The sequence below is a fragment of the Oncorhynchus masou genome, chromosome 33 (genome assembly GCF_036934945.1).
Source record: "Oncorhynchus masou masou isolate Uvic2021 chromosome 33, UVic_Omas_1.1, whole genome shotgun sequence".
In the NCBI taxonomy this organism is placed as follows: domain Eukaryota; kingdom Metazoa; phylum Chordata; class Actinopteri; order Salmoniformes; family Salmonidae; genus Oncorhynchus; species Oncorhynchus masou.
The window spans coordinates 43839607-43911695 of record NC_088244.1 but is presented as its reverse complement, the minus strand read 5'-3'; the positions used below and the strand labels follow the sequence as shown (position 1 = coordinate 43911695).

Below are 72089 nucleotides of genomic sequence, written 5' to 3'. Positions count from 1 at the left end.
GGACTGACTGGTATTGGTACTGGTACTCAAGGGGTCCAGTTGTCCTACCAATTTATTCTGAAATGTTATCCTACAGTAATACATGATTAGAGCATTTTACTAGTTGTCTTGCTCTGGCTAATACACATGGCAAGGAATGATTATTGTTGCCATTTGTTTTGGAGGTGGACAAATCCACTGGACTTCCTTTACGACCAGTGTGGTACACCTCAGTACTATCTTAGATGTGTTCTAAGATAATCCCTGTCTAGGGGCCTGTCTGCTCCTCACTGTTCTCAAAGGGGAGTTTACAACTAGATTTGATTTATGCTCTGTACGGTGTTGTCCGTAGTATCGACCCCCCACCGGCCTCGATCATGGGTCTGGGCTACTATTCCCCTCCCCTTTGTGTCTCGGGACCCCCCCACCAGCGGGTGGTGTTGGTATCCGAGGCGCAAACAAAATGTTCAGACCCTATGTACGAGTTGTCAGTGGCAAGGTTATTATGAGAGTGGCTGTAACCTTTCAAACAAATCTCCTGGTGTTTGTGCTTCAACACCCTCAGTGGCTGTCGAGGTCTGTCAGTTAGCACCACGTCTGCGTGTGGCACCCTCTTCAGTACCTGTAAACTGAGACGAGGATATCGGTCTGTGATATCACAAAGTGTTTCACCAGTGGGAGTCATTGGGTCAGTTGCTGGACTTGACACCAGCAGTGTCATTGCAAGGGTTGACAGTCCCCCACAAAGCAGAAGGTGTATCATCGGAAGCAGAGTATACTCTGCGCATTGATGTTTCTTGCTGAGACAGCCGCAGTGCTTGCGGAAGTGTCTGAAGGGCAAGAGAAGTTCATCTCAACTACCGGATTGCACGAGGGAAGTTGCTCTTTCACAGAGACAGCTGGCTCGAAATCATGACAAGAATTGTCAATCAGATTGGCTGATGGAATGTGTCGAGATATCGTAATATCTCCTTGGATCGGATTCTACAACAAGAGGTTTCTAAACGTCTTTTTCCCAAGGGGTGCATTTGACAGATACCCCTCGTGAATGACTGCATTGGAGCTAGTGTAAGAGGAAGACAGTGTGGTCGGTGGAGAATGCACTGTAGCCTGTGACCATACCTGGTTGGTTTTCCAATCCATCAATTGGAGTAACTGATCCATCAAGTCTGCCTCAAGTAGCAGGGGTACAGTTGAGGCTGGTAACATACACAGGGTGAACGAGCGATACGTCCTGGAAGTGTCGTTTCAGCATGACTCTTAATGTGAGAGGTGAGGTAGTCTGAGTGACCCCTCGAAGTGTAGTGTGGCATCGTTCCATTTTTAACCAACGTTTAGTTGGCTTCAAAGCCCTTTTTAGATCATCAAACAATGTTTGAGAGATGAGTTGATGTTGTCGCACCCGAATCAATTAGCGCATGACAAGTTAAGCAGTCCTCCAGGACTGTTTCCAGGTATGGGTGTTTCGATTCGTGTTTAGTGGACATATTCACCACAAAGTGGAGTGGCCGTTCGCAACGACGTGATGTGTCAATTTTGATCAAGGTGGGAGCAGATCAACTTTTCAGATTTTGAGTGGGCTTGGCTTTAACGAAGCGTTTGACCTTCTTCTTCGCAACTTTTGTATCAGAGTCTATAGACAAAGCCCGTGGGCTTGTTTCTTGATCAAGCCTGCCCTGGATAGGGTCTCGAGAGAGCGGGAGAGATTAGAATTTTAACATCCTTGCTATGGGTGTTAATTCCTGCGGACCAGGTGTCCGGTAATTCCCCGTCTAGTCCTTGTGACTTATCTGTTACCCTTTTCTCAAATGTTTCTCGCTTTAGTTCTTCAAGTAGTGGATCTTCTGAAGAACATTGGTCTACGTTTTGATCTCCCTTCAACCCTTTGTTACCCTTGTGCTCTGACACTGTGTGGATTGGGTGCAGGAACGTAGTGAACAGGTCGATTGTAGCGGTTGTCGTTTTGATGCCGACGTACTTTAGTTATTTAGACCGCGAAGGTTATTGGAATCATGGTTTTGTGGTAGAAACTGTTGTTGTGCGTCATCTCTTAACACTCCAATACCTGATAATGAACCCTCTAACTGGAGTGAGTGCTCCTGGTCAAACTTCAAAACCGAGTGGTCAGGGCTCTTAGCGTTGCGAACTTTTGATGCCTCAAAAGCTGTGCTTGCAAGCTCTCTGAGTTTTAGATAGGCAACCCGATGTGGGCATCAGGGCCCAAGTAGGTAATGGACTTCCTGTGGGCTTCAGGGCCCAAGCCTATGTGGGCTTCAGGGCCCAAGTAGGTAATGGACTTCCTCCAGATGGTACCTAATGGTGGTATTCTGCTTCATTGCAGAGTCCACTTGAGCGCTTAGAGTACTGATTTTGGACACATGAGTGTCGCACTTGCTCCTTTCGGTCTCAAACTTATCTGTCATTGTTTGCAGATAGAGGTCTTGAGGACAGAGTGAGAGATTCAGTGATGAGATTTCTTACGCTTGCTTAGAAATCAGGATTTACATCTTCATCACCTGAGTTCTCTCATCATTCATTTGGTCAGTGACTTCAATGAGTTCTGCTGATTTGTCATCCAACTTAGTCATTGTGTTCATCAATTGATTGTCTTTGTACTGCAGAATTCTGAGTAGAACCGTGTTACACTGAGTAATGTTCAACAAAACTGCCTGCATGTTATCAAATTGCGCGCTCCTGTTTGTAGATAACAGATTTATCTTTGGAGTGGACTACATCGTATTTAGTTTTGGCTAAATCAAGTTGTTCCTGGAGACAACGATTTTGTTGAAGAGTTTGTGCTCGTTCATCGTCATAAGTATTTGCAATTACTTTCAATTGTTCCGATTTCATACGCAGTTCCTCGAATAGCAGAATGTTTTAATTTCCTGCTTTTGTCAATAGTTGCTCAGTTCTCTCCACCTGTCCCCTCATGTTAGCCATGTCTGGCACGTGCTTCAGCTGCGCACTGTGGTATTGGACCGATGCCACATTTTTATGGCGATACATCAGTGCAAAAGTGGGGAGAACCGTCACAAAGCCTGTGTCTGATGGTTGATTTGAGAGCGTTCGTAATTTCGGCAGTTTCTTTGCTAATGGCATAATTAGGGTTGGTATCCCTGCTGAGGTCAGAGAGCAATCCTTTTATGGGTGGAGGTTCACTAATTAACGGAGGAGTGGTGACCGCCTTTGATAGCTTGCACATTATTAGAAAAATTTTGAGGAAAAATGTTCCTATTTTTTTTTTCAAAGTTTGGGTTTGGAATTCATTGGAAGCTGCAAAGACAAGTTTAATCTATTTATAGATGTTGACGAACTATCAGTACTGTACCAGTCATGTGGAAGTTGGAGGTGAATGAATCTGCAAAAGCAAATTGAATTAATTAATCAATGCCAATGATTAATCCTACCTGGGTAGGCTATCTGGGTACTAAACTTTAATTGACCTGATAAGTTTCTTCATCTAGGTTAATATGAGAAGTTTAAAAGTGTCTCATTTGATTGGAAGAACATTAAGTTAAATTCAACAATTTAACTTATTAAATTGAATGAGACGATAATCCATACAATCTCCATTGATTGGATATCATAAGTGTAAACAGTAGATCAAATGTTGGGAACATTCAACACTGTGGCACTTCTCCCTAAGGCCGAAACCACATGGGATTCCCGCTGGGGGAATCCTGGATTACCGAATGGTTTTGCAAAAAACAAATTTGACTGATTTATCTGATAAATCAGACCTGTATAGGCTATTTTGGATTTAAACTAATTAACCTGAGAAGTTGCTTCATCTAGGTTAGTTTGTTAAAAGTTTGTGTCTTATTTAGAAAACTCATCAATTTGGATATTATTTAAAATGTCTATTTCAGAATGTAAATTTCCAGATTTACACTTATTAGTTCAATTGGACAAGACATTGATATCCGCCTGGATATCATAAGTAATGACTTGAGTGTGACCTGAATAATTCTTCATGAACGAATATATTAGGGCACACACAAGCGGTCAATGATTTCACACACTGAAATCAAACAGAACTACCCGGGGCGGAACTTCCGTTCTGCAAGGCAGAGGAGTTTCAACGTAGCACAAGAAAACAAATGGCCTATTTTCCCTTGTTAGCTTTAGCATGCAAGCTAAACCCTCCGTTGTGTCTGAAAATGCAGCACATAGGATTCCCTTGGCAAGGATAAGGTTTTAATTATAACGTATTATGTTCAAACCCCTTTCAGCGTTTTTTTGACAATGTTTTAACCGGAACACGCTGCAACAACGAAATGCGCCTTGGTCTACTCACGAGAGAGACAGAGATATATATCGCTGGTCAAGCTTATATCTCATGAATTTCAATCGGCTGGCTCTTTGTCCTCACTCGAGAAATTAATAATGACCAAGCCTACCCCCGTCTGAAAAGCGCCAGGCAGGAGTAGCCCTGCGTTTGGCCAAACGCTCTATTGCTCAGATTTCTATAATTAGCTTTCTGATCCCTCACACAGAAATGTGTTAGCTTACATTACCCACTGAATACGTCAGAGAACACGGAGGCGGGGGAATCTTCAGCACACACACACAATAATGCTTGTCTACTACTCCAAAAATGTGTAATAAACTTAGTATATTATGTCATCTGCTTTTTGACTTTATACAGGCTGAATCAAAATGAAAGCGTCATTCTATTTTAGATTCCTATCAGGGGTCTCCAATTATGTTGTGTCATTGGCTATGCCGGATTAAGTGATATGACATGCTATTCTATAAAATAATTTCTCAGTAATTAATATCACCCGATTGAGCTAATCATGTAAATGTAATTAACTAGAGAGTCGGGCACCACAAAATAATATTTATAGAGCTGTTATCTTCCGAATAAACTCTTACAGACCTAGTAATATTTTACATCAATAGCAGTCAATATCAATCGTCATCTTAATTCAGTCTCATCTGAAAGTTGTAAATTCTTGGTTATCAAATCAAATTTATTTTGACCTCCGTACATCAGCTGATATCTCAAAGTGCTGTACAGAAAAACAGCCTAAAACCCCAAACAGCAAGCAATGCAGGTGTAGAAGCACGGTGGCTAGGAAAAACTTCCTAGAAAGGCCAAACCGAGGAAGAAACCTAGAGAGGAACCAGGCTATGTGGGGTGGCCAGTCCTCTTCTGGCTGTGCCGGGTGGAGATTATAACAGAACATGGCCAAGATGTTCAAATGTTCATAAATGACCAGCATGGTCGAATAATAATAAGGCAGAACAGTTGAAACTGGAGCAGAAGCACGGCCAGGTGGACTGGGGACAGCAAGGAGTCATCATGTCAGGTAGTCCTGGGGCATGGTCCTAGGGCTTGAGTCCTTGGGTTTGAGTGAAGGAGCGGGAAGACTGAGGAACAAAGGCCGAAACTGTGCTATCGTAAATACAGTATCTTATGCATTCTAAATTACCACCCATTTGGAAAAGGAAAATGCAATAAATATTTACTCTGAGCTGCGGTAGGTTGGTGGGAGACGGAAGGCCGTGTTGCCCAACCGAGTCCTTTGAAGAATGTCTCTGGTGGTCAATTGGATACTGTAACGTAGAAGTCCGTCACTGGCCGCGGGCAGCATTTGGTACTTTAACGCAAGCATACATTCATCACTCCTCCCTGCTCCATTATCAGATAAGGTAACAATGTGGGTCGACACACAAGTTAACTTCTCTGTCTTAGTACATACATTGCACACTTATGTCAATGTTCATATTTAATATAAGTTATATGTATTATACTTATCTATGTTGTGGATGAGCAACATTTTTATTTGTCACATACACATGGTTAGCAGATGTTAATGCGAGTGTTGCGAAATACTTGTGCTTCTAGTTCCGCCAATTCGGGTAATAACCAACAAGTAATCTAACTAACAATTCCAAAACTATTGTCTTATACACAAGTGTAAAGGGATAAAGAATATGTACATAAAGATATATGAATGAGTGATGGTACAGAGCAGCATAGGCAAGATACAGTAGATGGTATCGAGTACAGTATATACATATGAGATGAGTATGTAAACAAAGTGGCATAGTTAAAGTGGCTAGTGATACATGTATTACATAAAGATGCAGTAGATGATATAGAGTACAGTATATACGTATACATATGAGATGAATAATGTAGGGTATGTAAACATTATATTATGTAGCATTGTTTAAAGTGGCTAGTGATATATTTGACATCATTTCCCATCAATTCCCATTATTAAAGTGGCTGGAGTTGAGTCAGTGTGTTGGCGGCAGCCGCTCAATGTTAGTGGTTGCTGTTTAACAGTCTGATGGCCTTGAGATAGAAGCTGTTTTTCAGTCTCTCGGTCCCAGCTTTGATGCACCTGTACTGACCTCGCCTTCTGGATGATAGCGGGGTGAACAGGCAGTGGCTCGGGTGGTTGTTGTCCTTGATGATCTTTATGGCCTTCCTGTAACATCGGGTGGTGTAGGTGTCCTGGAGGACAGGTAGTTTGCGCCCGGTGATGCGTTGTGCAGACCTCACTACCCTCTGGAGAGCCTTACGGTTGTGGGCGTAGCAGTAGCCGTACCAGGCGGTGATACAGCCTACCAGGATGCTCTCGATTGTGCATCTGTAGAAGTGCTTTTGGTGACAAGCCGAATTTCTTCAGCCTCCTGAGGTTGAAGAGGCGCTGCTGCGCCTTCTTCACGATGCTGTCTGTGTGAGTGGACCAATTCAGTTTGTCTGTGATGTGTATGCCGAGGAACTTAAAACTTACTACCCTCTCCACTATTGTTCCATCAATGTGGATAGGGGGGTGTTCCCTCTGCTGTTTCCTGAAGTCCACAATCATCTCCTTAGTTTTGTTGACGTTGAGTGTGAGGTTATTTTCCTGACACCACACTCCGAGGGCCCTCACCTCCTCCCTGTAGGCCGTCTCGTCGTTGTTGGTAATCAAGCCTACCACTGTTGTGTCGTCCGCAAACTTGATGATTGAGTTGGAGGCGTGCGTGGCTACGCAGTCGTGGGTGAACAGGGACTACAGGAGAGGGCTCAGAACGCACCCTTGTGGGGCCCCAGTGTTGAGGATCAGCGGGGTGGAGATGTTGTTGCCTACCCTCACCACCTGGGGGCGGCCCGTCAGGAAGTCCAGTACCCAGTTGCACAGGGCGGGGTCGAGACCCAGGGTCTCGAGCTTGATGACGAGCTTGGAGGGTACTATGGTGTTAAATGCCGAGCTGTAGTCGATGAACAGCATTCTCACATAGGTATTCCTCTTGTCCAGATGGGTTAGGGCAGTGTGCAGTGTGGTTGAGATTGCATCGTCTGTGGACCTATTTGGGCGGTAAGCAAATTGGAGTGGGTCTAGGGTGTTAGGTAGGGTGGAGGTGATATGGTCCATGACTAGTCTCTCAAAGCACTTCATGATGACCGAAGTGAGTGCTACGGGGCGGTAGTCGTTTAGCTCAGTTACTTTAGCTTTCTTGGGAACAGGAACAATGGTGGCCCTCTTGAAGCATGTGGGAACAGCAGACTGGTATAGGGATTGATTGAATATGTCCGTAAACACACCAGCCAGCTGGTCTGCGCATGCTCTGAGGGCGCGGCTGGGGATGCCGTCTGGGTCTGCAGCCTTGCGAGGGTTAACACGTTTAAATGTTTTACTCACCTCGGCTGCAGTGAAGGAGAGTCCGCATGTTTTTGTTGCAGGCCGTGTCAGTGGCAATGTATTGTTCTCAAAGCGGGCAAAAAAGTTATTTATTCTGCCTGGGAGCAAGACATCCTGGTCTATTGAAAGACACTCTCAGTAGTGATGTAATGTTGTAAATGTTATGTGGTGATATTGTTTAAAAACGTGTTGCAATGTATAGCCTTTAGTATGTTTAGTTAATGGAAAATGTAGGTTTGACGAGGTAATTGCTTAATTAATTTGGGTTAATTGTTCTGAGGGGAGGGGCTAGCCCTACAACAGGAGCCTCTCTTTCAGTTCATAGAGAGGCCATTTTGGATTGAGCTGTGAATGGGGCAGCATTGTTTTTAGCTGTCCCTTAAGGTATATGTTTGATGGCAGTACTGTTGTTTTTATTCCGGAATCACGCTGAAAAGGCAGTGCGCGAAATTCAAAAATATTTTCACGAAATATGTAACTTTCACACATTAATTAACAAGTGCAATACACCAAATGAAAGAAACTTCTCCTTAATCTACCCATTGTGTCCGATTTCAAAAAGGCTGTACAGCGAAAGCACAACCTATGGTTATGTTAGGTCAGAGTCAAGTCACAAAAACACACACAGCCATTTTCCCAGCCAAAGACAGGAGTCACAAAAAGCAGAAATATTGATCAAAGTCATCACTAAACTTTGATGATCTTCATCAGATGACACTCATAGGACATAATGTTACACAATACATATGTTTTGCAGAGAGCCACATCAATTTACCAAAATAATCATAATAAACATTGATAAAAGATACAAGTGTTATTCAGAGGATTAAAGATAGACTTCTCCTTAAAGATCTTGCTCACATCGGCTACAGAGAGCATGATCACACAGTCGCTGCTGGCTCGCTGCTGGGTTTCCCTTTGTAGTCCATAACATTTTTCAAGCCCTGCCACATCCAATGAACATCAGAGCCGGTGTAGTAGGATTCAATCTTAGTCCTGTATTGACGCTGTGCCTGTTTGATGGTTCATCTGAGGGCATAGCTGGATATCTTATAAGCGTCTGGATTAATGTTCCTCTCCTTGAAAGCAGTAGCCCTAGACTTTAGGTCGTGCGGATGCTGCCTGTAATCCATGGCTTCTGGTTGGGATATGTATGTACGTACAGTGGGGAGAACAAGTATTTGATACACTGCCGATTTTGCAGGTTTTCCTACTTACAAAGCATGTAGAGGTCTGTATTTTTTTTTATCATAGGTACACTTCAACTGTGAGAGACGGAATTTAAAACAAAAATCCAGAAAATCACATTGTATGATTTTTAAGTAATTAATTTGCCTGTTATTGAATGACATAAGTATTTGATCACCTACCAACCAGTAAGAATTCCGGCTCTCACAAACCTGTTCGTTTTTCTTTAAGAAGCCCTCCTGTTCTCCACTCATTACCTGTATTAACTGCACCTGTTTGAACTCGTTGCCTGTATAAAAGACACCTGTCCACACACTCAATCAAACAGACTCTAACCTCTCCACAATGGCCAAGACCAGAGAGCTGTGTAAGGACATCAGGGATAAAATTGTAGACCTGCACAAGGCTGGGTTGGGCTACAGGACAATAGGCAAGCAGCTTGGTTAGTTGGCAACAACTGTTGGCGCAATTATTAGAAAATGGAAGAAGTTCAAGATGATGGTCAATCACCCTCGGTCTGGGGCTCCATGCAAGATCTCACCTCGTGGGGCATCAATGATCATGAGGAAGGTGAGGGATCAGCCCAGAACTACACGGCAGGACCTGGTCAATGACCTGAAGAAAGCTGGGACCACAGTCTCAAAGAAAACCATTGGTAACACACTACGCCGATTAAAATCATTAGTAACTCAACCCCAAAAACTTTTCCTGCCTGTTTTGTATGTTATTTTGGTATTAATACTTGTCATATTAGTTTACAAACAAAGTAAAAAATAACATGTAATAAAAAATATTGTCTGCAGGATCATAATGTATTTACTGTTTTATTAACATGTTTTCAAGTACTGGTGACAAAACATGCATTCCGATTATTGCATAGATTGTAATGGACACATATGATGTGTGTAAAATACTTGAATGTTGTACTGATTATGATGAGCTAATGCTAGGCTATTTGCTGGCTATGTGTGGCACCATGTTTGGTGACATCATACAATGCATTATGTTTGTCACATTAGCATCTGTCAGACCAAAGATGTTATAACAAGGGATAGTTAATTCAAAACAACTGTGAACTCTGAAAAATACAAGGTAAAATCATGACGTCAATTATCTTCAGGTCAGAAAGTCAGAGCTCTAGAAAGAAGCCCGAGTTCCCGAGTTGGAATTCCGAATTGGATGACCGTCCAAAACGTTTTTAATTTTTTCCCGAGTTCCTGCTTGTCTTGAACGCGGCATCAGATTGTACCTTAGGAACTTTTGTACCTTAGGGTTGAGAGCTTATACCACCCTTTCCAGGAGGTTTATTTTTATTTAGCATATAATCTTCTATTGTGTTTGCCCCCCATTTATTGATAAATCCCCCATCATAGTAGTAATTCCTGCATCATGTCCCCCTACAATGCCTTCCCCCATTTCTACCCCCCACGGACTTGAAAACCCCCTGTGGGGGAATTATTGTAATCAAAAGGAGAGACTTTTAGATTTCTTCAAAACCATCAAACTTTTATTTATTATTTAATTAGTGCAGTAATGGACCTGGTTGGTAATCACCCCTGGAGGTGATCACTGAGAACTCAACCAGCTGATTTGAGTTTGAGTCAACATGACACACAACATATGTATGGAATGGGTCACAATGTTAAGATTTGTATGAAAGATACTGTCTGCTGTGAATTAAGTATCTGCTGTAAAAACATGAACTCATTGTGTAATGACCAGTGTCTGGCCCCCCAACTCCATATTGGAGCCATGTCTCCCTGGTACCGTATAGAACAGAATCATTAACTCATACTCTGGAATGTGGTATCCCCAAAGACATCGTCAATCTTCTAGAGGCCCATCTTCAGTAGAACACACACAGATTAGCATTCTAACAACCCTGTATTCTGTTGCTTAAAACAGCCTTATGACATAACCTTCTAATTTCCACCACACCCCAACAAATTAAATGATCCCCCCACCAATCCCCCTAAAATGGTTTCATCGATGTTTAGCTTTGCGCTACGGTTAGGCTAGGCATTAAGCTTGTATTTGATTTGATGTGATTTGTCAAAAACGGTAAACGACTTGTCAAGTCATGTGCTCTGGTTCTTGTATATACTGCAACAAGAAGTACAGTTGATGTCGGAAGTTTACATACACCTTAGCCAAATACATTTAAACTCAGTTTTTCACAATTCCTGACATTTAATCCAAGTAAAAATTCCTTGTCTTAGGTCAGTTAGGATCACCACTTTATTTTAAGAATGTGAAATATCAGAATAATAGCAGAGAGAATGATATATTTCAGCTTTTATTTCCTTCATCACATTCCCAGTGGGTCAGAAGTTTACATACACTCAATTAGCCTTCCACAATCTTCCCACAATAATTTGGGTGAATTTTGGCCCATTCCTCCTGACATAGCTGTTGTAACTGAGTCAGGTTTGTAGGCCTCCTTGCTCACACACGCTTGTTCAGTTCTGCTCACAAGTTTTCTATGGGATTGAGGTCAGGGCTTTGTGATGGCCAATCCAATACCTTGACTTTGTTGTCCTTTTTGTTTCATCAGACCAGAGGACATTTCTCCAAAAAGTACGATCTTTGTCCCCATGTGCAGTTTCAAACCGTAGTCTGTATATTTTATGGCGGTTTTGGAGCAGTGGCTTCTCCTTGCTGAGCAGCCTTTCAGGTTATGTCAATATAGGACTTGTTTTACTGTGGATATAGATACTTTTGTACCTGTTTCTTCCAGCATCTTCACAAGGTCCTTTGCTGTTGTTCTGGGATTGATTTGCACTTTTCGTACCAAAGTATGTTCATCTCTAGGAGACAGAACGTGTCTCCTTCCTGAGTGTCTCCTTCCTGATGGCTGCGTGGTCCCATGGTCTTTATTCTTGCGTACTATTGTTTGTACAGATGAACGTGGTATCTTCAGGCATTTGGAAATAGCTCCCAAGGATTAACCAGACTTGTGGAGGTCCACAATTTTGAGGTCTTGGCTGATTTCTTTTGATTTCCACATGATGTCAAGCAAAGAGGCACTGAGTTTGAAGGTAGGCCTTGAAATACATCCACAGGTGCACCTCCAATGTACTCTAATGATGTCAGAAGCTTCTAAAGCCATGTCATAATTTTCTTGTCCTGCAAAAGTAGATGTCCTAACCGACTTGCCAAAACTAAAGTTTGTTAACATGAAATTTGTGGAGTGTTGAAAAAGAAGTTTTAATGACTCAAACCTAAGTGTATTTAAACTTTCGACTTCAACTGTAGAATCAATATGTTTATCTGTCTCTCGGTGACTGCTGATAACTTCACCACAAAGTTGACTACAATGTCTTTGCAATTGTTACAAAGAATCAAAGGATAGAAAGATGCTTCAAATGAAAACCGAGAAGACTCCATGAGATGCACTACGCAGAAATTGCTCCACCATTTCCTGGTTGCTAAAATTCTAACAGTTTGCCTAATTTCAGTTTGTGACAAAAGAAGCAAGTATAGTGTGGAGAATCATTGTACCATCTGAACCGCTGTGAAATATATATATTATAGGGCAAGTATCAGAATAAGCCGGCTCAATATTTGCAGCCATTGGCTGATCTGTCGTTACTTTAATAATAATGTTAAAGTAAGATTTGAAGGGAGAAGTCATGATCCGAGAACAAGTGCTGCTTTTCTTTCAATCCTGTCAGTATCGACACAGGCATCAAAGACATACTTAGCAAATGTTCTCTCTGCTATGGTGGTAGCTGGGTCAGTCGTACAATGCGGTGGCAGTTTTTGTCAGTGGATGTAGAAGTTTTTTCCCCCAGGTGTTATTTATCAACTTCCACAAGAACTATAAGCCATGAAATAATACAATTTAAAAAATCTTTCTTCGTGGTTTTGGTCTGTATGTCCCACTCATACATTTCCACCCTAAATTATGGAGAGATTATTTTTATTTATTTTTATTAAAAATGCTGCTGTTCTGGACATTTGTAGGTAAGTGAAACTTACCTGACAATGATACCTAAAAAAGTGTTTTACATTACATTTTCTTTTCATTAACTTATCTTAATGGTCTTTTGTTGTTTGTAGGTGCACTATCCTTCTGACCCTATGCAGCCAGGTCCCATCTCCTTTTGACCTCCTCGCAACTGCAGAGGTCAAAACAAGAACAAGCATGTGCAGACCATGCACAAGCTCCACCACAGTCTGGACCATCACTTCCTGATCACAGGCCACACCAACTTTGCCCCTGACTGGTGCTTCAGCCTCATCAAGTAGAGCTTCAGAAAGACCAGAGTCAACACTGTCTGAGATTGCTGGTGTTGTGAAGGACAGCACTGTGACAGGGGTCAACATCCCACATTCTGGTTGGACTGGAGGATGGTACGGTGCTGGTGGAAAGCACTGTTTTACAGCGTCGGTGCTCTGGAGCCTGGTGTTGTTGTCATCAAGGAGCATTCAAACTCAGTTGGGACTAGGTTTCAGATGCTGCCCAACGCTGACATCCTTCCTCCATAGTTGGTCTGCCTGTACAAGCACCACCTGGACTGGAAACAGCTAGACAAACCTATGTTTTTGAGAAGATCAGGGAGTTTTGTAACAAAGAGGCTATAGACGTCACATGCCCTGCACCAAAGTCAAGGGCAGGACAGAAACAGGATCTCCCAATATAGATACCCTTATTCATGCGTAGTTCGGATGGACCAGTCATCAGCACTATCTGCAGTGCCTCTATTCAAATAACTCTCTCCTATTCAAATAACTCTCTCCTAATACGTTGCTGCTACCATTTCTTTTTTTATCCTGCTGCTCAGCCACTTAACCCCTGACTGTATGCATACAAGACTACCTCATCTATCACTTATATTGATATTGTTCTTGTACTTACTGTATATTATTTTATTTATATTGCCACTATCTATTTCTGATATTGCTACTATGCAAGTAACCATTTGGCTGTACCTTCATTTACACCTTCTGTAGAGACCCATCCAATTTGCAAGATGTGGCTGGGGATTGGTTATAGAATTTCTTTCACATGACCCATCAATTTAGACAAGTGTGTCTGGGTAAGCGTAAGTTTATATTTATAAAATATTTTTATCTGGACACTTTGTTTACCCTGAATTTTTCCTTATTGTAGGCTACTTCTTTTACCACTTTTAGTCTTCATCTTTACTACACTACTCACTGTTTAGCACATGATCTCACATGTGAATCCTTAAAGAGATGGGTGTGGCTAAAGCTTAAGAGGGTGAACAATGCTGAATGGGTGGAGACAAAGGAGAGCTCTCCAGTAGGTACCAAAAGATTCAAAGGCCATTTTCTCAAAAGTGAGTTTACAAGTTATTTGGTTGACGATATTTCTGAGAACATTAAAGCCAGATTATCAAGTTATTGATAGTGTTGAAGTTTGTGACATTAACACATTGCCGTTCTCGTACCAGTGTGTAGTTAACAGAGTATTCAACAATAGCTGAATCGGTTCGCCATTGAAACTGTGAAACTGACCCTAAACGGATACAAATAGTGCTATCATTCCATAATTGGGTTAGATAATACTAAACAACTTTGGAATGTTATGTAAATGCAACAAAAGACAAATCAGTTAATTAGACTTTTAAAAATAAGTAAAACTCAGTTGAAACCGCACTGTTCAGACTTCAGAATTGCATTGGGAGGCATACTTATTTGAACTGTACAGCATAACCTATGGATTGTGAGCTATGCAATGTGGTATCAGACTAGTGACACCCACAGAACAAAACTCTGATTATGGGTAAAAACATTGTCCGACTTGTGCCTACATGAATTTGACAAAAATCAACTGATCAACGATCATGGAGTTTTCACTGCAGTCAACTGCAAGTTTCTGCAGTCTCTCTTCAGCAACTTCATCCTGCATTGTGGGAGGCTCTATTGTCACACAATCATTAGGGTGTTTTTGTTTGACCTACCCGATCGTGACCAAAGACGTGACTGAAAGAGGAATCAACTTTGCACAATACATGTATAAGGTGGATATGTTCAAATTCACGTGATGTGAGGCGCTCTCTCACCGATTGATTGTACAGTGTACACACATATATTTTCAGTTTGTGAATGTGTGATGTGGGGGGTTTGAGACGTTCATTTCGACATTATAAAGAACACATTTAATAAACAATGACAACACTGCAATGTTGCACTGAGTCTTGCTGTTGAAACCACATTAGTGTACAACTTTTGCTTGTCGCAGATGCACCTCCCCAACTTCACTCCTTGACTTTCGTCTATAGTCGGTTGCTTTCACCTTACCACAAACAATTGTGTTGCGCTCTGGATTCATTCCAATGGGCGCTTGAAACAGTTCTTAAAAGGTACATTTCCTGAGGAAAATGTGCCAGCTTGCAAGTATTTTTTCTTTATATTGTTAGAAGTTTGAGACGTTTCAGTTTTGCACATGCCTGCATAACAAAAATAATGTAATCTATATCCATTGACATACAGAGAAACTACATGATCCTTGGAATATAAAAGTATACTAAAGAAAGACTCGAACATATCTAGCTGTTCATTCATTGTTTTATTCAGACATTATAGTTAAGTTAGAGTCATGTATCATCAACATGCATGACAGTATATTTGACATGGCCACTCCTCTTCAAACGTCTGTCATGTTCAGTTCCTGTGTTCTCAGTAGAGGCGCTGTGTCATCACTGCAGTGAAACGTTACTGGAAATGATGAAAAATACATCATTGTTATTATTAGATTTGAAACAGAATTCAGTTTGGGTGTGATGACAGCATTGCTGCTATAAGTAAAAGTACTCACTTTTGTGAGGATACATGTCTAAGTGTGAGAGTTTCTGTGCTTCTGTTTGCTTTTTTTGGGACCTTCTGAGGTTAATTTGATGTCTGTTTGTGGTTCTAGCAGCCCCGTCTGTCCCCTGTGATAAAAAGCACAGAGAGCAGAGTTGGCATGGCATAGGAGACTTCTTCTCCATCATGCCATGTTACACACAGGGTTGGGGAGTTAGTCACATGTAACTGATTACAAAAATAATAATAACTGTAATACATTACCAGCAAAAATATTGTAATCCGACTACTTTTAAATTCAGAAGGGATGTTTGTGAAAAAAATCATTATGACATTGAAATCAGCATAAAAAAATAAACAAGTTTAAGTTTGTTCCGCCTGAGTGAGCGTTTGATGGATCACGGGAAAAGAGCAGGAATAGGCTTTTGTAGGCTACAGTTCAAGCTACTCCAATGTGGTGTGAATGCTGTTGGCATCCAAAGATTAGCCTATACATCCAACCTGAATAAATGCTTGGAAGTAAGGACGACAGCAGTGGTGTACTCTGCAAGCGACAAGGATATCACTTGATATTTACACACAAGTGTACAAAACATTAAGAACACTTACTCTTTTCATGACAGACTGACCAGGTGAATCCAGGTGAAAGCTATGATCCCTTATTGATGTCACTTGTTAAATCCACTTCAATCAGTGTAGATGAAGGGTGATGAAACAGGTTAAAGAAGTTTTTGTGTATGTGTACCATTCAGAGGATGAATGGGCAAGACAAAATATTTAAGTGCCTTTGAATGGGGTATGGTAGTAGGTGTCAGGTGCACCGGTTTGTGTCAACAACTGCAACACTGCTGGGTTTTTCACACTGAACAGTTTCCTGTGGATCAAGAATGGTCCAGAACCCAAAGGACATCCAGGCAACTTGACACAACTGTGGGAAGCATTGGAGTCAACACCTTGTTGAGTCCATGTCCTGACGAACTGCAACTCAAAATTACAAAGGTGTTCCTAATATTTGGTATACTCATATAGCGGAATGTGAATCGTGCTGCTCTCTCATTTATTTGCACCTAATGGATTGTGGTTAATGTAGATGGCTGTTCACAAATGTCCAGGTTTATTTGAACCAAATAATGGTTTAAGCTGCCGATCAATCATTGTTTTTGCAACCAGTGGATAGCCAGTGAAAAACATGCTCTTGCAAACAGCTGCATAGTGCGGAACCCAGCCTTTGGAATAAATGTTTGAGGGAGTTCCTCCCTTCTAAACTCCTCTGTGGTATTGCGCACCAAACATGTCAAAAACTAGATTAAGAAGACCACGAGTGGGGGATTTTATTGTTCAATCTAATTTGTGCTGAGTCACAAAAAAGTCAATAGGCCTAAAGGACATACAGTTGAAGTCAGAAGTTTACATACACGTAGGTTGGAGTCATTAAAACTCGTTTTTCAACCACTCCAAAAATGTCTTGTTAACAAACTATAGTTTTGGCAAGTCGGTTAGGACTTCTACTTTGTGCATGACACAAGTCCTTTTTCCAACAATTGTTTACTTATAATTCACTTATAATTCACTGTATCACAATTCCAGTGGGTCAGAAGTTTACATACACTAAGTTGACTGTGCCTTTAAACAGCTTGGAAAATTCCAGAAAATGATGTCATGGCTTTAGAAGCTTCTGATAGGCTAATTGACATCATTTGAGTCAATTGGAGGTGTACCTGTGGATGTATTTCAAGGCCTACCTTCAAACTTAGTGCCTCTTTGCTTGACATCATGGGAAAATCAAAATAAAATCAGCCAAGACCTCAGAAAAAAATTGTAGACCTACACAAGTCTGGTTCATCCTTGAGAGCAATTTCCAAATGCCTGATGGTACCATGTTCATCTGTACAAACAATAGTACACAAGTATAAACACCATGGGGCCATGCAGTCGCCATACCGCTAAGGAAGGAGACGCGTTCTGTCTCCTAGAGATGAACGTACTTTGGTGCGAAAAGTGCAAATCAATCCCAGAACAACAGCAAAGGACCTTGTGAAGATTCTGGAAGAAACAGAACCAAAAGTATCTATATCCACAGTAAAAAGAGTCCTATATCGACATAACCTGAAAGGCCGCTAAGGAAGGAAGAAGCCTCTGCTCCAAAACCGCCATAAAAAAGCCCGACTGCGGTTTGCAACTGCACATGGGGACAAAGAACGTACTTTTTGGAGAAATGTCTTCTGGTCTGATGAAACAGAAATAGAACTGTTTGGCCATAATGACCATTGTTATGTTTAGAGAAAAAAGCGGGAGCTTGCAAGCGGAATACCACCATCCTAAACGTGAAGCATGGGGATGGCAGCATCTTGTTGTGGGGGTGCTTTGCTGCAGGAGGACTGGTGCATTTGACAAAATAGATGGCATCAAGAGGTTGAAAAATTATGTGGATATATTGAAGCAACATCTCAAGACATCAGTCAGGAAGTTAAAGCTTGGTCTCAAAAAGCTTGGTATCAAATGGGTCTTCCAAATGGACAATGACCCCAAGCATACTTCCAAAGTTGTGGCAAAATGGTTTAAGGACAACAAAGTCAAGGTATTGGAGTGGCCATCACAAAGCCCTGACCTCAATCCCATAGAAAATTTGTGGGCAGAACTGAAAAAGCGTGTGCGAGCAAGGAGGCCTACAAACCCGACTCAGTTCCACCAGCTTTGTCAGGAGGAATGGGCCAAAATTCACCCAACTTATTGTGGGAAGCTTGTGGAAGGCTACCCGAAACATTTGACCCAAGTTAAACAAAGGCAATGCTACCAAATACTAATTGACTGAATGCAAACTTCTGACCCACTGGAATGTGATGAAAGGAATAAAAGTTTAAATAAATCCTTCTCTCTATTATTATTCTGACATTACACATTCTTAAAATAAAGTGGGGATCCTAACTGACATAAAACAGGGAATTTCTACTAGGATTAAATGTCAGAAATTGTGAAAAATTGAGTTTAAATGTATTTGGCTAAGGTGTATGTAAACTTCCGACTTCAACTGTATGATTAGACATATGCTCAAACTCTGGCATTGTTGATAGAGCGAAACAGCTATTGCTGTGAAAGTAGGGATGCTGAGGGTGCTGTAGCATCTCCTGATAAATCAATTACGTTATAGCCTTATTCTAAAATTGATGAAATAGTTTTCCCCCCTCATTAATCTACACACAATACCCCATAATGAAAGCAAAAACAGTTTAGAAAATTTTGAAAAGTATAAAAAAAACAACTTAAGAATTAAAAACTGAAATATCCCATTTACATAATTATTCAGACCCTTTACTCAGTACTTTGTTGAAGTACATTTGGCAGTGATTACAGACTCGAGTCTTCTTGGGTATTACAGTACAAGCTTGGCACACATGTATTTGGGGAGTTTGTCCCATTCTTCTCTGCAGATCCTCTCAAGCTCTGTCAGGTTGGATGGGGAGTGTCGCTGCACAGCTATTTTCAGGTCTCTCCAGAGATGTTCGATCAAGTTCAAGTCAGGGCTCTGGCTGGGCTACTCAAGGACATTCAGAGACTTGTCCCGAAGCTACTCCTGCATTTTCTTGGCTTTGTGCTTAGGGTCATTGTCCTGTTGGATGGTGAACCTTCTTGGTCCTGAGTGCTCTGGAGCAGGGTTTCATCAAGGATCTCTCTGTACTTTGCGCCGTTAATCTTTACCTCGATCCTTACTAGTCTCCCGGTATCTGCCGCTGAAAAACATTCCCATAGCATGATTCTGCCACCACCATGCTTCACAGTAGGGATGGTGCCAGGTTATTGTTCACCATTGGGTTCTTGTTCACATCCCTGACCAAGGCCCTTCTCCCCCGTTTGCTCAGTTTGGCCCGGCGGCCAGATCTTGGTGGTTCTAAATTTCTTCCAGTTAAGAATGATGGAGGTCACTGTGTTCTTGGGAACCTTCATTGCTGCAGACATTTTTTGGTAACCTTCCACAGATCTGTGCCTCGGAGCTCTACGGACAATTCCTTTGACCACCTGGCTTGGGTTTTGCTCTGTCAACTGTGGGACCTTATATAGACAGGTGTGTGCATTTCCAAATCCTGTCCAATCAATTTAATTTACCACAGGTGGACTCCAATCAAGTTGTAGAAACATCTCAAGGGTGATCAATGGAAACCTGATGCACCTGAGCTCAATTTCAAGTCTCATAGCAAAGGGTCTGAATACTTATGTACATAAGGTATTTCTTTTTTTTGGCGAAACAATTTAAAAACCTGTTTTTGCTTTGTCATAATGACATGTATATTGATGAGTAAAAAAATATTTTCATCCATTTTAGAATAAGGCTGTAACGCAACAAAATATGGAAAAGTCAAGTGGTCTGAATACTTTCCAAATGCACTGTATATTATATATTTTTTTGAGAAAGCAGAGAAAAACCAAACCCAAAACATCTTCCTGTGGCCATGTAAACAGCTGCAAATTTTCAAGATATCAGTGTCACCAAAAAAAATGTAAACAATAGGCCTTTAGCAAATGTGACATACGGCATTCATTTTTTCACACGCAAATAGCACTTTCGATAGTGCTCAAAGCATACCATTCAATGAGAGCAGCATTTCTTTTTCAAATCAAAACAATGAGCCCAATCAGTCCTCCATGACAAAAACATACATAAACAATAGAGTAGGCTAAGAAGTCCTTCGTTTTTGGGTTATGCTCAGGTAAAACAATTTGATTCATCGATATTTCAAAGTCCTTATTCTTGAAGATCAGGGGGTATTTAATTAATTGGAATGAGTGGAAATCTGGCAGACGTTGGCTTCTCATGCAAATATATAACCTAATCGTATTGTTATTTGTAATTGAAATTGAAATCTATGGGCTAGAAGCCTACATAACCTATAAAGTAAAATGCAACATAATTGTTGTGTTCTTATATTGCCTCTTAAGGGGAAAGTAATCAGATTACTTTACTGAGTTTGGGTAATCCATAAATGACGTTGCTGATTACAATTTTGGTCAGGTAACTAGTAAAGGATTACATTTAATAAGTAACCTAGCCAACCCTGGTTACACAAACCTCATTTACAAAAAACAATGGAAGGTGTGTGTGTATGGGGGCTACTGCTTCCTCACTCACATCTCCTGATGCACTGAGTCTCATCCTCAGCTCGGCATTCTCCCTCTGCAGGATTTTATTCTAAAAGAAAAAGAGCAGAAAAGTAGTTAGAAAAAAGTAATTGTGAATTACACCATACAATGCAAAACACAACAGTCGACACAACCACAAAACAGTTTTTAACCAACTACCGTGCATTTGGAAAGTATTCAGACCCCTTGACTTTTTCCACATTTCGTTAAGTTACATCCTTATTCTAAAATAGATTTTCACTTTTTTTTTACTCATCAATGTACACACAATACCCCATAATGACAAAGCCAAAACAGGATTTTAGAAATTTTGCAAATGTATAAAAAATAAAAAATACCTTATTTACGTAAGTATTCAGACCCTCTGCTATGAGACTAGAAATTGAGCTCAGGCGCATCCTGTTTCCATTGATCATCCTTGAGATGTTTCTACAACATTACTGCAGTCCATCTGTAGTAAATTCAATTGATTGGACATGATTTGGAAAGACACACACCTGTCGATAAGGTCCCACAGTTGACAGTGCATGTCAGAGCAAAAACCAAGCAAAAAGTGCAGGGGTCTGAATACTTTCCAAACACACTGTAAATCCCTATAATCCAACCTTGTGCCTCAGTGCCTCCACAATCAGATCCCGTCCGCCTCCTCTGAGGCTTTCCTCTCTCTTTGTGGCCCGAAATGCATCTCCGATAATGGACACCAGCAGATGAGACTGAGAGGAGCAGGAAAATAGAGAATGTAGAGATTGGCAACTTAAAACCCTTAGATGTGTTTTTAGTGATGTACCCTAAAATCAAGATTGTATGATTGCACTGTACTCACAAATTTCTTGCTCTGGAAGAGATAACAGTGGTACATGTCTGCAGCTGGGTGTTTGGCCACAAAGCCAAAGACTTTGGGTGTGGTCGGGATGACTGCACAGAAGGACACGGAGGAGAGGGGGCATGTGTACAGCATGAACTAGAAAAGACAAGAGGGAAGTGAGAATACATGATAATAAGAGAAAGAGCAATTATTGGACGAGGAAGGAGAGGAGTGTGCAGGTGCATTACACAACAGTATAGAAACCCAGAAACATGTAAGGAGCCCATTTATTTCTGTTAATCTTTTTAGACTTCGTCATACTGAAGCAGTTCCCTACCACATCTTCCGTTGGAGTTGGACCTTAGGCTCTCACCTTGGTTTTGTGCTCCAAAATGTCAATCCCGCTCATGGACAAAAACAAAGACACCTTGTTCTTCTTCTGCACCTTTGCTGATGACTCTTTGTCAGGCATCTAATGGAGGGCAAAGGACAGGGACTTGAGCGACCATTGATTTTGAATATTTCAATCAATATGATCTTTAAAACAAAAACTGTTCATTGAATCCATGTTGGTTACAAATGCTGATATGATTGAAATGTGTTATATGCCTTAAATGTTGCATCTACCTACAAAACCAATCAATCACACTTTGTAGTCATACTTCAAGGGCACACCTAGTCTACGTTCAGTAGTCAAACATTGTTGAAACTTGTAAACTCAGCAAAAAAAGAAATGTCCTCACTGTCAACTGCATTTATTTTCAGCAAACTTAACATGTGTAAATATTTGTATGAACATAAGATTCAACAACTGAGACATAAACTGAACAAGTTCCACAGACATGTGACTAACAGAAATGGAATAATGTGTCCCTCAAAGGGGGGGTCAAAATCAAAAGTAACAGTTAGTATCTGGTGTGGCCACCAGCTGCATTAAGTACTGCAGTGCATCTCCTCCTCATGGACTGCACCAGATTTGCCAGTCCTTGCTGTGAGATGTTACCCCACTCTTCCACCAAGGCACCTGCAAGACATTTCTGGGGGGAATGGCCTTAGCCCTCACCCTCCGATCCAACAGATCCCAGACGTGCTCAATCAACTGTCCGTCCTGTCTCCCTGTTGCGCTGTCTTAGGCGTCTCACAGTATGGACAATGCAATTTTATTGCACTGGCCACATCTACAGTCCTAATGCCTCCTTGCACCATGCCTAAGGCATGTTCGCACAGATGAGTAGGGACCCTGGGCATCTTTCTTTTGGTGTTTTTTTAGTCCGTAGAAAGGCCTCTTTAGTGTCCTAAGTTTTCATAATTGTGACCTTAATTGCCTACCGTCTGTAAACTGTCTTAATGACCATTCCACAGGTGCATGTTAATTATTTGTTCATGGTTCATTGAACAAGAATGGGAAACAGTGTTTAAAACCTTTACAATGAAGAGCTGTGAAGTTATTTGGATTTTTACAAATGATCTTTGACAGGTTCCTGAAAAAGGGATGTTTCTTTTTTTGCTGAGTTTATATAGAAATGCTACAAATAGAGCCAAAGTGATTCCTTATTCTACATGTCAGACCGGCATGATTGTTCTACGTAGCATATTTCTATCTGAACATGCCAAAACATTGAGTCCTGCTGAACACACCCCTTGTCAACTGTCTAATATTAGGCAGAGAAATGGTTGGGACAGCTGTTATGGATATTTACCTTCCGGTTCTGAATGGCCTCATTCAGGACCTGCATGCCCTCAGAACGGACCACCTCAACACGCCCCAGAAACTTATGAAGACCAAGAGAGACCGTCACAGAGGGCAATAACATTCACAAAATCAAATTGTCACCCCAAGCCATAGCAATATGGTCCCTAATGTATTATATTAGGAAATATATTGATTAACATGACACTATTCATGCCGCCTTGATGTCTTCACTTACTTTAACGGCGAAAGAGATCTCATTATCATCGTCAGAGATATCACTCATCTTTACACTCAAAAAATGAATCCGGCTATGACAGGGATGTGCTCCTGGAAAAACAAATGATTCAAGTATAGCATTTCAGGATATTACACCACTAAATCAACTGGTTCTCATGATGCCTGGGTGTAAATGACCTGTGTAAGGCCCCTTAACTCAATTTCAAAACTGTGGTAAATTTGTGGTCTTACCTTTTTTCAGTAACAATCCACACGATTGTAGTTATACGACTTCAGGTGGTGAGCTTGCTTTGGGTGTAAAGTCTAGTGGGGTTAATGACTAACCAAAATTAAATTCTTCCTTATTGCTCTTCAGCTGATATCCTTCAGTTCAGTCATTGCTATCAGATAGCATCTATCTGTATCAATCGCAAACTGTTACAGACATCTCATATCATTGGGAAAAACACACTAGGAAAGTCGTTTTTCATATTATTTATTGTTAGTGGTGCCTCTTTATCAACGCCTTGTCCTACGCAAGTACATACAGACATCGTATTATCCTGACAAGCACTAGAAGCAAATGACCTCAAGCAACAATGTAGGAAAACGCCTACTGAGTTGAGAGAGCGGTGTGTCACAAAAAGCCCAAACAAGACAGATTCCAGATGTCTGATGACCCCAGCCCTTCTGAATTTACAGAGGATAGTTGCGTGATTTATGGTGATATTCATTCAGACAATTAAAATGTAGTTAAGAACTTCAAAGCAACTGTATTACTAAAAGCAACTCACACACACACACACGTCTGTGCCCGACTCAAGATGTTGATTGAATGTTCACGTCACTTTAAAAACATTTTGCAATAATAAGCGTCAAACGAAATTTCACAGAATTCCAGAGTTCAGACTTGATATTGTTTGGATGTTACAGTTAAGATAATTGCATGCAGCAGACCTAACATTACTATTGCCCCAAAGCTGTTAACAGCCCCTTTCCCACTAACTAGCAACACCTTCAGCTTTTCCCTTTCATAATTAACCTTTCAGTATGTATTCTGTTCATACAGTAGAAAAGGGGTTGAACCTTATCTCTGGGAGAGGAGAGCGACAGACTGGTCACTAGACCCAGAGCTCAATGAGATGCATTGGTGATAGGTTGGAGCAGTCCATTTACAGATGTGGTGAGAGTGAAGGGAGTGTAAGAATGGGGATGATGATGGGGTCTAGGAATTGTGGACAGACATGTTCTCCACTTGGTTCTGGAGCTGGTCTCCACTTCCCTGCTTCTTCTTCCCTCCATCCTGCTGTTTCTTCTGCTTCTTGGACATCTCCACATCAATAGGGGCAGGCTTTACAAACTTCAGCATCTCTGTCATACCTAAGAAAATGTATAGAATAGGAATGAAAGTGTACACATTCAGTACACACACACAAACTGCTTTCATGGCAATACTAGTCATCAAATACGCATAGAAGCAAATCTATATATTTTTAAGTACTCTGCGATCATGAAAGGTTGTTTCTTCTCACTACCTTCCATGCATATGGCACACGTATTGCACGAACCTTCACAAAACCTGTAAACAAACACTGTGGCTCACCTGGAGGCATGAAGTTCCGGAGTACCTCTGGAATAATGATACCTTCTTCTGTCTGGTACGTCTCCAGGATAGCACACATTACACGTGTGGTGGCACACATGGTCGCGTTGAGCATATGCACATAGTCGGCCTAAAGAACACAGGAAGAGTCATGTGAACTGGTTCAAATACTCCACTCAAAATTTGACTTTTTGATTATGGAAGCAAATCCAGAACTATCAATTTTATAATGGGAGGGTTTTCTATGGAAAGACTGGGTACTCTCACCTTGTCCATCATCTTTTTGGTCTGTCCGTAGCGGATACGCAGCCGACGAGCCTGGTAGTCTAAACAGTTGGAGCAGGAGACCAGCTCTCTGAAGGCTGCGGACCCTGGGAACCAGGCCTCCAAGTCCAGCTTCTTACTGGCTGCATGGTTCAGAGCACCTGGGTGGGAGCAGACAGACACTGAGGCTCAGACAGACCAGCTAGAAAACGTGGCTAGTAAGACACTCCAAAACTGCTCCCATGGGAAATGTCTGTTGTGTCAAATGTAAATCACGCAGGATAAATGTGAAGGTTGTTATTAAACATCAAGTTAACTCATACAAGTTATGGTTCTTGTCCTGAGTGGGTAAAGAAATTGTATTATTGAGCAAACATTACTTACAGCGCGTTCGGAAATAATTCAGACCCCTTGACCTTTTCCACTCTGTTAGTTTAGCCCTATTCTAAAATGGATTAAACAGCCCCCTTCCTAGTCTACACACAAATATGGCTTGGTTTTTGCTCTGACATGCACTGTCAACTGTGGGACCTTACACACCTGTCTGTCTTTCCAAATCATGTCCAAAACAATTTAATTTACCACAGGTGGACTCCAATTAAGTTGTAGAAACATCTTAAGGATGATCAATGGAAACAGGATGCACCTGAGCTCAATTTCCAGTCTCATAGCAAAGGCTCTGAATAAGGTATGTTTTTAAAAAATAAATTAAAATTTTCGAAAAACCTGTCTTCACTTTGTCATTATGGGGAATTATGGGGAATTGTGTAGATTGACGAGGGGGAAAAAAATATTGAATCAATTTTATGACCGTGTGGAAAAAGTCAAGGGGTCTGAATTCTTTCCGAAGGCACTGTATATTTCAGTGGAGACGCTAAGGTTTCAAATGACTGGCTTTGTAGCATCTACAGACTCACTGTATATTTCAGTGGAGACGCTAAGACGACAAAGCCAGTCATTTGAAACATCTACAGACTCACTGTATATTTCAGTGGAGACGCTAAGACGACAAAGCCAGTCATTTGAAACATCTACAGACTCACTGTATATTTCAGTGGAGACGCTAAGACGACAAAGCCAGTCATTTGAAACATCTACAGACTCACTGTATATTTCAGTGGAGACGCTAAGACTACAAAGTCAGTCATTTGAAACATCTACAGACTCACTGTATATTTCAGTGGAGACGCTAAGACGACAAAGCCAGTCATTTGAAACATCTACAGACTCACTGTATATTTCAGTGGAGACGCTAAGACTACAAAGTCAGTCATTTGAAACATCTACAGACTCATTGTATATTTCAGTGGAGACGGTAAGGCTACAAAGCCAGTCATTTGAAACATTGTTGTAGTGTCTCACAGAAGCCCTGGGAATGGTCAAAACGTCACATTTCCAAACTTTAATAAATTATTTCTCAATAATCACTTTGGATACAGACTTCAAAAGATCTGCTAGGCATCCTTCCCCCAAAGGACATTATGGATTTAATTTCAGAAAGATTCAAAACATCATATCTTTTGGCCAATCTCGTATGGAATTGGCCAATGATCATTATGTCTCCGTCCCAGAGAGGAACAGGTATGTTGAGTAGAACTATCTGCAGCACCTACCTGAGACTATGTTGACGATGCGGTAGGGGATCCCTAGTGTCTGGTAGAACTCCTCAGCAGTTCCAATCATCTCATCCATCATCTCCCAGGACTTGTTGTCATGAGGAGAGGCAAATACAAACTGCTCAATCTGAATGGAGAGAGTGTTGATTAGTATTTGGCAATCATTACCTGAGGCCCTATTAAAAAAACAATGTTCTCCTCTGAAAAATGTGCATCGCTTGACATCTGTAATTGATCAATAACAGGACTTCATCCTTCTTCAATTAGGCCTATAAAATACAATGTACTCCAACAAAGATGTGGCCTTTTCTACATTGATCATGACTCACCCATATCTACTTCGAGAAAATGTCCACTGACCTTCTCAAACTGGTGTACCCTGAAGATGCCTCGGGTGTCACGGCCATGGGAGCCCACTTCCTGTCTGAAGCAGGTGGAGAGGCCGGCGTAGCGAATGGGCAGCTCCTCTGGCTTCAGCCACTCGTCTCTCAGGAAGGCTGCAATAGGCTGCTCCGAGGTAGCAATCAGATACTTCTCATCAATGGCCGTGTCCTCAGACTTCTCACTGCTCTTCCCAATCACCTGAGAGACAACAAGCAGGGAGGGCACAGAGTGAATCATTTCAGGGAAGAAAAAAAAACCCACATCAGCATATTTTACATTTTTGTCATTTAACAGACTTATTCAGAGCAACTTACAGTTAGCTATCTTAAGATTACTGCCAACCACATATCACAGTAAATAAAATCATCCTAAATAAAAGGGGGTGGGGGTGAGGCTGTGGGATTTAAGTGTATTTAAGATACTCTTTGAAGAGCTAGGGTTCCAGATGTTTTCGGAAGATGGTCAGAGACTTTCTTAGCTTCAAGGGGAGTCCTCGGGTTGGAGTGTAGAGTTTGAGCATAGCCTGAAGGTAAGGAGGGGCAGTTCCTCTTGCAGCTCTGTAGGCAAAAACCATGGTCTTGTAGTGGATGTGAGCTTTGACTGTGGAAGAGTGGGGTAACATGGGAAAAATCACAAGGGTTGAACTAGGTGGGCTGCAACGTTCTGGAGTTGCAGGGGAATCATGGTACAAGCAGGGCGCCCAGCCAACAGTGAGTTGTAGTAATCCAGATGCGAGGTAGGGTCGTACTCCTCGGATGTTTTAGAGCATGAACCTGCAGGAGCGAGTCACTGCTTTTATGTTTGCAGAGAATGACAGGGTGTTGTCCAGGGTCACGCCAAGGTTCTTTGCATTTTGGGAGGGGGGCGTGGAGTCAACCGTGATGGAAAGGTCTTTGAGCGGGCAGGCCTTCCGAGAAGATGAGCAGCACCATCTTCTCGATGTTGAGCTTGAGGTTTTGGGCCGACATTCAAGCTGAGATATCTGCCAGGCACACAGAGATGCATGTTGCCAGCTGGGTGTCAGGAGGACGGAAGGAGAAAAGTAGCCGAGTGTCATCCACATAGTAATGATAGGAGACCATGTGATGATATGATTGAGCCGAGTGACTGACTTGGTGTATAGAGGGCCTAGAACGGAGCCCAGGGGGACACCCGTCGTGAGTGTGGTGCAGATACAGATCTTCTCCACGTCACCTGGTAAGAGCGGGCTGTCAGGTAGAATGCAATCCAAGAGTGTGCAGAGCCTGAGACGCTCAGCTCTGAGAGGGTGGAGAAGAGGATCTGATGGTTCACGGCATCGAAGGCAGTGTATAGATCTAGGAGATGAGAACAGAGGAGAGAGTCAGCTTTGGCAGTGCGGAGAGCCTCTATGACAAAAAGAAGGGCAGTCTTGCTTGAGGGACCCGCCTTTAAGCCTGACTGGTTAGGGTCAAGAAGATCATTCTGAGAAAGACAGAGACAGAGCTGGTCAGAGGCCGCACGCTCAAGTGTTTTGGAAAGAAAATAAAAAAGTTCTATAGTTGACGTCAGAAGAGTTGAGTGTTGGTTTCTTGAGGAGGGGAGCGACTCGGACCATTTTGAAGTCAGAGGGGACACAGTCAGTGGTCAAAGATGAGTTAAGTGAGAAGGTCTCAAGAGACCATCTGGCGAAGGGAGGAGGGGATGGGGTCGCGCGACCAGACCTCAAGTTGCAGGGTTTCATATGGAGAGAGAGGGAAGAAAGAAGTCAAGGCATAGCGTAATTCTGTCTGAGTGGGACCAATGGACTCAAAATGAACATCAAATCTACATCTTTATGTAAACATTAAAGTGCCATGAAAAAGAGTTGTACATCAGCCCGGTCCTGCAATAGAAATGGACGGTTAATTTGAAATCCATCACACCTTGTAAAGTTCATCATCAAACTGGCTGAGCTGAGCCACCTCCTGCATGACCTCTTTCCTCATGAAGAAGGGGGTGTACAGCATTTGGTAGTTCTTGCTGTGGAGCATCCGCAGAGCATAGTTGATCAATGCCTGCTCCAGGAAAACTAGTGGCCCCTAAAAACAGAAAAAGGGAAGAGTCAGTAAGGAAACGATCAGAGTTGAATGGAATTACACCTGGTTTTAAATCGGCCTGTGAGTATTGGCTACATGTGACAGTGTGTAACTAAGAACTTGCCTTGAGGAAGTAGCCACGGCTCCCTGCCACTATAGCTCCTTTCTCTCCGTCGTAGCCATCGATCATGACTACCAGGTCCACGTGGGAATACTTCTTCTGCACAGTACAGTCTCCCCAAGTGCGCTCCACTTTGTTATCAGCATCCTGCCAGGGAGATAGCGGAGGGAAATTAGAGAGTAGAAAAGTAAACAAAAAGAGGCAAAACAAAATGCATGAGACAGAGACAGCAGACAAGACACCGGATTTTGTGTTTTCTTCCAGAAGCAATGTTTACTTTCATCCACCTCCTTATTGCTGGTGATGGGAATTACAATTCCTTGACACCCACCTCATCATTACTTATGGGCACAGATGGATGCAAGAGGTTTCCGATCTCTCTCAGGTATTGAAAGCGCTCCTCCTCCAGCTTTACCCTCTCACTGTCAGATTTCTGCACTGCCTCATCCACAAGCAGACGGACCTTCTTGATCTGGGTGACCGTGAGGGGCTAGAGGGAGGAAAGAGAAATTAAAAATACTCATGGTATGGGACCCACAAGTCCAATAGAATCTTACATAAAGACGTCAATCAGCATATAGATGAAGTGCTAGCTAGCGAGTTGACCAACCGCTAGTGTGTCTGCTGTTAGGGCCTCCAAGTTCTGGGTGTCATCTGGGAGAGAATCATCCTCCCCAATTGGCTCTTTCTTCTGTAAACAGAAAAGCCCCAGAACAGGGTGAACGGTTAGAAAGAAACACTATCTGCACATAGAATAGAACATGACAGGCTGTCAGAATGAAGGGGGGAAACAGGTAGCCATGTAACATTAGGTTATGTTAAGACTGAGGGGTGGCTGGATTGTTCACCAGCATCACAAGATGTCCCCTATACCTTCATTTTCTCGCCAACGGTTCTGCTGCATAAATTCTTTGCCTTGTTGAGGTTGTCGGCAGTAAAACGACCTGGTGAGCATGGAAAAGACAAGGGTCAACATTACATGCATCAATAATGGTGTGTCATGGCAGGTAGCTAACATTATGATGTTAGGGACGCTGACAGGAGACATTAAGGCCAGACACTACAGGCAAAAAAAAAGGGATTTTGCTTCCATTTGAACATTTTGGGATATATTGTAACTATAACTACCATACTGTAATAAAATGTACAAATAAAATAGTCAATAATGTATATAAACACTTTATTTGTATCATTGTATCCCAACTCTGTCAACAACACGTGCCACGAATGTCGTTCTTGATAGCATGTTTCATGTAGAACTTCAAAAGCTATTTTTAAAACTCTCCATGTTGAATTATATATAGTGGGGCAAAAAAGTATTTAGTCAGCCACCAATTGTGCAAGTTCTCCCACTTGAAACTTACAAGCCTCATCTTTTTATCATAGGTACACTTCAACTATGACAGACAAAATAAAAAAATAATAATAAAAAATCATGAATTTGCAAATTATGGTGGAAAATAAGTATTTGGTCAATAACAAAAGTTTCTCAATACTTTGTTACATACCCTTTGTTGCCAACGACAGAGGTCAAACGTTTTCTGTAAGTCTTCACAAGGTTTTTACACACTGTTGCTGGTATTTTGGCCCATTCCTCCATGCAGATCTCCTCTAGAGCAGTGATGTTTTGGGGCTGTTGCTGGGCAACACGGACTTTCAACTCCCTCCAAAAATGTTCTATGAGGTTGAGATCTGGAGACTGGCTAGGCCACTCCAGGACCTTGAAATGCTTCTTACGAAGCCACTCCTTCATTGCCCGGGTGGTGTGTTTGGGATCATTGTTATGCTGAAAGACCCAGCCACGTTTCATCTTCAATGCCTTTGCTGATGGAAGGAGGTTTTCACTCAAAATCTCACAATACATGGTCCCATTCATTCTTTCCTTTACACGGATCAGTCGACCTGGTCCCTTTGCAAAAAAACAGCCCCAAAGCATGATGTTTCCACCCCCATGCTTCACAGTAGGTATAGTGTTCTTTGGATGCAACTCAGCATTCTTTGTCCTCCAAACACGACGAGTTGAGTTTTTACCAAAAAGTAATATTTTGGTTTCATCTGACATTCTCCCAATTTTCTTCTGGATCATCCAAATGCTCTCTAGCAAACTTCAGACGGGCTTGGACATGTACTGGCTTAAGCAGGGGGACACATCTGGCACTGCAGGGTTTGAGTCCCTGGTGGCGTAGTGTGTTACTGATGGTAAGCTTTGTTACTTTGGTCCCAGCTCTCTGCAGGTCATTCACTAGGTCCTCCCGTGTGGTTCTGGGATTTTCGCTCACCGTTCTTGTGATCATTTTGATCCCACGGTGTGAGATCTTGCGTGGAGCCCCAGATCAAGGGAGATTATCAGTGGTCTTGTATGTCTTCCATTTCCTAATAATTGCTCCTACAGTTAATTTCTTCAAACCAAGCTGCTTACCTATTGCAGATTCCGTCTTCCCAGCCTGGTGCAAGTCTACAATTTTGTTTCTGGTGTCCTTTGACAGCTCTTTGGTCTTGGCTATAGTGGAGTTTGGAGTGTGACTGTTTGAGGTTGTGGACAGGTGTATTTTATACTGATACCAAGTTCAAACAGGTGCCATTAATACAGGTAACGAGTGGAGGACAGAGGAGCCTCTTAAAGAAGTTACAGGTCTGTGAGAGCCAGAAATCTCGCTTGTTTGTAGGTGACCAAATACTTATTTTCCACCATAATTTGCAAATAAATTAAAAATCCTACAATGTGATTTTCTGGATTTTTTCTCTCAGTTTGTCTGTCATAGTTGAAGTGTACCTATGATGAATATTACAGGCCTCTCTCATATTTAAGTGGGAGAACTTGCACAATTGGTGGCTGACTAAATACTTTTTTTGCCCCACTGTATATACACTGCTCAAAAAAATAAAGGGAACACTTAAACAGCACAATGTAACTCCAAGTCAATCACACTTCTGTGAAATCAAACTGCCCACTTAGGAAGCAACACTGATTGACAATAAATTTCACATGCTGTTGTGCAAATGGAATAGACAACAGGTGGAAATTATAGGCAATTAGCAAGACACCCCCCGCTACCAGGAGACAGGCCAGTACATCAGGAGACGTGGAGGAGGCCGTAGGAGGGCAACAACCCAGCAGCAGGACCGCTACCTCCGCCTCTGTGCAAGAAAGAGCAGAAGGAGCACTGCCAGAGCCCTGCAAAATGACCTCCAGCAGGCCACAAATGTGCATGTGTCTGCTCAAACGGTCAGAAACAGACTCCATGAGGGTGGTATGAGGGCCCGACGTCCAGAGGTGGGGGTGGCAAATTCGCCACTGGCGCCCTGTGCTCTTCACAGATGAAAGCAGGTTCACACTGAGCACATGTGACAGACGTGAGAGTCTGCTGCCTGCAACATCCTCCAGCATGACCGGTTTTGCGGTGGGTCAGTCATGGTGTGGGATGGCATTTCTTTGGGGGGCCGCACAGCACCCCATGTGCTCGCCAGAGGTAGCCTGACTGCCAATAGGTACAGAGATGAGATCCTCAGACCACTTGTGAGACCATATGCTGGTGCGGTTGGCCCTGGGTTCCTCCTAATGCAAGACCATGCTAGACCTCATGTGGCTGGAGTGTGTCAGCAGTTCCTGCAAGAGGAAGGCATTGATGGTATGGACTGGCCCGCCCGTTCCCCAGACCTGAATCCAATTGAGCACATGTCTCGCTCCATCCACCAATGCCACGTTGCACCACAGACTGTCCAGGAGTTGGGGGATGCTTTAGTCCAGGTCTGGGAGGAGATCCCTCAGGAGACCATCCGCCACCTCATCAGGAGCATGCCCAGGTGTTGTAGGGAGGTCATACAGGCACGTGGAGGCCACACACACTACTGAGCCTCATTTTGACTTGTTTTAAGGACATTACATCAAAGTTGGATCAGCCTGTAGTGTGGTTTTCCACTTTAATTTTGAGTGTGACTCCAAATCCAGACCTCCATGGGTTGATAAATTTGATTTCCATTGATAAATTGTTTGATTTTGTTGTCAGCACATTCAACTATGTAAAGAAAAAAAGTATTTAATAAGAATATTTCATTCATATCTAGGATGTGTTATTTTAGTGTTCCCTTTTTTTTTGTGTTCCCTTTATATTTTTGAGCAGTGTATATCATTTAAACGCTTGTTTTCCGGGACGTTAGCTAGTCCCATACATGGCAATATCCTTTTTAGTCACAGTGCTTTGTCCTGAAAGAGGCGTAATATCTTGACATCCAATCAGTGACTGGCGTTAAGGCCCTTTCCGACAACCTGATTGGTTAAAATGCCACATGTGCCGTGCAGCACTTCCTTGTTTGAAAATATCTCCCGCAAAGAATCCACGTAAAGAAAGAAAATCTTGAAGAATATACCTACAGTATGCGAATAAAAAGAGGCGATCCGTTAGCCAATGCGAGAAAAGCTGTGAATTTAAAAAAATATATGTGCCTCAGAGGCAGTGGTAATACATGTAGAGGAAAAGGAGGTAACCGGCAACAGCGCGTCCAGGCGCCAATTAGTTGAGATGAAGATGACAACCAGACAGCAGCCAGCCAACAGTGGCTTTTATTCCACGTCACAAACAAACCAATTTGTACATGATTTGATCTGCCCTAAGTGTCTAAACACTGGACTGGAAATCACCATAGACCCCACTACCCAAGGATTCTGTAATTCTGTCCAGGCTGCAGGAGTGCTCCAGGGGAGACGTGGCATTTGATAAAAATGCGAGGATGGTTCATCTAGCCCACGAACTTGGACATGCCGCTCTTTAGAAAATAAGTCCTAGGGATTCCTTTGTTGCGTCTCAGCTCATATCAGAGACATGACAGGAGAATGACAGGGAAATAAAAAGGGAGAGTAGCCATTGTCAGGTGACTTGCCTAGTATTTTTTATATTTGTTTTTATTTTACCTTTATTTAACTAGGCAAGTCAGTTAAGAACAAATTTTTATTTTCAATGACGGCCTAGGAACAGTGGGTTAACTGCCTGTTCAGGGGCAGAACGACAGATTTGTACCTTGTCAGCTCGGGGGTTTGAACTTGCAACCTTCCGGTTACTAGTCCAACGCTCTAACCACTAGGCTACCCTATAAATAATATGTGTTTCCTTGCTCCAGCAAAATGTATTCAAAGTGTATAAAACTGAGTGCCAGGAAAACATAACTATACAACGAGGCTGTCACATAGGCCTACAGTGTCATAGGTCTGTAGACAAATGTGATTAGTGAGAAATTAGCTTTACATAAAGTAAATATATGCTAATATTTACATAGGGTAACATGTTGATATTTAGTCCTGCCGTTATGACTAGAGGTCGACCGATTAATTTGGGACAATTTCAAGTTTTTTGGGCTCCGATTTTTTTATATGCCTTTATTTAACTAGGCAAGTCAGTTAAGAACACATTCTTATTTTCAATGACGGCCTAGGAACGGTGGGTTAACTGCCTTGTTCGGGGGCAGAACGACAGATTCTCACCTTGTCAGCTCGGGGGAGCCAATCTTGCAACCTTACAGTTAACTAGTCAGATGCTCTAACCACCTGCCTCTCATTGCACTCCACGAGGAGCCTGCCTGTTACGCGAATGCAGTAGAAGCCAAGGTAAGTTACTAGCTCCCATTAAACTTATCTTATAAAAAACAATCAATCATACAATCAATCACTAGGCTACCCTGGGGCGGCAGGGTAGCCTAGTGGTTAGAGCGTTGGACTAGGTTGCAAGTTCAAATCCCCGAGCTGACAAGGTACAAATCTGTCGTTCTGCCCCTGAACAGGCAGTTAACCCACTGTTCCTAGGCCGTCATTGAAAATAAGAATTTGTTCTTAACTGACTTGCCTAGTAAAATAAAGGTAAAATTAAAAATTAAAAAATAATCATTAGTTATAACTACACATGGTTGATGATATTACTAGTTTATCTAGCGTGTCCTGCGTTGCATATAATCGATGCAACGCTGGGGATGATTTAACAACAGCGCATTTGCAAAAAAAGCACAATCGTTGGACGACTGTACCTAACCATAAACACCAATGTCTTTCTTGAAATCAATACACAGACGTATATATTTTTAGACCTGCATATTTAGCTAAAAGAAATCCAGGTTAGCAGGCAATATTTACCAGGTGATATTTTGTAATTTCTCTTGCGTTCATTGCACGCAGAGTCAGGGTATATGCAACAGTTTGGTCAGCCTGGCTCATTGCGAACTAATTTGCCCGAATTTTACATAATTATGACATAACATTGAAGGTTGTGCAATGGAACAAGAATATTTAGACTTAGGGATGCCACCTGTTAGATAAAATACTGAACGGTTCTGTATTTCACTAAAATAATAAACGTTTTGTTTTCAAAATGATAGTTTCCGGATTGGACCATATTAATGACCAACGGCTCGTATTTCTGTGTGTTATTATGTTATAATTAAGTCTATGATTTGATAGAGCAGTCTCACTGAACGATGGTAGGCAGCAGCAGGCTCGTAAGCATTTATTCAAACAGCACTTTCGTGCGTTTTGCCAGCAGCTCTTCGCAAGCACAGCGCCGTTTATGACAGAAACTAAAACAAGAAGCTCCCACGCTGAGGTCTGTCCAACGCTGGTCCGACCAAGCTGATTCCACACTCCAAGACTGCTTCCATCACGTGGACTGGGATATGTTTCGTATTGCGTCAGACAACAACATTGACGAATACGCTGATTCAGTGTGCGAGTTCATTAGAACGTGCGTTGAAGATATCGTTACCATAGCAACGATTAAAACATTCCCAAACCAGAAACCGTGGATTGATGGCAGCAATCGCGTGAAACTGAAAGCGCGAACCACTGCTTTTAATCAGGGCAAGGTGACTGGAAACATGACCGAATACAAACAGTGCAGCTATTCCCTCCGCAAGGCTATCAAACAAGCTAAGCGTCAGTATAGAGACAAAGTAGAATCTCAATTCAGCGGCTCAGACACAAGAGGTATGTGGCTGGGTCTACAGTCAATCACGGACTACAAAAAGAAAACCAGCCCAGTCACGGACCAGGATGTCTTGCTCCCAGGCAGACTAAATAACTTTTTTGCCCGCTTTGAGGACTTTGTGCCTCAGAGACTAGTCAAGGACCATATCACCTCCACCCTACCTGACACCCTAGACCCACTCCAATTTGCTTACCGCCCAAATACGTCCACAGACGATGCAATCTCAACCACACTGCACACTGCCCTAACCCATCTGGACAAGAGGAATACCTATGTGAGAATGCTGTTCATCGACTACAGCTCGGCATTCAACACCATAGTACCCTCCAAGCTCGTCATCAAGCTCGAGACCCTGGGTCTCTACCCCGCCCTGTGCAACTGGGTACTGGACTTCCTGACGGGCCGCCCTCAGGTGGTGAGGGTAGGCAACAACATCTCCACCCCGCTGATCCTCAACACTGGGGCCCCACAAGGGTGCGTTCTGAGCCCTCTCCTGTACTCCCTGTTCGCCCACGACTGCGTGGCCACGCACGCCTCCAACTCAATCATCAAGTTTGCGGACGACACAACAGTGGTAGGCTTGATTACCAAAACGACGAGACGGCCTACAGGGAGGAGGTGAGGGCCCTCGGAGTGTGGTGTCAGGAAAATAACCTCACACTCAACGTCAACAAAACTAAGGAGATGATTGTGGACTTCAGGAAACAGCAGAGGGAACACCCCCCTATCCACATCGATGGAACAGTAGTGGAGAGGGTAGTAAGTTAAGTTCCTCGGCATACACATCACAGACAAACTGAATTGGTCCACTCACACAGACAGCATCGTGAAGAAGGCGCAGCAGCGCCTCTTCAACCTCAGGAGGCTGAAGAAATTCAGCTTGTCACCAAAAGCACTCACGAACTTCTACAGATGCACAATCAAGAGCATCCTGGCAGGCTGTATCACCGCCTGGTACGGCAACTGCTACGCCCACAACCGTAAGGCTCTCCAGAGGGTAGTGAGGTCTGCACAACGCATCACCGGGGGCAAACTACATGCCCTCCAGGACACCTACACCACCCGATGTTACAGGAAGGCCATAAAGATCATCAAGGACAACAACCACCCGAGCCACTGCCTGTTCACCCCGCTATTATCCAGAAGGCGAGGTCAGTACAGGTGCATCAAAGCTGGGACCGAGAGACTGAAAAACAGCTTCTATCTCAAGGCCATCAGACTGTTAAACAGCAACCACTAACATTGAGTGGCTGCCGCCAACACACTGACTCAACTCCAGCCACTTTAATAATGGGAAATATCTCATATGTATACGTATATACTGTACTCTATATCATCTACTGCATCTTTATGTAATACATGTATCACTAGCCACTTTAACTATGCCACTTTGTATACATACTCATCTCATATGTATATACTGTACTCGATACCATCTACTGTATCTTGCCTATGCTGCTCTGTACCATCACTCATTCATATATCTTTATGTACATATTCTTTATCCCCTTACACTTGTGTATAAGACAGTAGTTTTGGAATTGTTAGTTAGATTACTTGTTGGTTATTACTGCATTGTCGGAACTAGAAGCACAAGCATTTCGCTACACTCGCATTAACATCTGCTAACCATGTGTATGTGACAAATAAAATTTGATTGATTTGACTTCAAGCCTATCAGCCTAATGGCTGGTGTAACCGATGTGAAATGGCTAGCTAGTTACCTGGGTGGGCGCTAATAGCGTTTCAAACGTCACTCGCTCCTGAGACTTCGTAGTTATTCCCCTTGCTCTGCAAGGGCCGCGGCATTTGTGGAGCGATGGGTAACGCTGCTTCAAGTGTGGCTGTTGTTGATGTGTTCCTGGTTCGAGCCCAGGTAGGGGCGAGGAGAGGGGCGGAAGCTATACTGGTACACTGGCAATACTATAGTGCCTATAAGAACGTCCAATAGTCAAAGGTATATGAAATACAAATGGTATAGAGAGAAATAGTCCTATAAATACTATATTAACTACGACCTCAAAGTCTCATGTGAAAAGGAACCACCAACTTTCATATGTTCTCATGTTCTGAGTATGGAACTCAAACGTTAGCTTTTTTTACATGGCACATAATGCAAAAAAAAAAAGTGTTGGAGAAGTAAAAGTGCAATATTTAAACCAAATTGAACATGTTTCATTATTTATTTGAGGCTAAATTGATTTTATTGATGTATTATATTAAGTTAAAATAAGTTCATTAAGTATTGTTGTAATTGTCATTATCACAAAAAAAATACAAAAAATATATATTTTTTTTAAATCGGTAGCGGCTTTTTTGGTCCTCCAATAATCAGTATCGGCGTTGAAAAATCATAGTCGGTCGACCTCTAATATACATATACACGTATGTATGTATATACACACACACACACACACCTTGTCGTTTTCATTTTAAGTGTAATTTTGTGTAAATATTTGCAAAATATGCATCCGTCAGTTTTAAAAAAATAATTCCTTAAAATTACAATATTTTTATAAACTGATCTGTAAAAGTCTGACAACTGAGTGTCTTATCACAAACAAAAACATTCTGCCTTAGCAATGTGTTAAAACAAACTCTCGTAATATGCAAATAAGCACATATTTACAGGGGTTGCCTCATTTGCATATTTTAATTTTCAACTATAACTTGTAATACATAAATACAAGATAATATTGTATACTTTCAACTGGTAAAGTTAGAGTCTGATGAGAGTGAAGGAAAACAGATGCCTATTAGCCTGTGGTGCCTGGCCTTAAAGCGACCACCATACCATTAAAACTCAGTCAAATCTGCATCAACCTAATTTTACATCTCGTCCCAATAACATCTGTGGGATATTTAGATGCCTATCGGTTATACACATACTGGGTGGGGATTGCGTCAGATTGTACGGTCAGTGTGAATAGGAGGATGTATCGATTGAGTTTCTCGCTAGTTCTACTACTAAACCATACATTGTTAGTTAGCTAGCTATGTTAAACACGAATCAACTACATGTCAGATATGCCTAGTTAAAGCCATGGGAAAGGAGATTGTTGGTTGTATCCCAGGTGGCTAGCACAGCTAGCTAGCTACGTAGCCATTTACTAACTCCCGGTGTCTACCTAGCTAACGCAGGTTACCAACTAGTTAGGCTTTAGCTGAGAATTGAATAATGAACTAGCTACATCTAAAAACGTGAACTCTAGTATCATGCTTGAATTTGTCCATTTCTGTTTGGGTGACTACAAGGTCGACTTTTGAGTACCGTTTATTAATGCACGAAGCGAGTAAGCAATTTGGACACAAACAGGCATCCATCCCATTAAATGAATGCACATAGCTAGCTAGAAGGCGGAACTTACATTTTCTCCATTCTGTGTCTGCGTGTACCAGTTTATCCACAAGTGACACGTCTTTAAACCTTTTCCTTTGCGTCTCTCTGATTACTTCAGGATCACCGCCTTTATCGGCTCTAAATTGGTCCAAATCGAGCACCATGCTGATACTAAGCTTTCTCAACTGCAATGATTTAACCAGACTAGTCGTATTCTGCAAGAAGCCCGAATGATGACGTCACATCGTATGGTAATGACAAAACCTTCAAAATAAAAGCCCGCAGTACGAAACATTGCAATGTGGATAACTCATTCAAAAGCTTTAGAATTTTTATCAATGGGCAATTGTATTGTACTAACAAGAAAAGGCAATAAGTTATTGATGAAAACAAATAAAAAATCATGAAAAAATACCATTACACGAGAGAAGACATTAGCTGAATCTTTTTTAATATGACACAAATGACCAAAATGACACTGACAAATTGAGTTCAGTCTGGTCTTGAATTCAAATAAAGATTACCCCAGGACAATGAAGAGACACACAGATTGTACAATCGGAATAATATCCAATGCATTCGGAAGGTATTCAGAACCCTTGACTTTTTCGACATGTTGTTAAGTTATAGCCTCATTCTAAAATTGATTTAAAAAAATGTTCCCTCATCAATTACACACAATACCCCATAATGACAAAGCAAAAACTGTATTTTTGAATGTTTTGCTAATTTATAAAAAAATAACAAAAATGAAATATCACATTTACTTAAGAATTTAGACCCTTTAACTCAGTATTTTGTTGAAGCACCTTTGGCAGTGATTACAGCCTATTTTCAGGTCTTTCCAGAGATGTTTGTGATAAGTTTCGACCGGGCTCTGGTTGGGCCACTCAAGGGCATTCAGAGACTTGTCCCAATGCCACTCTTGCGTTGTCTTGGCTGTCTGTTTAGGGTTATTGTCCTGTTAATTTTAATACATTTGCAAACATTTCTAAAAACCTGTTTTTGCTTTTCATTATGGAGTATTGTGTGTATATACACTACCGTTTAAAAGTTTGGGGTCACTTAGAAATGTCAGTGTTTTTGCAAGAAAAGCTCATTTTTTTGTCCATTAAAATAACATCAAATTGATCAGAAATACAGTGTAGACATTGTTAATGTTGTAAATGACTACTGTAGCTGGAAACGGCAGATTTTTTTAAATGGAATATCTACATAGTCGTACAGAGGCCCATTATCAGCAACCATCACTCCTGTGTTCCAATGGCACGTTGTGTTAGCTAATACAAGTTTACCATTTTTTAAAAGGCTAACTGATCATTAGAAAACCATTTTTGCAATTATGTTAGCACAGCTGAAAACTGTTGTTCTGATTAAAGACGCAATAAAACTGGCCTTCTTTAGACTAGTTTAGTATCTGGAGCATCAGCATTTGTGGGTTTGATTACAGGCTCAAAATGGCCAGAAACAAAGAACTTTCTTCTGAAACTCGTCAGTCTATTCATGTTCTGAGAAAGGAAGGCTATTGCCAAGAAACTGAAGATCTCGTATAACGCTGTGTACTACTCAATCTGGCTCTAACCAGAATAGCGCAAACTGGCCCTGACCAGAATAGAATAGCGCAAACGGGCTCTAACCAGAATAGAAAGAGGAGTGGGAGGCCCTGGTGCACAACTGAGCAACAGGACAAGTACATTAGAGTGTCTAGTTTGAGAAACAGATGCCTTACAAGTCCTTAACTGGCAGCTTAATTTAATAGTACCCACAAAAAAACAGTCTCAACGACTACTGTAAAGAGGTGACTCCGGGATGCTGGCCATAAATTGGTTGTGTTTCATGTTTCATTTGGATCTTATTCTATTGGGAATCCAGCCATGGACATAATAATACATGTATTCAATCACCAACCATGGAAGTAAGCATTATGAAAGTGAATAGTCAGGGAATACACACTTACATTTATCTTGTTCTTATAGGCATTTTAGCAGGGATTTTAGCATCTTAGATTCATACAACACAATAGTTTTCTGTAATTAATCTAGGAGCGCAAGCTGGAAAAGGTGGGAGTGGAGGTCATTATTATAGTCCATAACACAAATGACAGACGTATTGCAGTGTTCATTACAGAAGGCAATAATTACATAGAGGGGCATGAAGATTTAATGAGAAAATTTGTTGAACGTTTCAATGGTAATGAACATTTTATTACATAAAATGATCATTTCATTTATTATTTACCTGAATTAACATTGTTGTTGAAAAGAGATTGTGGTTTATCAGCTCAAGACAAAGAAAAGCTCCACCAGGACATACAATACCCGATAAAGCAGTCCCAGGACCTCTTCAACAAGAAATACAGTATGCTTAAATAAGCCTCCTGATGTAGTGTTTATTTGAACAACAATAATGAAATATCATTTTATATATATTTATGACCATGACAAACCATCATAGTTAACATAGTCAATGTCAAAATTCTATTACATTACATTGCCAGAAGAAAAAAATAGTGAAGTACAAATGTGTGTTTTGTATAATCTGTTCATGCACCTTTAGAGAAAATGAAACACATCTATAAAATGTACCAAGATATGTACCATGATATCTGTTTGTTGTGATGGGAGAATTTAAAAAAATTACTAATGGTAAGTACTGTGGAAAGACCCACATTCAACTGGGAGATGAAACTCCCAACTTTTTTTCTGGTCAAGTATATGACCTTTCACATTGTGACATCCTAATTAATACAAGCTTAACATGTTGTCTTCTCTTTGCTATGGTAGAGGAGGCTGGGGGAACAGACAGTTTTATTTGGAAGAAAGGCAAGGTCAGGATAACTGTCAACACCCACCTGAACCCATTCGGCAGTTTCTGCATAAATCCATCAGCTTAGATGGGGAAAACATAAATAACATGTTAAGAACAACTGTATTTGATTTATTATGATCCCCATTTGCCAATGGCATTAGTGTTATTGTCTTATTAGTCTTATTGGGATCTGACACATAACAAAAAATACATTATAGACCAAAAAATACTTTTTAAACATTAACATGTAGTGTGTGTGTGTGCATCTATCATTTACACATACATGTCAGTACATACACACAACCAGTAGGTCACATGTCAGTACATACACACAACCAGTAGGTTACATTTCAGTACATACACACAACCAGTAGGTCACATGTCAGTACATACACACAACCAGTAGGTCACATGTCAGTACATACACACAACCAGTAGGTCACATGTCAGTACATACACACAACCAGTAGGTCACATGGGGGAGAGGCATTGTGCCAGGAGGTGTTGCTTTATTTGTTTTTAAAAAACATGTTTGCTGTTCACTTGAGCAATATGAGATGGATACTGCATGTTTCCTTGAATTTGTTCTGGACCAGGGGATTGTGAAAATACCCCTTGTGGCATGTCTGGTGGAGTAAGTGTGTAAGATGACTATGCAAACTATTTGGAATTTCCAATACATTGTTTCTTATAAAAAAAGAAGTGAGCAGTCAAGTCATTCCTCAACTCTCAGCCAAGAGAGACACGCATGCATGGTATTAATATTAGCCCTCTGATTACAATGAAGTGTGGCTCTGTTCTGGGCCAGCTGCAGCTTAACTTCCTTTGCAGCACTTGACCATATGGCTGAACAATAATCAGAGGTTGTATAATAGAGGTTGTTGTCTGGTGAGCTAATAGGTGATATAGTCCATGGTATTCATACCTCCCATACTTGCATTGCATGGGCAATGTTACATTTCCTGTGGACATTGCATATGCAAGATGCACACAAGACTGCCTCGCTGTCGCAAGTCTGGACACCTCCAATTGCCCAAAAGCTGCATCCCTGCGCCGTCCTCTCTCAACATCACGGAAAGGAATTACGACGCGGGTAACCGAGAACTACTCATGGTGAAGATGGAGTTGGAGGAGTGGAGGCACTGGTTAGAGGGGGCAGAACACCCATTCATAGTATTGACAGATCACACGAACCTGGAATATCTCCGCACCGCCAAGCGCCTCAACTCCAGGCAAGCTCGATGGGCCTTGCTATTCACTCGATTGGGGGGGGCTAACCGGATGTTTTTCCTGGGCTCATTCCTCCCGACTGGCCTGCCATCCTGGATCCCGCCGGATCCTGGGCCTTGTTCTACAATGTTTTTGATGGCCCACCTTGGTTCCCAACGTCTCTGGATTTGTCACTGCCTGCACTGTGTGTTCCCAGAATAAGACTCTGCAGCAAGCTCCGGCTGGCCTCCTTCAACCACTCCCTGTTCCTCACCGCCCCTGGTCCCATATATCCCTGGACTTCGTCACTGGTCTCCCTCCATCAGATGGCAATATCACGCTCCTTACAGTGGTAGATAGGTTTTCCAAAGCCACCCATTTCATTCCCCTTCCCAAGTTACCCTCAGCCAAGGAGATGGCCCAGCTCATGGCGCAGCAAGTCTTCCGGATCCATGGACTTCCGGACGACATGGTCTCCAACCGCAGTCCTCAGTTCTCATCCTGGGTTCTGGGAGGCGTGTTGCACTCTCATTGGGGCATCGGCCAGCCTGTCCTCCGGTTTCCACCCCCAATCTAACGACCAGTCAGAGCGAGCCAATCAGGACCTGGAGATGAGTTTTTGTTGCCTCATCTTCGCCAAGCCCACCACCTGGAGCCAGCAACTTGTGTGGATGGAATAAAGGCACAACACCCTTCCCTGCTCGGCCACTGGTCTCTCGCTGTTCGAGTGTTCCATGGGTTATCAGCCTCCGCCCATCCCTGAGCAAGAGGAAGAGGTCCGCATACCCTCCACCCAGATGTTCGTCTGTCACTGTCGCCGTACCTGGAAGAGAGCCCGGTCCACCCTCAAGAACACCTCCAGGTATTGGCGACAGGGGGACTGCCACCGGACCCCTGCTCCCCGCTATCGTCTCGGGCAGAGGGTATGGCTGTCCACTCGGGATCTGCTCCTCCAGGTGCAGTCCTGCAAACTCTCCACCCCGTTTTATCAGCCCTTTCCCCATCTCTAAGGTCCTTAGCTCCTCTGCTGTACGCCTTCTGTTGCCCGCACTCTCCGTATATATCCCACTTTCCATGTATCTAGAATTAAACCTGTCTCACAGCCCTTTGTCTCCTGTTTTCTGGATTTCTGACCATTCTGCCTGCCCTGACTCTGAGCCTGTCTGCCATTCTGTACCTTTACTGACACTGCCCTGGATTACTGACCTTTGCCTGCCGTTGACCTGTCATTTGCCAGCTCCATTTTGTAATAAACATCCGTGATTCGAACTGTCTGCATCTGGGTCTGTGTCACCTGTGCTCCCTCTCCGGCCACTAGGTCACCAGGCTGCTCGTTATGGCACACACCTGTCACCATCGTTATGTGCAGCTGCGTGTCATCAGACTCACCTGGACTCCATCACTTCCCTGATCACCTTTCCTATATATGTCACTCCCTTTAGTTCATTCCCCAGGCGTTATTGTTTCTGTTCCTGTGTCATGTCTGTGTGGTGTTCGTGTTTCCTATTTTCTATTATGTTGCGTTTATTTATTAAAGCACTCACTCCCTGTACTTGCTTCCCGACTCCCAGCGCACTCGTTACAGTCTGATACATTTTGTATGTGATAATCTGTTGACAGCTGTTTGATAGTCAGCGAAATTAGCTAGCTAACTAACTAGTTGGTGGGAGGAGCTATATGAGGAAGGGCTCATTGTATTGGCTGGATGGAATAAATGGAACAGTATCAAACACATCAAACATATGGAAACCACGTTTGACTCCGGTCCAGCCATTACATTGTTCCCATTCTCCTATAGCTCCTCCCTCCAGTTCACACTGGGTTTCACTTAGCAGAAGACAGCTAGCACAGGCTTTCATTATTATCATTCTTCTGTGGGATTTATAGCGGACTACAGTGCCTTGCGAAAGTATTCGGCCCCCTTGAACTTTGCGACCTTTTGCCACATTTCAGGCTTCAAACATAAAGATATAAAACTGTATTTTTCTGTGAAGAATCAACAACAAGTGGGACACAATCATGAAGTGGAACGACATTTATTGGATATTTCAAACTTTTTTAACAAATCAAAAACTGAAAAATTGGGCGTGCAAAATTATTCAGCCCCTTTACTTTCAGTGCAGCAAACTCTCTCCAGAAGTTCAGTGAGGATCTCTGAATGATCCAATGTTGACCTAAATGACTAATGATGATAAATACAATCCACCTGTGTGTAATCAAGTCTCCGTATAAATGCACCTGCACTGTGATAGTCTCAGAGGTCCGTTAAAAGCGTAGAGAGCATCATGGAGAACAAGGAACACACCAGGCAGGTCCGAGATACTGTTGTGAAGAAGTTTAAAGCCGGATTTGGATACAAAAAGATTTCCCAAGCTTTAAACATCCCAAGGAGCACTGTGCAAGCGATAATATTGAAATGGAAGGAGTATCAGACCACTGCAAATCTACCAAGACCTGACCGTCCCTCTAAACTTTCAGCTCATACAAGGAGAAGACTGATCAGAGATGCAGCCAAGAGGCCCATGATCACTCTGGATGAACTGCAGAGATCTACAGCTGAGGTGGGAGACTCTGTCCATAGGACAACAATCAGTCGTATATTGCACAAATCTGGCCTTTATGGAAGAGTGGCAAGAAGAAAGCCATTTCTTAAAGATATCCATAAAAAGTGTTGTTTAAAGTTTGCCACAAGCCACCTGGGAGACACACCAAACATGTGGAAGAAGGTGCTCTGGTCAGATGAAACCAAAATTGAACTTTTTGGCAACAATGCAAAATGTTATGTTTGGCGTAAAAGCAACACAGCTCATCAACCTGAACACACCATCCCCACTGTCAAACATGGTGGTGGCAGCATCATGTTTTGGGCCTGCTTTTCTTCAGCAGGGACAGGGAAGATGGTTAAAATTGATGGGAAGATGGATGGAGCCAAATACAGGACCATTCTGGAAGAAAACCTGATGGAGTCTGCAAAAGACCTGAGACTGGGACGGAGATTTGTCTTCCAACAAGACAATGATCCAAAACATAAAGCAAAATCTACAATGGAATGGTTCAAAAATAAACATATCCAGGTGTTAGAATGGCCAAGTCAAAGTCCAGACCTGAATCCAATCGAGAATCTGTGGAAAGAACTGAAAACTGCTGTTTAACAATGCTCTCCATCCAACCTCACTGAGCTCGAGCTGTTTTGCAAGGAGGAATGGGAAAAAAATTCAGTCTCTCGATGGGCAAAACTGATAGAGACATACCCCAATCGACTTACAGCTGAAATCGCAGCAAAAGGTGGCGCTACAAAGTATTAACTTAAGGGGGCTGAATAATTTTGCACGCCCAATTTTTCAGTTTTTGTTTTGTTAAAAAAGTTTGAAATATCCAATAAATGTCATTCCACTTCATGATTGTGTCCCACTTGTTGTTGATTCTTCACAAAAAAATCCAGTTTTATATCTTTATGTTTGATTCCTGAAATGTGGCAAAAGGTCGCAAAGTTCAAGGGGGCCGAATACTTTCGCAAGGCACTGTACATCCCAAAAAAGTGTAGACATACGAACTGACATCTCGGAGCCAATTCGAACTGTTACAACACCCATTTGTCAGCTAAATTACACGTTTACTCTGTATCACTCAACTCTCATTTATAATGAGTCGTGTTTATGATGATAGGGATATAGATAGGCCTATTTGTATTTTTGGTGTTGTAGTCATGGATGCATCAGCGCAACAGATACAACATTCGTAATAAAAATGATCAATTGGCCTATGCATCATAATTACCTGGAGAAATCTGACCTGCAAATTTGTAAACAAGCTGCTGTATTTATAACTCGTAAAAATATATATTTTTATCACTTTGAATTGACACAAATGGCAAATTAAGCTTTCCTTTATCCATTTCAAGATCTATTTTAAATAATAAAAGAAAATGTGATATTTTATTTGGGACTTACTGAGCTTTAATGAAATTCAAGTAGAAGTAAAATTACTGGTGTAAAAAACTACAAGCTAAAGTAAGTAGTAGCTTATTTTAAAAGTACTCAGTTTTTAAATAAAAACATTGATCTTATAGCTAATTTTGCTACGGTTACCTGAACGTTGTCACACATGATCTTTTCCATGCAAAAAATACGTAAAGGATTTGTAAAACATATACTATTACTTTTTGAAAATAAATTAAACATTCAAAGCAAGTAAAATGTATTGATGAATTCAATACAAAATACAACACAAAAAGTGCATGAACAAAAAAACCACACATTCACACTTTTCCTCACTCATTCACTCACTCACTCACACACTCCCTCTTTCTATCACTCACAAAATCCTTTCCCTAAAGGATTCGATGTCAAATTAGCTCTAGAGGTAACAGAACATCATGGAAATACAAAATTGATGAACAAACGCAAATGAAATAGAAAAGGGGCTGTAGATGTTGCATTAGATTGATTAACTATACACTGAGTGTACAAAACATTAGGAACACTTGAGCGTGAAAAATCCAGCAGCGTTGTAGTTCTTGACAAACTCAAACCGATGTGCCTGGCACCTACTACCATACCCCGTTCAAAGGCACTTTGTGTTTCCAAACTTTTGACTGGAACTCTTACTCATTTCAGGGTTTTTCTTTATTTTTACTATTTTCTACATTGTAGAATAATAGTGAAGACAATAAAACTATGAAATAACACATATGGAATCATGTAGTAACCAAAAATGTGTTAAATCAAAAATATATTTAGTATATTAGATTCTTCAAAGTAGCCAGCCTTTGCCTTAATGACAGCTTTGAATCCTCTTGGCATTGTCTCAACCAGATTCATGAGAAATGCTTTTCCAACAGTCTTGAAGGAGTTCCCACATATGCTGAGCACTTGTTGGCTGCTTTTCCTTCACAAACCATCCCAAACCATCTCAATTGGGTTGATGTGATTATGGAGGCCAGGTCATCTAATGCAGCACTCCATCACACAGCCTGGAGGTTTGTTTTGGGTCATTGTCCTGTTCAAAAAGGGTGGCTACTTTGAAGAATCTCAAATATAAAATAGATTGATTTGTCTCACACTTTTTTGTTTACCGCATGATTCCATGTGTTATTTCATAGTTTTGATGTCTGTTTTGGAAATTCTAACCAATCAGGAGAGACTTTGCTATTTCTTCAAACAAGCCATCTTAATTAATAAGAATTGCAATAATGGAGCTGGTCGACCCTACACTCTGAGGTGGAAGGTGAGAGCTCAAATGACACATGACACGCAGGAACCTTATATAGTCAGTCTTATGCAAGCATAGGTTTCACACCCACCTACACATACACAAGTATGAATCTTTCTCCCAGCAACAGGCTAATTTCAGGACAACAGCTTTATCAATGGTACATGAGATATAACACCTTTCTATGATTTCAGTAGATTAAGAGGAAACAGTTCTTTCTCTTCTGACTAACAGGAAACCATAGGTTGCACCGGTCAGCTCTTGGCTCTGTGCCAGAACGAACAATGTGGGCCTACTTAGGTTCCTACTTAGGTTCCTATACTGCACACACACAAAACAAGTTAGAACTGCACACACATATATCTTATATGATCTAGTTTCGTAAACAATCTCAACCGTAATGCCTAAAGCAACTAAGTTTAAGAAAAAATATGAGTATACAAGTATCATTAAGGTTTAACAGAAATTTCCCTTACATGTCTTTACTATTATTCTACAATGTAGAAAACAGTAAAAATAAAGAAAACCCTGGAATGAGTAGGTGTATCCAAACTTTTGACGGGTACTATATTTTGCCCATTCATCCTCTGAATGGCACACATACACAATCCATGTCTCAATTGTCTCAAGGCTTAACAATTATTTTTTAACCTCCCCTTCATCTACACCGATTGAAGTGGATTTAGCATCAATAAGGGATCATAGCATTCACCTGGATTCACCTGGTTAGTCTATGTCATGGAAAGAGCAGGTGTTCCTAATGTTTTGTATACAGTCTTCATAGGCTACATGTACAGAGTACCTCAAAGTCGTTGTCCTGTCATGTCCTGACCTTAGTTCCTTTGTTACGTTTCTTGTTTAGGTTGGTCAGGGCGTGAGTTGGGGTGGGCATTCTATGTGTTGTTCTAGTTTTGGTTTTCTATGTGTTTGGCCTGGTATGGTTCTCAATCAGAGGCAGCTGTCAATCGTTGTCTCTGATTGAGAATCATACTTATGTAGCCTGTTTTTCCCACTTGATTTGTGGGTAGTTGTTTTGTGTTTTGTGTTGTTGCACCTTACAGGACTGTTTTGTTCACGCTCTTTGTTATTCAGGGTTCAGTTGATTTATTAAATATTATCATGGACACATACCACGCTGCATTTTGGTCCGATCTTGACTACTCTTCCTCCGATGACGAGGAGAACTGTTACAGAACTACCCACCACCAAAGGACCAAGCAGCGTGGTAATGGGCAGCAGCAGCGATCTCAGGACTCCTGGACATGGGAGGAGATCCTGGACGGCAAAGGACCCTGGGCACAGGCTGGGGAATATCGCCGCCCCAAGGCAGAGCTGGAGGCAGCGAAAGCTGAGCGGCGGTGATATGAGGAGGCAGCACGGCAGAGCGGCTGGAAGCCCGAGAGGCAGCCCCAAAAATGTATTGGGGGCGCACATGGGGAGTGTGGTGAAGTCAGGTAGGAGACCTGCGCCAACTCCCCGTGCTTACCATGATGGGCGTCGTACTGGTCAGGCACCGTGTTGTGGAGCGCACGGTGTCCCCAGTACGCGTGCTTAGCCCGGTGAGCTATATCCCCGCTCCCCGCATCTGCCGGGCTAGGGTGAGGATCCAGCCAGGGCAGATGGTGCCAACCCTGCTCTCCAGACCTCCAGTGCGTCTCCTCGGGCCAGGATATCCTGCATCGGCGCTGCGCACTGTGTCTCCCGTGTGTCTGCACAGCCCAGTGCGTCCTGTGCCTGCGCCCCGCACGTCTTGGGCTGGAGTCACCATCCAGCCAGGACTGGTTGTGCAGGCCATTAATTTGAGACCTCCAATGTGCCTCCACGGCCCTGTGTATCCTGTGCCTCCTCCATGCACCAGGCCTCCTGTGGCAGCCCCACACACCAGGCTGTCTCTCTGTCTCCTCCCTCCAGAGCCTCCCGCCTGACCGGCGCTGCCAGAGCCTCCCACCTGTCCGGCATTGCCAGAGTCGCCCTTCTATTTGGGGCCCGCTGCAAGGGTCCCCAGTCCGAGGTCGGCGGCGAGGGTTGCCGCTCCTAAGGCGCCACGTAAGGGGGCCAAGACTATGGCTGAATGGGAATCATACTTAGGTAGCCTGTTTTTCCCACTTGATTTGTGGGTAGTTTTGTGTTGCACCTTACAGGACTGTTTCGTTCACTCTCTTTGTTGTTTTGTTATTCAGAGTTCAGTTGATTTATTTGGTCCGATCTTGACTACTCTTCCTCCGATGACGAGGAGAATCATTACATGTCCACCCTGTTACATTGTGGTTACTGGCACTTTAATAAAAAAAAATGTATATATATTATACAATGACACAAACAGGAAATTGTCACTTCCTTGGCGGGTAAACAACTGTGGTGAACCTGGTGAGTATCTAGATTTCATACTATTACATTTATCATTAAATGTTGGTGATGTGGGAAAGCATAACATGTCCACCCTGTTTAGGAAAAATACAAAAGACTTAAATCAAATTTCATAATATATTTGTCAAACAATGCAAATTCCTTCTTTTTTTTGCAGCCGTTGTCCTAGCTTCATCACAATCACTTGGAGCATAGTTGCTAATTTTGGCTCAAAGTCCACCCTGTTGTTTTCCACCCTGTTATCCATGTACAGGTTGGGCATGTGCTCAACAGGGACGAATGGACATCTTGCAGTAATGTGTTGCAAAATGTGTTTGTTCATAAATTGTATTATATAATTAGTGTACATAGCATGTATAGTATTTTAAGAATAAATACATATAATTTTTTTATTTCACCTTTTATTTAACAAGGTAGGCAAGTTGAGAACAAGTTCTCATTTACAATTGTGACCTGGCCAAGCTAAAGCAAAGCAGTTCGACACACAACCACACATGGAGTAAAACAAACATACAGTCAATAATACAGTAGAAAAATAAGTCTATGTACAATGTGAGCAAATGAGGTGAGAAGGGAGGTAAAGGCAACAAAGAATAGGTCATGGTGGCGAAGTAAATACAATATAGCAAGTAAAACACTGGAATGGTAGATTTGCAGTGGAACAATGTGCAAAGTAGAAATAAAAATAATGGGGTGTAAAGGAGCAAAATAAATAAATACAGTAGGGGAAGCGGTAGTTGTTTGGGCTAAATTATAGATGGGCTATGTACAGGTGCAGTAATCTGTGAGCTGCTCTGGCAGCTGGTGCTTAAAGCTAGTGGGGGAGATGTGTTTCCAGTTTCAGAGATATTTGTAGTTCGTTCCAGTCATTGGCAGCAGAGAACTGGAAGGAGAGGCGTCAATTGATTCAATATCAATTGAATCTGGTCTTTCTGAAGGAATGGCACCTCCTCTTAGTCAAGCTGAAAGACAGCGGCAATACAGAGATTGAAGTAATGCTGACCCAGAAAGGAGAGAGTATCTACGGAAAGAGTGGAGGAAAGATTAAGAGACATGGAAGAAGGCAATAGCTGAATTCAGTGACAGTGCAGCGTGCAGAAAGGAAGAAATGGAGAGACTACAAAAGGATACTCAGAGCCATGGCCAAGGCTAGTGCACCCCCCCCCAACCATAACTCATTACCCTATGCCCTGTCTACTAACCCTTATCCTTAACTTTATCTCTGACTCTACCCCGAGAATCCTAACCATGCATTTGTTTTAGGCAACGCCAGCGAGGGGAACACATTCGAAGAAACAACAAATAGAAGACTCCAAAAAGAGAGAGAGCATTTCAAATCAGAAGTGGCAAAGGAGAGGGAAAAAAATAAAAAAACACAGGAAGAGGTATGCAAGGAGTCAACAGTCAAAGCATTGCAGAGACGTCAGAATGTGACATCACCTATTAACAGGGCTCTTCACTTTCACCCATCTCTCATAAAAAATATCAAAACAAAATACAGAAATGCAAGGAAACAGAAGAACAAGCTAACCATTGCCAAAGTGACCTCTGTGAAACTACTGTAGAAGTATAAACTTCAGAAGTATGCTCATACAGTGTTGGGCTTTTCAAAGAAGAGCGTTTGAAGGGGATCTTTGACGAGGAAGGGAAGCAGAACAGAAACAGAAATCAAAAGGAAAGTGAAGGATTTCTTTCTCCGTGATGTTGTAAGTCATATAACGACCAGCCACAAACAAACCATCCCACGACTAAAGAACAAAATGCAGAAGAGGCTTCTTACTGACACAATGAAAAATATGCACAGGAAATTCCTGTCTGAGGAACTTGGTCAGTTGTCCTATACCTCCTTCTGCCACCTCAGGCCATTTCGGGTTGTTACGCCCAATAACACTGATAGTGAAACTTGTCAGTGCAAAACCCATGAGAATTTACAGTTCATGGTAAATTTTCTTCACAGCTTTGGGCTTTTGTCCACCAAAAACCTTGGTCAAATCAAGTATGTGTGACCTGGAATCGAAGCTATGTGCTTATGGTGAATGTAAGGATTGCTTCCTCACCAGTCATCCAACTCTGAAACCTCCTGGGAATGTAGAAGTTCCTCTGACACAATGGACCTTGGAGAAGATCCAAAAAGATGTAGAGAAGTGCTCCATGATAACCGTGAAGAGGGAGGTCACTATAACAGAAACTGAACTGTCAGTTTCAAGATAGGCCCGCCAAGTTTAGGCAACATCTTTAATATCAAGTGGCAATACAGGGCCTATAGGGACCTTAGGGAAAGTCTGAAGAACAATGAGTGCTTGCTGCACATTGAATTCAGCAAAAACTATTCATGTAAATACAGTCAAGAGATCCAGTCCGTGCACTTTGGGGGATCTCACCAGCAAGCCACTCTCCACACGGGACTGCTCTACACTGCTGCAGACCAACCACCAATTACTTTTTGCTCCATTTCACCATCACAGAGACATGATCCACCTGCCATTTGGGAACACCTTGATCCGGTTCTTGCTATGTTGAAGCAGAAGTACCCTGAAGTCAGCTTCATTTCTTTACTGGCGGGCCGGCTACACAATACAAGCAAAAAGGGGACTTCTACCCACTTCCCACAGAACCACACAAACAAGGCTTTCAAGAGGTCAACTGGAATTTCTTTGAGGCCAGCCACAGCAAGGGGCACCAAATGGTGTTGGAGGGGCCCTCAAGAGATCTGCAGATAGAGCAGTGCACCATGGAAAGGATATCCCAGACACACAGGCCCTGTAAAATGTCCTAAAGGGTCTTAACTCCTCTGTGGAGATGTTCTTTGTTACTGAGAGTGATGTGGAGGCAAGACCAGAGGCAACCCTCCTTCCTCCCCATACACACATACATACATACATTTCTCTTCTGCAGTAGTTGGTTGAGTATTGAAATGTATAATGTGTTTGTTACTCTTTACATCTTATCATATGCTATCTCTTTTCACCTCAGATGCCTGCCTTAGATGCCATTAAAGGAACGATGAAGATTCATCAGGTTATCAGTATCTCACCAGGCCAGATAAAATTCAGGGACATTACTTGTCTTTGCAAGAAGGATAGTGGCATGTTGGACTGTTCTTGTTTTCAGCTCAAAGAGGCAACTCTGGGTGACCCTGCAGCATCTAACCAGCTCCCTGCATCTCATGACAAGGCTGACACCACATGGCGATCTGGCACCATTGAACTTAATCATGTAGGGGAGTTGTGTGTTGTCAATTATGACCATGAATGATACCCTGGCATCATCATGGTTGTAGAGGAACATCACATTAAGGTGAAGTGGAATGACATCAACAAATTCTTCTGGCCAAGTCCAAAGGAAGATAGTTGTTGGTACTCTGATGGACAGATCATTTGACTGATGCCAGAGCCACAGGCTGTTAATAAACGATCTGTACAGATGGAAAAATCCACCTGGAAGTATGTGGAAGAGCATTTGGGGTGAAAGGGGGGAGAGATGGGAAGAGGGGGAAAGACAGAGTGTGAGGAAGAGAGGGACAGGAATGTGTTTTAATGCTAATTCCAATTATTTTGTACCGGCAATGTATTTTCGAGATGTTGTTTTTCCACAATGAATATGTAACTAAATAGCAGTTCCAATGTTATTACTATGTAGATGTCTATTCAGGGTTCACGTTCAGGGTTTAATTTATGTTCTGTCCCGTTATACCTTGGTCCACCCTGTTATCTTGGCATCTTTTTCAAATGAATTCAGTTACATTGTCAAATATCAAGAATTTGTGTCATCTATTTTAAAGAGTAAGACATGGCCAACACCACACACACCACACACACCACACACACTGGATAAAATATAATTAATACCTGTCTCAATTTAGAAAGATAAATGGGCAAATTAGATTAAGTTCTGTATCAAACCACACATTGTATACAACATCTGTTATTTCTTTATAATTTGACCAGACCAAGTGGACAGGGTTGACAAGGGGACACAATAGCTTTATGAAAATGTGAATGTTACTAAAATAGTCCAATGAAAGTAATTAAAGACAGTTAAGTGCACGTCCGTAACAGGGTGGACATATCATATGGCTGATCCGGAATCGCCTTTCACTCCGGAGCTGCCGGAGTCTCCTGCCTGTCCAGTGCTGCCAGATCTCCCATTCATTCGGGACCCATTGCTAGGGTCCCCAATCCGGGGTCGGTGGCGAGGGTCGCCACTCCAAAGGTGCCACATGAGTGGGCCAAGACTATGGTGGAGTGGGGTCCACCGCGGTAAATGCCCACCGAGACTCTCCCCTATAGGTTCAGATTTTGCGGCCGAATTTGCACTAAAATCAATATCATCCTCAGTACCAGTCAAAGGTTTGGACACACCTACTCATTCCAGGGTTTTTCTTTAGTTTGACAATTTTTTACATTGTAGAATAATAGTGAAGACATCAAAACGATGAAAAAATACATATGGAATAATGTAGTAACCAAAAAGGTATTAAATCAATCAAAATATATTTTATATTAGAGATTCTTCAAAGTAGCCACCCTTTGACTTGATGACAGCTTTGCACACTCTTGGCATTCTCTAAACAAATAAATTACTAAATAAACTAAAGTAAAAATTAAAAGAGCAACAATAAAATAACAATGGCGAGGCTATATACAGGGGATACCGGTACCTAGTCAATGTGCGTGGGTACAGATTAGTAGATAGGGGTAAAGTGACGGACTTGGAGCTTGCCCTCGGTATCGCTTGCCGTGAGGTAGCAGAGAACATTTTTAGGGCCTTCCTCTGACACCGCCTAGTATAGAGGTCCAGGATGGCAGGAAGCTTGGCAGGAAGTACAGGGCCGTACGCACTACCTTCTGTAGCACCTTGCGTTCGGAGGCAGAGTAGTTGCCATACCAAGTAGTGATGCAACCAGTCAGGATGCTGTCGATGTAGAACTTTTTGAGGATCTGAGGACCCATGCAAAATCTTTTCAGTCTCACTAAGGGGGATTAGGCATTGTTGTGCCCTCTTCACGACTGTCTTGGTGTGTTTGGACCATAATAGTTAGTCGGTGATGTGGACTCCAAGGAACTTTAAGCTCTCAACCTGCTCCACTACAGCCCCATCGATGAGAATGGGAGTGTGCTCGGGCCCTCCTTTTACGGTAGTCCACGTTCATCTCCTTTGTCTTGATCACATTGAGGGAGAGGTTGTTGTTCTGGCACCACACTTCCAGGTCTCTGACCTCCCTATAGGCTGTCTCATCATTGTCGGTGATCAGGCATACCACCGTTGTGTCGTCAGCAAACTTAATGAAGGTGTTACAGTCATGCTTGGCCATGCATGGGTGAACAAGGAGTACATCAGGGGATTAAGCACACACCCCTGAGGGGTCCCCGTGTTGAGGATCAGCGTGGCAGATGTGTTGTTGCCTACACTTACAACGTGGGTAAGGGTAGGCAGCGTCAGGGAAGGGAAAACAGGCACAACACGAAAAGAGGGTCTATGCAGGAACAAACGGCTAAAACCGCAGACTGCCTGAGCAGAGGTTACCATCTGGCCGCATGGAAGTGGCAAGGCTGAGTATTTGTAGAGGTCTTTATTATGGAACAGGTTGCAGCTGGTGGGCATCTGCTCTGCCACCAGCTGCAACCTGTCTCAGCCCACACACACACACACACACTGGGGGAATAGCGGCAGGTTAGGGAGACCAAGGATGCGCAGTAGAGGGCGTGGCAGGCGTGGATGTAACACATTTAGCACATCTAGCAGGATTGTGTCACTGGGCAGCTCGCGGCTGGTCTTCTCTTTGTAGTCTATAACAGTTTGCAAGCCATGCCACATCCGAAGAGTGAGATGGTGTAGTAGTAGTGTTGTTTGGACTGCAGCCCTGGTCACGGATTAGGAGCCACTCCCTTGACAGAAATACAACTGCAAATGCACAAGTGTTTTATTTTTGAAATGAGACGAAATTACATTAGTATTGGTTGTGAATAGGCTACTGAATGATTGTTGAGTGGTTTGTAACCAATGTTTTACATACACCCTTGTTTTTTAAATGATATTTTTGAGGAAGTGAACCTTTACACTGGAAATAATTACAAAACGGTAAACAACTCTGACTGTAGTCGTTTAAAGATTTTTAGCACGGCAGTAGCTAAGAAATAAATCTAAATAACCCACTCAGAACAGACTGACAGCTTAAATGTCTCGGCACAACAAAGACAGAGCACAATGTAGCTAGATTTTTATTTTGTATCCCTTATTAGCCGTGTAGTAATAATGTGTATCCTCTCCCTCCTCGGCAAGTTGCCGTTCCAGGTGGTGTTCAGTAGTTAGGCATCAAACTGAAGAAAAAAACAGACTGAAAGACTATCTTGATGTCTCAAACCTCAAGCTATAGAGTTTCTAAACACAGACACGCAACTTCACGAGATGCCCGGGAACGCTTGTGAAGCAGACCGGGGAGGGGGTCGTCTTCTTCTTCTGTATTGTCACGCCTTGATCAGTTTCACCTGTCCATGTGATTGTCTCCACCTCCTCCTGGTGTCGCTTATTTTCCCCAGTGTATTTAACCCTGTCTGCCACTCTGTACCTCCTGGTCTGGTTTTGACGTTTTTGCCTGTCCACGACCATTCTCTTGCCTACCCCTTTGGATTAATAAACATTGTAAGACTCCAACCATCTACCTCCTGTGTCTGCATCTGGGTCTTGCCTTGTGCCTTGATAGGTATAATGGCATTCGCAGCAATTTGATGTGCATTCCGCCACCTAATGTGCGGGTGAATAATAAGGATCCCAAAAAAGGAAATAATGTGATTAAATTAAATATCATACAGATTATCAAAAAACAAATGAACTAAACAAAATAAACCGGCTTTTTGGTATTAAAACAATTTTAATTAGGAGCCTGTGTAGGGACAAAAGACTCATTTGAGGGCAGGACATTTCCAAGTGACTATAGTCCTTGCAGTGCTTTTGCCATGAAGTCTTGGAGCCCTAAAAACCTCTCAGCTGCAGATATGATGTCCAGCTTATTCAACTTCTTAAACACCTGTGGCTCTAAATGCCACAAAATCCACTTTCTTCACAATGAGTGTATCCAGATCACTTGATTAACTAAAAAACCACTAGCAACTGGTTGCAATGTATCCACCACCATATCTTCCACACTGCTGCCTCTTGTCCCTTCAAATCTCTTCACCGCATCCACATAGGAGATCTGCTGCACAGCCCTGATCCTTCACACCTCCACCGCCTTCACCCTAATAGGGCACTCAAGTTCAGAGTATGATCCTCATCACAGTTGCAACATTGTCCATTGATAGATTCTTCATTACTATACTTCTCCCATCTACAAACATTTGACACGTGACCATATCCTTTACAATTCCCACATTGTAATGGTTTGGACACAAATGCTCTCACAGCATACCTCACATATCTAAGCTTCGCATATTCAGGTAGAGTCTCCTCAAACAACAATAATATTGACAGGCTTTTCTCCTTTCTCCCATTTCGTACGGGTCAGGTGACGCACACTGATCACTCCTGGGATTTGTGACTAAGGCACTCATCATCTTTTTCCAACGAGACTCCAGCTGTAACTCCTTTGGCAGGCGCCCTGCTCCGAAGGTCAATACATGTTACTTATTTTTGTTGTTGTTGTCAGATCCAGTGCATGCTTCTTCTGTTCTTCATCAATACAATTAACTTCGATAAGTCCAATAAGAAATGTATTATTGGAGCGGTCCTTGTTCTCTAATTCTAACTTTTCCTCATTTTGTGCCATTCTTTGATTGACCTATTTTGTATTAATTGTCACGCTGCACCTTCAGATTCAAGCACAGTCGCCATTTCCTCTCTCACTCACCGGTTGGCGCCATGGTGGTGAAACTAGCCAATGAATCCCAGGATGGGGTTTGCGGTTCAAGAAATCAATGAGAGAAGTGTAAAAATTCTTCCTAAGCTGGTAAAACTTCTTAAGGCTAGGGAAACCCCTCGACAACATCCGCTGAAATGGCAAAAATATATTTTTTAAATATTTAACTTTCATACATTCACAAGTGCAATACACCAAATTAAAGCATAACTTCTTGTTAATCTAGCCAACGTGTCCGATTTCAAAAAGGCTTTACAATGAAAGCACACCATATGAATATGTTAGGTCAGCGCCTAGTCACAAAAGAACATACAGCCATTTTCCAGCCGAAGAGAGGAGTCACAAAAAGCAGAAATAGAGATAAAATTAATCACTAACCTTTCATCAGATGGCATTCATACGACCTCATGTTACACAATACATGTATGTTTTGTTCGATAAAGGTCATATTTATATCCAAAGATCTCAGTTTACATTGGCTCGTTATGTTCAGTAATGTTGTGCCTCGAAAATATCTGGCGAATTTGCAGAGAGACAAATTAATTTACAGAAATACTCATCATAAACTTTGATAAAAGATAAAAGTGTTGTGCATAGAATTAAATATATACTTCTCCATAATGCAACCGCTGTGTCAGATTTCAAAAAAGCACACCATGCAATAATCTGAGTATAGTGCTCAGCCACAAAAACAAGCCATACAGATACCCGCCATGTTGTGGAGTCAGTAAAAGTCAGAAATAGCATTATAAATATTCTCTTACCTATGATAATCTTCATCAGAATGCATTCCCAGGAATCCCAGTTCCACAATAAATGTTTGTTTTGTTCGATAAAGTTCACCTTTATGTCCAAATAGCTCCTTTTTGTTCACACGTTTGTTCACCAATCAAAATTCACAAGGCGTGGGCACTACAGTGGGGCAAAAAAGCATTTAGTCAGCCAAAATATTGCAAGTTCTCCAACTTAAAAAGACGGGGGCCTGTATTGTTCATCATAGGTACACTTCAACTATGACAGTCAAAATGAGAAAATAATTTGCAAATAAATTCATAAAAATCCTACAATGTGATTTTCTGGATTTTTTTTCAAATTTTGTCTGTCATTGTTGAAGTGTACCTATGATGAAAATTACAGGCCTCTCTCATCTTTTTAAGTGGGAGAACTTACACAATTGGTGGCTGACTAAATACTTTTTTGCCCCACTGTACGTGTTCAGCAGATGTCATTGCGGGTGTAGCGAAATGCTTGTGTTTCTAGCTCCGACAGTGCAGTAATATCTAACAAGTAATTGTCAAGTCCACTCCCGCTCCTCCCCTCTGGCGTTTGACATTGCCGGTATACTATCCAAAAGTCCTGGGGTCCACCATTATGCACACCTGCATTCATCATTACGCACACCTGGCATTTATCATTGCACGCACTTACACGTCGTCATGAGGCACACCTGGACTCCATTACCTCACTTATTACCTCCCCTATATCTGGCACTCCCTTAGGTTCTTTCCCGAGTCAGTATTGTTCCTGTGTTTATACGTAGACACTACTGTTATGTGGGCAGCTCAGTTGCCATACCAGGCGGTGATACAGTCCGACAGGATGCTCTCAATTGTGCATCTGTAAAAGTCTGAGGGTTTTAGATGCCAAGCCAAATTTCTTCAGCCTCCTGAGGTTCAAGAGGTGCTGTACCATTTCAATTTGTCAGTGATGTGTACACAGAGGAACTTGAAGCTGTCCACCTTCTCCACTGCGGTCCCGTCTATGTGGATAGGAGGGTGCTCCCTCTGCTGTTTCCTGAAGTCCACGATTGTTAATTAAGTAATTTTGTAATCAATGTTCATAGATTCCAATGATCTTTATCTGTCTGATACCCAGAGGTTGTAAAGTTCTGGGCTTAAATAAAACAGCCAGAATTCCCAGCTCACATTTGATCAGATCCCAATTTATTTGCGAGAGCTCTCAAGTTTTCACAAATACATTCCTTTTATACCATCCTAACCTACGCACATACATACACACCAACACAGGGATTTTCTCACAAGTCTCACCACAGTTTATAACCACTCAGCTGACAGTTCCAGGCTCCCCCAGATACTAGAGCTCTGGAGGGGCTCTCCCTGTCCTCTCTTATCTCCACAGATATACATCCAGGTCGGTTCCAACAGGTTAATGCTCCTCTCTGTTCTCTTTCTACCCCCACATACATTCATTTCTTCCTAGGTCCATGCCATATAGCCCCTTCTTAATGAACAAACATGATTTAACACTACAAGACGGACAGGGTAGAATTCTTGCCAGTTATAGTGCCGTATACCTCATTTAGTCATTATTCATAAAACAATCCCAAAACAATCCCAAAACAACGATCATCTCTCTTGTTATTTTTTATTTTGTACATTTTATGAGATCTGTCACAAGAGAACACTGCAAAGTTACTGAAGATGCACTGATCTGGGAGCTACTGTATGTTCAACATCCACTGCACTCAGATGAAATGCCATGGATGCATGTTACACACCAGAACTGGAGCGTGCAGATATCCTCACCACCGTTGATAAAATGCACTGCAAATGCACTAACACTTTAATTTTGACTAATCAATTGTGCACTTATCAGAACAGAAGTTCACTGTATTAAACCAAAGTTAATGGGGACTGTGATCTGATTCACCTGTTATTTTGCCTGATTGTCTTGTCACATCTTACCGTTGAAGTCAGAAGTTTACATACACTTAGTTTGGAGTCATTTAAACTCGTTTTTACACCACTCCACACATTTCTTGTCAACAAACTATAGTTTTGGCAAGTCGGTTAGGACATCTACTTTGGCATGACACAAGACATTTTTCCAACAATTGTTTACAGACAGATTATTTCACTTATAATTCACTGTATCACAATTCCAGTGGGTCAGAAGTTTACATATGCTAAGTTGACTGTGCCTTTAAACAGCTTGGAAAATTCCAAAAAATGATGTAATGGCTTTAGAAGCTTCTGATAGGCTAATTGACATCATTTGAGTCCATTGGAGGTTCACCTGTGGATGTATTTCAAGGCCTACCTTCAAACTCAGAGCCTATTTGCTTGACATCATGGGCATATCAAAAGAAATCAGCCAAAAGCTCAGAAAAAAATTGTAGCCCTCAAGTCTGGTTCATCCTTGGGAGCAATTTCCAAACGCCTGAAGGTACCACGTTCATCTGTACTAAGAATAGTATGCAAGTATAAACACCATGGGATCACGCAGCTGTCATACCGCTCAGGAAGGAGCAATGCTACCAAATACTAATTGAGTGTATGTAAACTTCTGACCCACTGGGAATATGATTAAATAAATAAAAGCTGAAATAAATCATGTCACATTCTTAAAATTAAGTGGTGATCCTAACTGACCTAAGACAGGGAATTTTTACTCTGATTACATTTCAGGAATTGTGAAAAACTGAGTTTAAATATATATATTCAACTGTATATTTGGACATCAACTGTATATTTGGTTTACTGTACAGTATTCTGTTTCTGTTTCTGTGATTTGCCTTTTCCATTGTATTCTATTGTATCTATTGTATAATCTAACTGCATTGTGCGCTTTACAATAGGCTTTACAGCGAAAGCATACCATGCGTTTGTTTGAGAACGGCGCCCCACATCAACATATTTTTCAACCAACACGGGCTTCATAAATTCACAAATAGCGATTAAATAAATCACTTACTTTTGAAAATCTTCCTCTGCTTGCAATCCCAAGGGTCCCAGCTACAACATGAATGGTCATTTTGGTAGATAAAATCCTTCTTTATATCCCAAAAAGTCAGATTAGTTGGTGCCATCAATTTCAGTAATCCACTCGTTCAACATGCAGACAAAAAAATCCCAAAAGTTACCACTAAACTTTGTTCAAAAAAGTCAAACTACATTTCTATTTCATCTTCAGGTACCCTAAAATGAAAATAAACTATAATATTTATTACAGAAAGAAGTATGTTCAATAGAAATGTACAAAATTATTTTCCAATGCGACTCTTTGTACCAAAACTCAAAATTCTTCCTCATTTTGAAAGGAACAAGCCTGAAACCTTGAAAAAAGACTGTTGACATATAGTGGAAGCCATAGGAATTGCAATCTGGGAACTAGAATTGCATAGGACCCATAGCCTTCCATTATAAGCCTGTGACCTAAAAAAAAAGGATTTTCGTTAGTTAGATTCTGGTTACTTCGTCTTTGGATTTTCTCCTACCATATCAATTGTCATAGTCTCATACATTATTTTAACATTTCTACAAACTTCAAAGTGGTTTCTATCCAATGCCACCAACTATATGCATATCCTGGCTTCTGGGCCTGAGTAACAGGCAGCTTTGATTGGACTCAACATGTCAACATCATACTTTCAAAATCTTTGCGAGCAAGCCAGATATGTAACACTCTGATCTGTTTCACCTGTCTTGTGCTTGTCTCCACCTCCCTCCAGGTGTTGCCCATTTTCCACATTATCCCCTGTGCATTTATACCTGTGTTTTCTGTTTGTCTGTTGCCAGTTTGTGTTGTCTTGTCAAGCCTACCACCGTGTTTTTCCCGTACTCCTGTTTCTCTCTTGCCCCTGTTTTTCTGGTTTTGATTACTCTGCCTGCCCTGACCCTGCCTGCCGTTCTGTACCTTACTGACTCTTCCCTGGATTTCATGACCTCTCCCTGCCCTTGACCTGTTGTCTGCCTGCCCCCTGTTTTGTTAATAAACATCTGTGATTTGAACTGTCCGCATCTGAGTCTTATCCTTAGTTCTGATAAGATAAGCAGTCATCATCATGAATCAAGTTGACAATCTACTAGCAAATCCTTTTCAATCCTTGTCATATGAAGATAAATTATAGATAAAACGTATCAGTGTTCATCGGCCATTGGACATAAACATTACACAACATGTTGGAAATAGCAAATTCAAATATGTGTGGCCTGGAAGGAATCAGTGGTTTAACTGCAAGCATTGCAAAGCAATCACTAGCCTGCTATTCAGTGGAGAGGGTGTGTGGTCCAAGTCTGGATTTAAGGGTCTCTTTTCCAAGGTTAAAAGGATTAACATTCACATGCATGGGCCAGAAAAGGTTGAATACATTGGACATGCTGTCTATCATATGACTTTTGCCGCATTCAAAACAACTGGAAACTTGGAACTGGGAAATCTCAGACTTCAGTGAGTTCAAGGCAACTGGGAATTTGGGGAAAAAACGAGCTCTGACTGTGAAAATACATTTTGAACGTTCATCCAAGTCGGAAACTCTGGCCTCTTTCTAGAGCTCCGACCTGAAGATCACTGACATCATGATTCAACCTTTTTAGTTCCCAATTGTCTTGAAAGCACCATAAATCCAGAGAATGCCAGACTTTGATAACAAAGTTTGATGACAAAATTTGCCCACAAGAAGGATGGCCGCGCCACCTTCCTGTTCAATTGAGCACAGAACAACAAGGTGAATCAAAAAATGTCTTGTATGCTACTGCATAAATTATGTAATATGCTCGGGAGATATGTATACTGTAGCTAATTGTCATGTTCTGACCTTTATTTCCTTTGTTTTTGTCTTTATTTAGTATGGTCAGGGCGTGAGTTGTGTGGGCAGTCTATGTTTGTTTGTTCTATATTTTAGGTATTTCTATGTTCGGCCTAGTATGGTTCTCAATCAGAGGCAGGTGTCATTAGTTGTCTCTGATTGAGAATCATACTTAGGTAGCCTGGGTTTCACTGTGTGTTTGTGGGTGATTGTTCCTGTCTCTGTGTTTGCACCAGATAGGACTGTTAGGGTTTTCACATTTCTTGTTTTATGTAGTCAGTTGTTCATGTGTACATTACGTATTAAAAAGAACCATGGACACTTACCACGCCGCATATTGGTCCTCTGATCCTTTTCGCCTCTCCTCTTCGGAAGAAGAGGAGGAAATCCCTTACACTAATATAGTAATACTAAGTGTATGTTGTGTAGTAAGCTGTTAGTAGCCCATGTGCCTCACCCTAATAATTTGGTCCCTTTCCCCCTCATAACAGCCTACTTTTCTGAATTGGTGGAGCACATGTATCCTATAGCCTGTTTTAGAGAAATGTCATCATTGAATATTATAAGAGCTTTCATTGTCTGCTTATATGCCCCCTTTATTTATCCTATGGTTCTGACTTGGTGTACAGGGAAAATGGCCCATGTTCTGAATTCTGAAGCTGTACATTTCAAAAGTGTTGAATAAATAGTTATATCGACTATGTCCTTCTTAGATCACTCAAAATTAAGGATTGCCTCTTATCCGCTCATCATTCCCTTATGCCATAGTTTGTACATCTCAATTGTCAGTAGAAACCACATTTGTTTAAGCAAGTCAGCCATAACAACTGCCTTGTTCAGATTTTTACCTTGTCAGCTCAGGGACTCGATCTTGCAACCTTTCGGTCACTAGTCCAACACTAACCACTAGGCTACCTGCCGCCCCAACTGTTGCAGCTCTGTGGGTGTAACATTTATTGGCCATTTTGGTAACTTCAAATATACATCAAAGTTTGTTGTGTGAGGAGGATGGGATCCACCCAAATTATTTGAGTTCGTGGATCATTCTACCCAAATCATTTGGGTTCCTTGATCTTTTCACAGCATTATCAGGCTGCGTTGAAACAATTACTTATTAATGACCCAAGCCCAGCTCAGTTAATCCCTACCACTGTGTCACTGAGTTGTCATAATGCTTCAGCAAATGTACATTATCCCAGGGGCGTTGGAACACACAATGTAAGTAACCTCATTTATGTCCCTCTAACTGACCTGAATGCCTCTACTGATCCTTCAGCTATTGTATGCAGTAATCATGTGCCTATGAACCAGAGTTATACTGCAAGCACTGAGGTTGTGTGCCCTAGTAGGAAGTCCACTGTGTGCAGCTCACCCTGCACTAACATAAGAAGCATGAGCATATCTACTTCTGCTAAGCTTCCCAGAAAAAGCAATGAAAACAATCAACCATCTCGGAAAGGTGCTAAAAATAGACTACATTAACATATAGTGCATTCAGAAAGTATTCAGACTCCCAGCCATACTCTAAAATTGCTTTAAAAAATGTTTTTCCTCATCAGCCTACACACAATACCCTATAATGAGAAAGTGAAAACAGGTTTTTAGAAATGTTTGCTAATGTATTACAAATAAAAAAGCAGAACATTACATTACATTATTACATTATTTACACAAGTATTTAGACCCTTTGCTATTAGACTAGACATTGAGCTCAGGTGCATCCTGTTTCTACAACTTGATTGGAGTCCACATTTGTTAAAATCAATTGATTGGACATGATTTGGAAAGGCACACACCTGTGTTGTGGCACAGATCTGGGGAAGGGTACCAAAACATTTATGCTGCATTGAAGGTCCCCAAGAACACAGTGGCCTCCATCATTCATAAATTGAAGAAGTTTGCAACCACCAAGACTCTTCCTAGAGCTGGCCGCGCCCGGCCAAATTGAGCAATGGGAGGAGAAGGGCCTTGGTCAAGAAACCGATGATCACTCTAACAGAGCTCTAGTGTCCCTCTGTGGAGATGGGAGAACCTTCCAGAAGGACAACCATCTCTGCAGCACTCCACCAATCAGACCTTTATGGTAGAGAGGCTCGACAGAAGCCACTACTCAGTAAAAGTCACAGAGGTCTCTCCGACCATGAGAAACAAGATTTTCTGATCAGATGAAACCAAGATTGAACTTTTTGGCCTGAATGCCAAGCGTGACATTTGGAGGAAACCTGGCACCATCCCTATGGTGAAGCATGGTGGTGGCAGCATCATGCTGTGGGGATGTTTTCAGAGGTAAGAACTGGGAGACTAGTCAATATCGAGGGAAAGATTAACATGTTAAAAAAACAGAGATCCTTGATGAAAACCTGCTCCAGAGAGCTCAGGACCTCAGACTGGGGCGAAGGTTCACCTTCCAACAGGACAACGACCCTAAGCACACGGCCAAGACAACGCAGGTGATCACTGACAACTCAAAGAGCTGGTTTGAGCCACAGCATTTTAAAGCACAGTCCATCCTCCTTCAGTCTACATAACACACAACAGATGTATGGAATGGGTCACAAGATTAAGATTTGTGTCTGCTGTGTCAACAGTTTTCATTGTGTAGAGACCAGTGTCAGGCCCCCCAACTCCTAACTGGAGCCATGTCTCCATGGTACCGTATAGAACAGAAACATTAACTCATGCTCTGAAATGCGGTATTCCCAAAGACATCGTAAATCTCCTCTCCCAGAGGCCCACTTTCAGTTCACACAGACACAATAGAGTTGTAAGAACCCTCTATTCTGTTGCATAAAACAACCATTTGATGCAATAAAAGTAATATAACATAGGCATGTAGTTTCCACCATACCCAGCCAGAGCCCAAACTTGAACATCTCTGGAGAGACCTGAAAATAGCTGTGCAGCAACACTTCCCATCCAACCTGACAGAGCTTGAGAGGATCTGCAGAGAATGTGATAAACTCACTAAATACAGGAGTACCAAGCTTGTAGCGTCATACCCAAGAAGACTCAAGGCTGTAATCGTTGCCAAAGATGCTTCAACAAAGTACTGAGTAAAGGGTCTGAATACTTATGTAAAGTTTTTATTTGAAATAAATTTGCAAAAATCTATAAAAACCTTTTTTCGCTTTGTCATTTAATTGTTTTTAAGTATTTCACCTTTATTTAACCAGGTAGGCCAGATGAGAACATGTTCTCATTTACAACTGCGACCTGTCCAAGATAAAGCAAAGCAGTGCAACAAAAACACCAACACGGAGTTACACATAGGGAAAACAAAACGTACAGTCAATAACACAATAGAAAAATATATGTACAGTGTATGCAAATGTAGTAAGATTAGGGAGGTAAGGCAATAAATAAGCCATATTGGCGAAATAATTACTATTTAGCATTGACACTGGAGTGATAGATGTGCAGATGATGATGTGCAAGTAGAGATACTGGCGTGCAAAAGAGCAAAAAAACAAAAAAACTATATCGGGATGAGGTAGTTGGTTGGGATATTTACAGATGGGCTGTGTACATGTGCAGTGTTCGGTAAGCTGCTCTGACAGCTGATGCTTAAAGTTAGTGAGGGAAATATAAGTCTCCAGCTTCGGTGATTTTTGCAATTCGTTCCAGTCATTGTCAGCAGAGAACTGGAAGGAAAGGCGGCCAAAGAGGTGTTGGCTTTGGGGATGACCAGTGAATATACCTGCTGGGGAGCGTGCTATGGGTGGGTGTTGCTATGGTGACCAGTGAGCTGAGATAAGGCGGGGCTTTACCTAGCAAAGACTTATAGATGACCTGGAGCCAGTGGGTTTGGCGATAAATATGTAGCGAGGGCCAGCCAACCAGAGCATACAGGTCGCAGTGGTGGGTAGTATATGGGGCTTTGGTGACGAAACGGATGGCACTGTGAAAGACTACATCCAATTTGGTGAGTAGAGTGTTGGAGGCTATTTTGTAAATGACATTGCTGAAGTCAAGAATTGGTAGGATAGTCAGTTTTACGAGGGTATGTTTGACAGCATGAGTGAAGGAGGATTTTTTGGGGGATTGGAGATGCTTAATGTGAGTCTGGAAGGAGAATTTTAAGTCTAACCAGACTGTCACGCCCTGACTATGGAGAGCCCTCGGGGTTCTCTATGGTGTAATAGGTCAGGGAGTGACTAGGTTTTTTTTCTACGTGTTGTGTTTCTGTGTTGGTGTGTGTGTATGGTTCCCAATTGGAGGCAGCTGATAATCGTTGCCTCTAATTGGGGATCATACTTAGTGTGTCCCTTTTTCCACCTGCGTTGTGGGATATTGTTTTGTTTAGTGCCTATGTGAGCTGTGTATTGCACGAACGTTAATTCTTTGATGTTTTGAAGTTTCACTGTAATAAGTATGTGGAACTCTACTCACGCTGCGCCTTGGTCCAGTTATTTATATAATGGATGTGACACAGACACCTAGGTTTTTGTAGTTGTCCACAAATTCTAAGTCAGAACCGTCCAGTGTAGAGATGCTAGACGGGCGGGCGGGTGTGGGCAACAATCAGTTGAAGAGCATGCATTTAGTTTTACTTGCATTTAAGAGCAGTTGGAGGCCACGGAAGGAGTGTCGTATGGCATAGAAGCTCGTTTGGAGGTTTGTTAACACAGTGTCCAAAGAAGGGCCAGATGTATACAGAACGGTGTCGTCTGCATAGAGGTAGATCAGAGAATCACCAGCAGCAAGAGCGACATCATTGATATATACAGAGAAAAGAGTAGGCCCGAGAATTGAACCCTGTGGCACTCCCATAGAGACTGCCAGAGGTCCGGAGAACAGGCCCTCCGATTTGACACACTGAACTCTGTCTGAGAAGTAGTTGGTGAACCAGGCGAGGCAGTCAACAGAGAAACCAAGGCTATTGAGTCTACTGATGAGAATGCAGTGATTGACAGAGTCGAAAGCCTTGGCCAGGTTGATGAAGACGGCTGCACAGTACTGTCTTTTATTGATGGTGGTTATGATATCGTTTAGGACCTTGAGTGTGGCTGAGGTGCACCCATGACCAGCTCGGAAACCAGATTGCATAGTGGAGAAGGTACGGTGGGATTCGAAATGGTCAATTATCTGTTTGTTAACTTGGCTTTCGAATACTTAGAAAGTTAGAGCAGGATGGATATAGATCTGTAACAGTTTGGGTCTAGAGTGTCACCCCCTTTGAAGAAGTGCTTTCCAATATTTAGGGATCTCAGATGATACGAAAGAGAGGTTGAACAGGCCAGTAATAGGGGTTGCAACAATGTCGGCGGATCATTTTTTAGAAAGAGAGGGTCCAGATTGTCTAGCCTCGCTGATTTGTAGGGGTCCAGATTTTGCAGCTCTTTCAGAAAATCAGCTACCTGGATTTGGGTGAAGGAGAAGAAGGGGAGGCTTGGGCAAGTTGCTGTGGGGGTGCAGAGCTGTGGCCATGGTAGGGGTAGCCAGATGGAAAGCATGGCCAGCTGTAGAAAAATGCTTATTGAAATTCTCGATTATCGTAGATATATCAGTGGTGACAGTGTTTACTAGCCTCATTGCAGTGGGAAGCTGGGAGGAGGTGCTCTTGTTCTCCATGGACTTTACAGTGTCCCAGAACCTTTTGGAATTAGTGCTACAGGATGCACATTTCTGTTTGAAAAAGCTAGCCTTATCTTTCCTAACAGACTGTGTATATTGGTTCCTGACTTCTCTCAAAAGCTGCATATCGCGGGGGCTATTCAATGCTAAAGCAGTACACCACAAGATGTTTTTGTGCTGGTCAAGGGCAGTCAAGTCTGGAGTGAACGAAGGGCTATATCTGCTCTTAGTTCTACATTTATTGAATGGGGTATGCTTATTTAAGATGGTGGGGAAAGCACTTTTAAAGAACAATCAGGCATCCTGCTCGATTAGAAAGTCCTGCTCGCTGAAGAGTTTTAGGGAGCGTTTGACAGTGATGAGGGGTGATCATTTGAACGCGAACCATTACGGACGCAGGCAATGAGGCAGTAATCGCTGAGATCCTAGTTGAAGACAGCAGAGGTGTATTTAGAGGGCAAGTTGGTCAGGATGATATCTATGAGGGTGCCCATTTTACAGATTTAGGCTTGTACCTGGTAGGTTCCTCGATAATTTAGTGAGATTGAGGGCATCTAGCTTAGATTGTAGGAGGACTGGGGTATTAGGTGACCTAAACTGGGATATGCTTGACAGTACAAACTCTGAAGACAGATGGGGGGCAGTAAATTCACATATGGTGTCCAGTGCACAGCTCGGGACTGAGGGGGTTCTATCACAAGCAGAAACAGTGAAAGACATTCATGGAAAGGTGGATTTTTAAAAGTAGAAGCTCAAACTGTTTGGGCACAGACCTGGATAGTATGGCAGACCTCTGCAAGCTATCTCTGTAGTAGATTGCAACTCCACCCCCTTTGGCAGTTCTATCTTGACGGAAAATGTTGTAGTTGGTGATGGAAATGTCAGAATTTTTGGTGGCCTTCCTAAGCCAGGATTCAGACACGAATAGAAAATCTGGGTTGGCGGAGTGTGCTAAAGCAGTGAATAAAACAAACTTAGTAAGGAGGCTTCTGATGTTAACATGCATGAAACCAAGGCTTTTACGGTTACAGAAGTCAATAATAGGTGTAGTGCTGGGGGCTACACGGCCTGGGTTAACCTCTACATCACAAGAGGAACAACGTACGGTGCTGTCTGTTTGAACTACTGGCACACAGCTCAGACACCCATTCTGACACCCATGCATACTCCACAAGACATGCCACCAGAGGTCTCTTCAGAGTCCCCAAGTCCAGAACAGACTTTGGGAGGCGCACCGTACTACATAGAACCATGACTACATGGAACTCTATTCCACATCAAATAACTCACGCAAGCAGTAAAATTAGATTTAAGAAACAAACGTTGAAGAGACACAAACACAGGCAAAGACACATGCATACACACATGATAACATATGCACTCTACACACACGTACACATGGATTTTGTGTTGTAGATATGTGGTAGTAGAGTAGTGGCCTGAGGGCACACACTTAACGTGTTGTAAAATATGTAGGGAATCTATTGCAATGTTTTTTAAATTGTGTAACTGCCTTAATTTTGCTGGACCCCAGTAGGCAGCAGCTAATGGGGATCCATAATATATAAAAATATGGATATTTATATTTTAATGTAGTCCCTCATCTGGGTTTTTGTTTGAAGCATCTTTGTATCCATCGCTTGATTCTATCAATTGCAAAGAAATGGACAACTTTGTATTTGTAGGCAGTCAACTTTGTTCTGAAGTTATCATCGCCACAGAGAGACGACATGTGATTCTATTCTGTGTTCTGT

General features: G+C 42.1%; 2 protein-coding genes across 3 annotated transcripts; both read right to left on the bottom strand.

Annotated features, from left to right (window-relative positions):
- Nucleotides 1-15332: 15332 nt before the first annotated feature.
- Nucleotides 15333-23792, bottom strand: LOC135527393 (PTB domain-containing engulfment adapter protein 1-like). Of its 2 annotated transcripts, XM_064955910.1 has the most exons (9): nucleotides 23687-23792; nucleotides 23454-23545; nucleotides 23226-23297; nucleotides 21899-21997; nucleotides 21544-21681; nucleotides 21326-21433; nucleotides 20710-20769; nucleotides 15601-15715; nucleotides 15333-15500 (listed from the first exon to the last, which is right to left on the bottom strand). In XM_064955910.1, exons 2-9 carry the CDS (start codon nucleotides 23499-23501, stop codon nucleotides 15430-15432), a joined length of 711 nt encoding a protein of 236 aa, XP_064811982.1. In that variant the 5' UTR covers nucleotides 23502-23545; nucleotides 23687-23792; the 3' UTR covers nucleotides 15333-15429. The 2 variants fall into 2 exon arrangements, with proteins under 2 accessions (XP_064811982.1, XP_064811983.1); XM_064955911.1 differs by lacking the exon at nucleotides 15601-15715.
- Nucleotides 23793-23914: 122 nt separating this feature from the next.
- On the bottom strand, nucleotides 23915-40003 carry LOC135527392 (serine--tRNA ligase, cytoplasmic-like). Its single transcript, XM_064955909.1, has 11 exons — nucleotides 39792-40003; nucleotides 30332-30402; nucleotides 30069-30149; nucleotides 29790-29948; nucleotides 29462-29605; nucleotides 29185-29340; nucleotides 27278-27499; nucleotides 26915-27044; nucleotides 25305-25462; nucleotides 25038-25167; nucleotides 23915-24814 (listed from the first exon to the last, which is right to left on the bottom strand). The coding sequence occupies exons 1-11, from the start codon at nucleotides 39925-39927 to the stop codon at nucleotides 24660-24662; spliced, it is 1542 nt and encodes a 513-aa protein (XP_064811981.1). The 5' UTR covers nucleotides 39928-40003; the 3' UTR covers nucleotides 23915-24659.
- Nucleotides 40004-72089: the final 32086 nt, after the last annotated feature.

Bases quoted from the DNA above. Each gene is read 5' to 3' on its own strand.
- LOC135527393 (XM_064955910.1), bottom strand. From the start codon at position 23,501: ATGAGTGATATCTCTGACGATGATAATGAGATCTCTTTCGCCGTTAAA. The intron at 21,998-23,225 runs GTAAATATCCAT...GCCCTCCATTAG, and splicing joins AGGCCATTCAGAACCGGAAG to ATGCCTGACAAAGAGTCATC. The intron at 20,770-21,325 runs GTTGGATTATAG...TTTTTCTTTTAG, and splicing joins TGGAGGCACTGAGGCACAAG to AATAAAATCCTGCAGAGGGA.
- LOC135527392 (XM_064955909.1), bottom strand. From the start codon at position 39,927: ATGGTGCTCGATTTGGACCAATTTAGAGCCGATAAAGGCGGTGATCCT. The intron at 29,949-30,068 runs GTTGGTCAACTC...TCCTCCCTCTAG, and splicing joins TAACAGCAGACACACTAGCG to CCCCTCACGGTCACCCAGAT. The intron at 25,463-26,914 runs GTAGGTGCTGCA...GCTCCCACCCAG, and splicing joins CATCGTCAACATAGTCTCAG to GTGCTCTGAACCATGCAGCC.